This window comes from Rosa chinensis, chromosome 7 (assembly GCF_002994745.2).
Source record: "Rosa chinensis cultivar Old Blush chromosome 7, RchiOBHm-V2, whole genome shotgun sequence".
In the NCBI taxonomy this organism is placed as follows: domain Eukaryota; kingdom Viridiplantae; phylum Streptophyta; class Magnoliopsida; order Rosales; family Rosaceae; genus Rosa; species Rosa chinensis.
Genome location: NC_037094.1, coordinates 32,901,402 through 32,973,490, shown reverse-complemented (window position 1 = coordinate 32,973,490; position 72,089 = coordinate 32,901,402). Strand labels below are relative to the sequence as shown.

General features: G+C 38.2%; 4 protein-coding genes across 4 annotated transcripts; 1 reads left to right on the top strand and 3 right to left on the bottom strand.

The window, feature by feature from the left end:
• Positions 1 to 7,560: 7,560 nt before the first annotated feature.
• Positions 7,561 to 10,930, top strand: LOC112176036 (abscisic acid 8'-hydroxylase CYP707A2). Its single transcript, XM_024313850.2, has 7 exons — positions 7,561 to 8,342; positions 8,439 to 8,757; positions 8,888 to 9,277; positions 9,386 to 9,560; positions 9,719 to 9,825; positions 9,933 to 10,051; positions 10,354 to 10,930. The coding sequence occupies exons 1-7, from the start codon at positions 8,134 to 8,136 to the stop codon at positions 10,445 to 10,447; spliced, it is 1,413 nt and encodes a 470-aa protein (XP_024169618.1). The 5' UTR covers positions 7,561 to 8,133; the 3' UTR covers positions 10,448 to 10,930.
• Positions 10,931 to 32,217: 21,287 nt separating this feature from the next.
• On the bottom strand, positions 32,218 to 36,286 carry LOC112175652. The gene is made up of 8 exons (XM_024313365.2): positions 36,140 to 36,286; positions 35,944 to 36,012; positions 35,805 to 35,834; positions 35,322 to 35,354; positions 34,896 to 34,966; positions 34,326 to 34,407; positions 32,689 to 32,781; positions 32,218 to 32,550 (listed from the first exon to the last, which is right to left on the bottom strand). The coding sequence occupies exons 1-8, from the start codon at positions 36,260 to 36,262 to the stop codon at positions 32,491 to 32,493; spliced, it is 561 nt and encodes a 186-aa protein (XP_024169133.1). The 5' UTR covers positions 36,263 to 36,286; the 3' UTR covers positions 32,218 to 32,490.
• A 2,383-nt stretch (positions 36,287 to 38,669) lies between these two features.
• On the bottom strand, positions 38,670 to 40,815 carry LOC112180094 (mRNA-capping enzyme). The gene has a single exon (XM_024318606.2). The coding sequence runs from the start codon at positions 40,776 to 40,778 to the stop codon at positions 38,697 to 38,699; it is 2,082 nt and encodes a 693-aa protein (XP_024174374.1). The 5' UTR covers positions 40,779 to 40,815; the 3' UTR covers positions 38,670 to 38,696.
• Positions 40,816 to 42,296: 1,481 nt separating this feature from the next.
• On the bottom strand, positions 42,297 to 52,908 carry LOC112175898 (AP-4 complex subunit epsilon). The gene is made up of 10 exons (XM_024313637.2): positions 51,913 to 52,908; positions 51,612 to 51,827; positions 51,400 to 51,510; positions 51,124 to 51,321; positions 50,891 to 51,022; positions 49,417 to 49,473; positions 49,198 to 49,314; positions 47,711 to 47,788; positions 46,332 to 46,475; positions 42,297 to 44,034 (listed from the first exon to the last, which is right to left on the bottom strand). Exons 1-10 carry the CDS (start codon positions 52,699 to 52,701, stop codon positions 42,955 to 42,957), a joined length of 2,922 nt encoding a protein of 973 aa, XP_024169405.1. The 5' UTR covers positions 52,702 to 52,908; the 3' UTR covers positions 42,297 to 42,954.
• Positions 52,909 to 72,089: the final 19,181 nt, after the last annotated feature.

Sequence of the window (72,089 nt, the reverse complement as noted above, 5' to 3'; positions counted from 1 at the left end):
GATGGATTTCGATGAAATATTTCCAATATGCTTTTCGGATTTGAAATCTATTTCAATATTTCATTGTTGTTATATGTTGAGCTTTCCAAAAGATTTTTCCGAAAATGGGATTTTTGATGGAGTTTATGATGTTCTTATTAATCTCGCAAGTTACATTATCAAACATGATTTCTTTTACGAGTTTGTTTAATTGCATTGGGCGAGATGTTATAGATCATGATATTTTTTGTTTATTTTCCGAGTGCGGTTGGGAACCGTTCTCGTGTTTCTCTTTCTCCATTTGTGATTAATTACTCTTAATTTATGCGAGATTTTTTGGGAAGTGTTTTATAATGGTTTTCAAATTTGTATTCATTCACCATACTTGGATTGTCATATTTTACTGCTAGCTAGCTCATTGCTCCTCCTCACACTACCTGTGGGTTGCAGTCGAACCTTTAGCCTGGGAACCTCTCTTTACTGTATGGTGACTTTTTCTTCCCCATGTTTTACTTTTATGCTTAACCAGCGGGATTGATTCATTTTAAAGAAAAATTCATTTTAAACATTGCATGCATCAATCATTTTAAAGGAAAAATGTGAAAAAAATATTAAATTATTCTTTCATTTCAATTATCATAAATGATTATTTTTATCCACTCACGCTAATGTTTTTGCATACTTTAAGACCTTTAGGTTTCAAATGCCCAATTCGCAGGCTGCTTGGCACTCGGAGTCAAGGCTTAGCACCAGCATTGCTATCTTTCATCGGTAGATTACCTATTGACCTACTTGTTGTATTTTCCTTAGAAAGCTTTGATGACCATGGGATGTTGATTATTAGAAGTTCGTAAAATATGGGTTATTACCAGACTTTGGGATTTCATGGAGATCGTGTGAGTTGTTGTAGACTTGAAATGTTTGGATATGGTGATATTAATTGTTGGTTTGGATATATATGTGTTATTTTTATTGTGGAGTTAATTATTTGCGGGGATTAGCTAGGCTCTAGGAGATGAGGGTGGATGTGTATAGAAGTATATATTATGATTTTTTTTACAGGTTTGGGTTGTCCACTTTTAGGGAAAGTTTCGCTGAAATTTTCGGTAGAATTTCTCAAAAAATGAACCATGTAGGACACCTCGAATTTTAAGGTGAATTTCGGGGTGGGTCCTGTCAGGTATAAAGACTAGAGACTTCACTTTTAATCATGTCTTCAAGGAAGCTAATATAGTCGGAGACCGTTTTGCTATCTTAGGACAAAGATATTCTTGAAGTATTATTTGGTTTGAATATTTTCCTTCTACTATTCTTCTGTAGTTGTTAGTTTTTGATGCTTCGTTGTATAAGATTCTTTTTTGAAATAAGGGCGGGTGCGGCTGCCCTCAAGCCTTGATTAATGAAACAGTAGAATACATGGGGGGGGGGGGGGACATGGTGCCTATACCCCAGATTACAAAGCACATCAAGAGAACTTCCTGACATAATAACAGGAGTCTCCACTACAAACATGTATTCTAACAAGCACCAACTAGCGAAGAGTGCACGACCGGCTACTCTATTCGCTTTACAATTGTGGTGACATACCGGAAAGATAACTCTATTACGAAGAAGCATCATTACAAATAACACAGCTTTCCCACTATGTTGCCACCGAAATATAAATCCAGTGACACTAAGTTTCACCCTACCACTAGGAGGCAATGAACATTTGACCAAGCAAGGAACTCGCCGCCTACCTAGAGCAGACACGTTACTGCCACTAGACAGTAGCGACCATTTGCTTAAGCAAGGAACTCGCCACCAACCTAGAGCAGACAAGGCACACAAGGTGCATAAGCTGGCACAAAGCCCATCTTGTCCTACCAACCTATGGCAAAGACTTATTATAAACAAAACATAAACTGTAAAAAAACAACTATTTAACCCAACATATACAACAGCCCACCAGTAAGGGCCCAACACTCCAAGCCTGGTCCAACCACCAATCTTCCAAGCCAAGAACGCCAGAGCTACATATCGCTCAGTCCGCCGCCAACCCTGCCACGAACGATTCGGCGCCATCCAACCATGCCACCAACCTCCATAGAGCTCCGCCCAAATCAGTGATCGAACCCCAAAGAGCAGCAAATCCCTTTTGGAATCGCCACTGATAGGAGACTAGAGATTGCGAAAGACTTTCCATAATCATACGTATTCGCATTCGCATTCGCATTCATATAAACTCCAATCTAGCAAGTAATCTAGATACATACTTACATTAATGTTGTGGCCTTACTTTGCTTGTGAGTTGTGACGCGTGGATACGATCAGAGCCGACTTAGAGCAAGTGCAACATGGGCAACGGAACAGGGCCCCCAAATATCGAGGCACTATTTCAAGTTCTAAGTAGGTTTAACATATATAGAAAAGGGCCTCCTAAAGGCATAATTTAGTTGTAGTTCAGGTGGCACTGAACTTTTCTTTTACCTCCTCTTTAGGAGTTCGATTGCCCCTATTGCATGTCTCTTGCTTCCTTTTTTTTTTTTCCTTCTCCCCTTACCTTCCTCTACTTTCCTGGTTTTATTTTTTGGTGGATAGTGCAGGGTTCATACTGTATTTATCTTTGATCCTTCGAATTCTTTTAATTTTTTATGTTATCTGGATAGTATCTTACTTGTCTTTTTTAATAATTCAATTGTAATGTTGCTTCTTTTAATGAAATTTTTGTAACAAGTTTTAGTCTCCTCTCTCTGAATTTCTTTACAAGAAGTGAAAATAACACTAAGATAAAAGATTTTTTAATCTAAAAAATAATTTTGTATAATAGTTTCTCCATATAACAAAAATTTTCGATGGTATATTTATACACGACCGTAATAGGAGGGCCTTATGTTTAATTTCGCTACAGGGCCTTCAAAATTTTTGAGACGGCTCTAGATAGGATGACATAAATGCATGCAAATATTTTGGGTTTCTTCTTCTGTGTGGTTCATGCAGCAGCTTCGTCTTTGTGGACCTAATTCCTAAATGACGACGCTTCATCATCATCAGTCATTCATTTGGTAGCTAGCTAGCTAGCTATGGCCATTCTCCAACTTTCACCTCCATTAATGAATAAAGTTGCATCCATCAGTTTTGTCTTCTTCTTCAAATCCATGCAACTAATTCAGGAAGACTTTGGACATTGTGTCGATACGGTGGACACCTGGGTCACCCTTATCGTCTGGAATTTAAAACCTTCTGGAGTGATGGTGTCCGCCCATATATTTCAAGATGGGCAACTAACTGAGCATTTGCCATCTAGTACATCGAGAGAGGCGGCCGTCTTCGTCGTTCCTAGCTTGTTTTTCTGAAGTGAGATCAGAGAGAGAGGATCAGAGCAAAGCTGAGCTCTAACTTTGGATCAAGCTAGTATTTAAGATACCGACCCCTGGGGTTCTGGCCCCTTGTCTCTTGGGATGGCTAATGAGCAGAAATGAGGTCGGCCACTGCAATCTTCACTGCTGGTCTGGAGTTGCACGTACGATAGGCCCCTGCTGAGCCAACGCGTAGCTAACTCGCTTCACGATGAGCATGAAAAAAACACACTTGAGAGTTTATTTCAATCTTGATCGGCGAGCATTTGTTAGGATTCATTTTTTTTGTTGACTACTAGTGAGATATCATATAAGTTCAATTTCTTTGCTAGAGCAAAAATTGGCGTTAGGATGTGTTTGGTACGGAGGAAAAAGGGAGCCGATTTAATTCGAAGTAAGAAATTCATAATTTAGGGTTTTTGTCTATTTATCTTAATTTTATAGTCATTTATCTCACTTTCTCCATTAAGTTTTTTTTAATTCCCGCTTACCCATAAACACTCTATAATAAGGTATTCCCTAATACCAAATTAATTTTCTTTTTTTGGTTTATTTTTTAGACTATTTTACCCTCACCTCTTTATTACATTGAGAGAGAGAGAGAGAGAGAGAGGAAAAAAACAAAGAGAACCCTTAGGAGACTTCGATGGAGTCAGCTAACCGGCCATTGGACTCCGGTCACTGGCAGCCGGATTCTTGTCACCGGCCGCCAGATTCCGGCCAACGGTCGAGGAATTCCAGGCTCCTGTCGCTTGAATCTAGTCACCGGTCGTCGGGAATGTTTATTGCCCCTAATAAACCTCTATGACACCTAATAAATTGCCCCCCCCCCCCCCCCCCCAATAGCCCTTTGCCTTTATTGGGGGGGGGGGGGGTAGGGGTAATAAAAGTTTATGAAACCTCTCCGGAGACCCTCAAAGAGGTTGTTAGAGATCTCATATGAAGTAGGAGAGGTTTATTTTCATATTGAATACTATGCCTTTCTAAATAAGCACAAATTAAATATTTATTTCTCTGATTGGTATTTTGATTTGTCCAAAATTGAACATGATTCTGACAAGAAAATTAACGTAACAAATAAAGTCACAAAAACCTGGACTCTAGCTGATAAAAAAACTTTAGAAGCCAAGAGACCACCTATGGAAGAAATAAAAATTCCAGTAAGAAAAGAAACAATTATTGCCTCCCCATACAAAATGCAAAATGTGCTAGATAGGCAAAAAGAAGCAACAAAAGAAGATATACAAAAGCTTATGGAACAAAATAATTTTACAAATTAGTATTTAGATACTGTAGGAACCCAATTAGATCATATAGAAACCTTAGTTAGGTCTGAATCTAGACCAAACTCAAAAGAAAAAAATAAAGAAATAAATGAGCCTATACTCAAACCCTTTCAATCGGAAGAAAACTTTTCTTTAAAAAATGATAGTCAACTACTTGAAGAAATTGAACAACATTTAAAAAGATTAAACTTAAGTGAACCAACTAGTTCAAATCCTTCAAACTCTTTAAGAATCAATACCCTTTCTGACCTTAGAGAAGATTAGGATAGTGACTCTGATGTCAGTGAAATTGAAGAAAACTTTAAAGTAGAAAAACTAAAGTTTCCCCCTTCTAGAAATTATTAGCCAAGACCAACTCCAATAGATTTACAATTTGAAGAAGCAAAACTTGAGAAACATGCTGGTACTTTGTATGAGTGGAATATAGATGGCATGAGTGAATATAGAATCATACAACATATCAATGAAATGTTGATGGTTAGCAATGTTTACAAAAATACAAAAACAAATAGAGAAATCGATAATATCCTCGTAGCAGGATTTACTGGCCAATTGAAAGGTTGGTGGGATAATTATCTCACATGAGTCACATCTGGCCAACGCTATCAAATCCTAAACAGTGTGAAAACAGAACAAACAACTGGTGCAATGATTGTTGACTAGCGAAATCAGCCGGTAACAGATGTAGTGGCAACTCTTTGTTACTCCATCATGACTCACTTCATAGTGACCACAAAGCAATCAAAGATAGTATGGCTGAAACCCTTACAAATCTAAGATGTAAGAAACTCCAAGATTTTCGGTGGTACAAAAATGTTTTTCTCTCAAAAGTCATGCTTAGAACTGACTCAAATCAACCTGTATGGAAAGAAAAATTCATATCAGGATTATCAAATCTTTTTGTTGAAAAAATTAGACAAAAGTTAAAACAAATTTAAGGTAATGAAATTCCTTATGGAGACTTAACCTATGGACAGTTAATTAGTACGATTAACACCACAGGTTTAGAACTCTAAAATGATATTAGGTTAAAAGCCCAAATGAAAAAGAATTAGATACAACAAAGAAAGAACTAGGATCCTTTTGTGAACAATTTGGATACCAATCTCTTAAATCTCCTTCTAGGAAAAAACCAAAACATCATAAAAAATATCCAAAATATTATAAGAAACATAAATCAAACCCAGAGAAGAAAATCACTAATAAACCCTATACAAGCTCTAAACCTTACAAAATATGCAAAAGGAAATTTGTTAAGAAAGACTTAGGTCAAAACTCAAAACTTCCTATTTTCTACAGATGTAGCAAAGCAGGACATTACAAAAAAGATTGTCGTGTTAAACAAAAAAATTAACTCTTTAAACCTCGATGAAGAAATAAAAAATTAACTTCTCAAAATTATGCTTGATTATCTTTGAAACAAGGGGCGCTTCTGTAGGTGCTTGAAACAATTGTGTCTTCTCCATATTACTATATCTCTAGAGTCAATAATTTTATATGAGGAACTACTGAACTCAATCACTTGCTGCCGTTACTCTTCAGTTTTCTGTTAAGGTCTATCCTGTAGAGGTACTGAAATTGGATCAGTGATCGATTTTTAGGTTTCGCCGTAAACCTAATTGGTTACTTCCAATTACATAAATCAATAGTTCAAACCGCACTCAAAGGTAGGGCATTTCCCATTTTTATAGGAACTTCTGTACCAGAAATAATAGTATCTCCAATTATAGCCCTTCTGAGATGTAAAATATATCTTTTCCAGATAGTTCAGACTATGACAATTCTGATTCAGAAGAAGCCTTACAAATAGACGAAATTGACTTCTCAGAGACTTCAAGTTCTGAAGAAGAAGAAACAAAATGTAAAATCTCAAAAGAAGGTATAAAAATTTGTAATTGTAAAAACAAATTAAAAATTCAAATGATTTCCCAAAAAAAAAAAAGAGTTTTTAGAAATAGCTTCAATAGAACTTCAAGCTCAATTTCTTACTATCTTCAAAGATTTAATTAAAGAAGACATAGGAAAAGATAATTAGTCAAATGACCTTTATAACATAAAAAATATTTTTCAAAGATTCGATAAAAGACAAAAATCTGAAGTAACAATCTAAGATTTACAGCAAGAAATAAACCAAGTTAAGAAAGAGATAATTCTTTTAAAAACATAAATTACAGAACTCAAGAGTAAACCTACAAATGAGGAACCACCCAAAATAGAAGAAAAAGGAGAAAATAGTCAAAATGATCAAAATATTCAGGAAAATATGAATAATGAACTCTCTATTATAACTTTTAGTTATCTCGCTCCTAAATATAGAAAGCGAGATGAGGCTCTCTATAATTTAAAACATTCATTTTGAGTTGCTTCATATAATTTATAAATACATTTAAACTATTTAATATTCATTTAAAAAATAATATAAATTCAAAATGAGTTAAAATAGAGAGCACTGATATAAACGTATTTCTAAAGTGGCTAGCAAAAATGACTTTTTCGCTACTTTAGCTAAAATTTAACTCGAAAATGGCTAGCATTGCTAAAGATGCTCTTAATGTACTCTATTTTGAGTTAATAAAGTCTTGTTCAATAAAAAAAAGACCACATAACACATGATAACAAAGCTTTCTTATATGTGACATCATTGGAATCGGTATTAAAGAGTAATTCTTACATAGCTTTTCAAAGTTTCTCACATAGTAATTCTGACATAACTAGCTTTGCGTGCTGATAATTTTTACATAACTAGCCTTACGTGTTGGTAATTCTTACATAGCATTTTAGGTGCTAAGATCAATATTAAAGAGTAATTCTTACATAGTTAGGCTAACTAACTAACATGCTCCGGCTCATTGACTCCAGAAAATTATTTTAAACCCGATGAATTATTTTAATTTTTAAACTACATGTATTAGTGTTCAATACGGTACAATTGGGTCGCCAAAAAAGAAGGAAAAAAAAAAAAGGTTCAATTGAAAGCAATGTAGGGTAACGTGATAATGGTATCATAATTGACGGAGTACGGATAGAAGATGATTAACAAGGGACCCTTTGGTCGTGCTCCGGACTCAAACTCGAGCTGTTTAGATACGGTTTCCTACCTTTTCCCATCGGCGTTATTAAAAATGTTGCAAAACCAGCGTTGCACTCCCACTGGATTACTTCCGTGATCCTCATCACTAACCAGATAAGCCCCTCCCCTCCCCTCCTATTGTACGGTCAAATGCCGTCTATACTACAGTACACGTTCTATTAGCTCTGATTCAACACGTGCTTAGCTCTCTCTCTCTAGCTTAGCTCTCTCTCTCTAGCTGGAAGCAGCAGATTCCGTGTGCAGCTGGAATTGAAAGCTCTCCTCTCCTTCCCCTGCTCCTTTCGCAACTCATTACCTCCCCACCTGAGCCTATAAATACTCCCACTTCACTTGTTTTCTTCACCCAACTCATTCCTACTTCTTTTCCTTCACCGTTTCTGCTCTCACTCTGTCTACTCTGTTCCTTTTACAACTTCATTACCCAACAAATTAATCAGACATGGAATTACTCAGCCTCAACTCCATGTTTTGCATGTTTGCTGCTTCTGCTCTCATCTTCTTCTTCTCTCCCATCATCAAGCTCTTCCTCACTTCCGCTCGCCGCAAAATCCCACTTCCTCCTGGTTCCCTCGGTTGGCCTTATATCGGCGAGACCTTCCAGCTCTACTCTCAAAACCCAAATGTCTTCTTCGCCTCCAAAATCAAGAGGTAGCTAATTAGTTATGGGCACTTAACATCATTTCATCAAACTAGTCTTAATAAAATCGCTGGTTACTGAATTTCTTGTGTTTGTAATTGATATAGGTTCGGCTCAATCTTCAAGACCCACATCTTGGGATGTCCTTGCGTGATGATTTCGAGTCCGGCAGCTGCCAAATTCGTGCTCTTGACGAAAGCCCATCTGTTCAAGCCTACTTTTCCGGCGAGTAAAGAAAGGATGCTGGGAAAACAAGCTATATTTTTCCACCAAGGAGACTACCACGCCAAGTTGAGGAAGCTTGTTCTCCGAGCCTTCATGCCGGCAGCCCTCAAAAACAAAGTCGAAGACATTGAATCCCTCGCCAAGGACTCCCTTCAGTCCTGGGAAGGCCGGTCGATCAACACCTACCAAGAAATGAAGACGGTGAGTGCACATTAAAAACATCGAAAACAGAGCTGCTCTGAGTGCTAGTACTAAATGAAATAACAAAAAGTAAAAAACAAAAATTTAATCAAGAACTGAAAATTGAACAAATTGGGGTTCTTTCCTGCAGTTCACGTTCAATGTCGCACTGCTTTCCATCTTTGGCAAAGATGAGATTCTGTACAGAGAGGATCTCAAGAGGTGCTACTACATTCTCGAGAAGGGTTACAATTCAATGCCCATTAATATTCCTGGAACACTCTTCCACAAGTCCATGAAAGCCAGGAAGGAGCTGGCTCAGATCTTGGCCAAAATCATCTCAACCAGGAGAGAAAGCAAGCTCGAGGACCATAACGACCTTCTCGAGTCCTTCATGGGCGACAAAGAAGGCCTCACCGACGAGCAAATTGCCGACAACGTCATCGGCGTCATCTTCGCCGCCCGTGACACGACGGCGAGCGTTTTGACTTGGATTATGAAGTATCTCGGCGAAAACCAGAGTGTTCTTGAAGCTGTCACGGTAAGCATTCTTTCATTATCTATAATCCTATCCATCCATTAAATTAATGGCTGGAGTTCAATACAGGGATATATAAACAACTTCACTAACCAAAAGGCTTAATTACAGGAAGAGCAAGAAGCAATTATGAGGCTTAAAGAAGAGAGTGGCGAAGACAAGGCTCTGAATTGGGAAGATACCAAGAAGATGCCCATTACTTCGAGGGTTCTTCAGGAGACACTGCGAGTTGCTTCCATTTTATCTTTTACATTTAGGGAAGCTGTCGAAGATGTTGAGTACGAAGGTCAGTTAGTTACTTTCATTATCTCTACTTACGTCATAATTATATTCTCTTACCAAATATCCGACATATATTATGGCATCCAATGTCTAAAATAAGAGTCGGATACATAATTTTCTTTTCCACCTTTGCTGATGATTGGAATGATTAATCAATTGCAGGTTATCTGATACCAAAAGGGTGGAAAATTTTACCACTTTTCAGAAACATTCACCACAGCCCGGAGATCTTTCCGGAGCCTGAGAAGTTTGATCCCACAAGATTTGAGGTGAATATTGAAGAATCTTATATAATTCTTCCCACTCAATATTTTGGATATTTAACAAACAGAGTGGGTGTACTGATCAATCATTTGGGGTATTAACTCTTTGACAGGTAGCTCCAAAACCCAATACATACATGCCATTCGGCAGTGGGAACCACTCATGTCCTGGGAATGAATTGGCCAAGCTGGAGATTTTGGTCATTCTACACCATCTCACAACAAAGTACAGGTGTGTAGTACGAAAAATTCTTACATACAGCAGCTGTCCAATCAATACCTACTAAATTTTATATGTATTTTGAAACTGCCCTTATTTTTTAAAGTGAAATATTTAAAATATTCCCTATTAAGAACTTGATTGGGCAGCCCTACCACGTGTCCTTTACGCATGCCCTACGCAAGACTTTCTCGTGTAGTACTGCTACTCGATCTCATAATAGGATATAGATCTGCACACACAGCCCTCCACCTTCTCTGTTTTGCAGTTTCTGAAAACAGAAATGTTAATTCTGAGCTGCCATTATTTTGCAGGTGGTCTATTGTTGGTGCAGACAATGGCATACAGTATGGCCCTTTTGCTCTTCCCCAAAATGGGCTGCCCATCATATTATCTTCTAAGGAATGAGATTTCCCTATATATATATATATATATATATATATATATATATATATATATAACTCCGAATTCCACAGCCCAAAGCTTCAACTGCTTTCTATATATAGTTATTAGATAAAGAGAGAGAGATAAAGAAAAGAGGATTGGTTTCTTGCCTATTTAAGGATAGTGAAGAAATGAGAGCTCCAAGAAACAATGAGCTGAAGAAAGCTAGGGATTCATTTATCATTTCTTTTTGGCCGAACTGAGACGGCTGAAGATAGCCGGAAGCCAAATGTACATAACTGAAGAGTGTTCTTGATATCAAAACATGATATATGCAAACGGCATATCATGTTTCCTTTTTTTCTTTTTTCTTTTGAGATGATACCGAAGAGAATTGTACATACTAATTTCACAAAATTTTTATTTCCTTTATCAAATAAATGTAAAGAGCTGCAAGGCTGGAGTTATGATTCAATGGAGTAAATCGAGTTTTGTTAAATTTCTTGATACAACTATTCTAACATGCCGTATATTTCAAAGTTATTCTTCTTATCAAGTTACTTGACTTTAAGGATACATTAACAAGTTGATGTATTTATATCCTTCACAATTCTCTCAAAAACACTCGTGTGTCCCTGTACAACTACAAGCCCTATACTATGACCAATGTACGTACTCTTTTAATATCTTGATTATCATCAATTTTTATGCATGTAGTTGCAACTACATGAAGAGGCTATAAATGGCTAGAAATGAGAGATGGAGAAGAAGCCTAGGGCTCACGGCATTGTTCTAGGTCTAACAAGATCGAGTTTGACATACATGCAGCAATATAGAATGCTTTCCATTTTCCAAACACATTTGTTTGACTATCTAGTTGGGGGTGTATCGATCTCTAATTAAAATGAAGACTTGTAACAATCATCGTAATGTCTCACTAGATTTAGACAGCTGTAGTTGCGTAAGCAACAGTATTAATCAATTATAAAGGCCCCCAATCAAGAAGTTTGTTCCCCTTAGATCATTAAACCCTAAGTACATGCATGCTGCTAGTTCAATAATATCCCATATACTAGCTGCTAGCTGGGAGATGATGACACACCAGACATGTGCCATTTGAATCGGTTTTCATGTCATGACTTACAGAGTGATTCTTAATTCATCGTTGAACTTAAAGTAAATATAATTAACTGTTTGAAACGCCGCCTCCCATCTCTCACTCTAGGGTTTTTCTCGGGTTTCAGACATTTGTCACCTTATGCGACTGTGATGGCTAAAACTCAAGAGATGACTGCTAGAATTTGGCTTCAAGATTAGCATTGGTACGTTCCGCGGTGGCAGATCTTGAGATCCTAGAGGAGTATTTGATATCCTCCGGTGGCTCCTATGTGGTTCGTAAGGTTCTTGTTCGGGTAAGAGTAAGACCAAGACTTTTGTTTGTTTGTTTTTTTTTTTTTTTTGATGAGAAAAAATAATTTTATATGCAAAATTCTCTCGTACAACCTGACTCAGATCAAGACTTCTGTTTTGATGTGGAAGACCGGCAAGATTTGGGCAACAGGTGGTGTCGTGCTAATTCTAGTTTTGGTCCTATTGCTTCACATGTTAGGATTTTGAGAGGTCATCTTTGATTTTTTGACGAGGTTATAGTCGTTGTGTTATCTCTGAACTGTTTTATTGTTATTCGTTCTTAAATTGAAATATAAAGACAATTGAGCACAGTAAAATTTTTGACCTTCCTAAGAAAATTCGCTGGTCAATTATTTCAAACATCTCGTGTCCCATTCCTGTCTCACGTCGTATAATTGCATTCCAATAATCCAAGGACAACTAAGCCTCTATTGACTTTCCATCAATTCAGCTCTTAGCCAATATGTTGGCATTTAATAATACTTGCCAAGTGTCCATCACGTAAGTACCCTTTGACGTTATGGATGATGGAATTCGAAATGGAAGTAATTTTTGGGCACCAGAAGATCTTAATTCTTAGGTTTGAAAAACAAATGTTGCTCCCCAAAGAAAAAGTCATGCACGTTGGATAATGCTGCAGGTTGGAAACCTAAATGGTTTTCGAAATTTCATTTGAAATTCTTGGATGCAAATCGATGACGTGTCAAGAATATCAGTCACAAAATTGTACTTAACTTCAAATCTATATTTATGAGTCATGCAATCTAATAATTCATGACAAAAGGTTTAGTCCAAGTTTCAACGGCTAGAATTTGGACAAAAAAAAAATAATGCATTTTTCCAGTTGATTGACTGGCATTGTTTTCCGAAATTATGAATTTTGATGCAAATTAGATTTCCATGGCTTCATGGGCAAAGCAAGGCATGCAATTTCCATGACTTTTGGTTTGAGTGATGATTTTCATGCATTTTCTATGCATTATTTCTCAAGAAGCAAAGTAAGACATGCAATTTCCATGCCTTTTGGTTTGAATGATGATTTAGGACGGTCAGATCTGGACAGGATTACAGGTGTAGGGTGGGTGGTGGTGCAACAAGTTTCTTATTTTTTTATATGGTCGCAACCTCTTAGTGCCAGAATGAAACTAAGTATCATCGGATTTATTTTTTGGTGGCAACATAGTGGGAGAGCTAATCTTATTAATATATTATGACTTTAACTAAGCAGTTACTTTCTGATATGTCACCACAATTGTAAAGCGAATGGAATAGCTAGTAGAGTACTGATTTTCACTATTTAATGCACATTAGAATACATAATTCTAGTAAAGACTTCTGATATTATTTCAGGTCGTTCTCTTGATTTTTATTGTAGTTTGGAGTTTAAACACCATGTCTTCTCCTATGTATCGGCAATTTCATTAATGATTAAGATTTAAGAATAACCGTAGTGACAAAAAAAAAAGATATTTAAAGGAGGGATGGAAAATGGGCACACCTTACCTACTCTCTCTCGATCAATCATGCTCAACGCCAGCTATCGACTTGTTATATATTGTTTGGACTTTTTTCTGTTATAAGAGGTACGTGTACATGCAATGAACAGAAATCACAAACTGGTTTTCTCTGTACTTTTATAAGCTAGCTAGCAGCATGGAGAGGAATATTAATTACATCTTTTTCTGAATACATCGAAGTTGGTATTTGGAATTGGACACGTACGTATATATCTGTTAGAATCAGACGGCAATACGGCATCGTTAGGTAGATTATTCTCGGAAATTAAGCTTGGAAAGTGAATCCAAAACAATTGCAATTTGGGTTTAGGTTGCATGCACAAGGCATTGATCAAACCTAAAAACTATGGGACAAATGGCGTGTAAGTTTGAGATCCCTTTAACCTGTGCATAGGGTTTGGCCTCAAATCTGACCAACTGTCCAAGTTCTATGATATATCGCCTAAGGGTTTGTCATTAGTTTAGTATAATCAATCCCAGATGAAGATGCGATAATGAATCATAACTCTAGATGCTACTTAGCTACGTAAATGTACCTAATATTTGAAAGTTTGAAATTAATACTTGTACATAGTTAGCATTTAGCTTCTGCATTCACTGCTTGTAAGAGACTACAATGATAACAATGAGTCTCGCTCATAGGGTGGTATTTAATTGCTATTTAAGCAAGAATATTACAAGCCAAGAGCCGTCGAAACTCAGCTTCATTTTCTGAACATCGTAACAAAATTTTAGTTTAATGCAATAATCTACTAAACGCTGATCAAGATTAATTCTTGGGTTCCCTTTTATATTATCCTCAGTGCTTTTCTTATGTGCTTATTGCTGGTCCATATTGCGTTTGTTGAGATTATACATCCCACACGGGAAAAATAAAATCTTATCTATGAGTTTATAAGGGTTTGGGTCACTTCATACATTGTGAATTAGTTTTGAATGTGAACTCCAGATTACTTTATCAGCGTTTATCTACAAAACGTTGATCGAATACCAAGTGCCCAATCTGATATTGTACAAATCAACAAGCTGAAAAACTGAAATAGTTACAGCAAATGAGTTGGAATCGGTATCAGGAGGCTAACTGTAAGTCATATGGACATGGCCTATACGAGTGGGATTTCGTATAAGCGCACCTCTTGGGCAGTATGTATATTTTAGTCCGTCAAAAGATGTGTAAGTATTTGGGTCAATACCATTCAACACACACTTTCCTATTACCTCTAGGAGATCCGAGATTACAGAATAGTAGGAGAATACTTCTCCTGCAGTCTAGGTAAATCAAGGGAACAAGAAGAAGATTGCAGAATCAAACAGTGCAGCGAAAATCAAGGAAGATCGCCTCACTGATCTTGCGTTTAAGGTAGGACTCATGCATATCATTTTACATGATTTGCATATCGGATAAATGATATGATATGCTTATCTTCATTAAAGTGTTTTTATCTTGCGAGATTGGATATGCACAAAAATAAGGAAATTTATTTACTGTTCTTGAAACCTTTACGTATATATCTTATTCAGTGATGCAATAAGATTACTCTTGATTGAGGGGGAGTCTTGCTCCTCTATAAAAGGTTTTGAAACAGTTTTCTAAAGTATGTCTTTGGCCTTCAAAACAATTATTGTTTGTGTGTGTTGCTTAGTCTTCACTGAATGTTTCATGCCAAAACTCCAATTGTTATATATATAGTTTGTTTTCTCACTACATACATATCATGAGTCATATTTGAAATCAGTGAGATCAGTGAGTTCGTGATACAAGCAACTGAGGGGGAGATCTATAGTATAGAGAATACACTAAGCATTAGCTACGTGTGTAGGATAGTTTCTGCAATTGTAAACAAGTTAGCATTGTGTGCTAGTAAAGTGATTGTGATCAATATCACTACTTGTAATTGTATACTCTTTACACATAGTGGATTTACCCTTCGTGTAGGCTACGTAAACAGCCTCGCAGTGAAGTTTCCTCAGTGGAGAGGTTTACACTACGTCAGCAAAAGCTTGTGTTTGTTTTACTTGAGTTGGTTGATTATTTAGTCTTTTCATTTGTTCACATCATCGTGTTTTTGTTCCATTTGGTGTTTTCAAGATGGGTATTGGGATAACTGTTATCTGTTCGTTTTGGCATTTGTGTTTTCGGATATACATGGCCAAAGGCCAATCCGAAATAACTCAATTTCATTTCCCCCCCCCCCCCCCCCCCCCCAAGTTCGCAATGATTGCAAGTCTGTGTGCAACGACTTGAATCGATAGTTGTACCCTACATATAGACGTCCAAGAACTACTGCATATGTGCAGTTCTGTCTTTAGAGAATGCATTTGCAAGCCTCTACCAATCCCAAACAAGTCAGTGTATTCCTTTTCATTACTTTAGTTTACTTCGATAAAATGCTGTATTGATTTGTATTCATAATTTTTTTTCCCATTTTTTATCTTTGTCACTTTGTGTTCTTGTAATTGTTTATCTACAAGTTCAGTTTGATAAGTTATAAATATTTATTACAAGTTCAATATAGTAGTTGGTTCTAACAATATCCATGTGGTTGAGCAAGCAATAATCAACAACAATTTTAAACTATACGTTTCTGCTGTGGTGTTTCGTTACAACTGTTCAACTTGTAGGACACCAAGTGTTGATGCTTGAACGAAATCTTGAGCTTATATTATTCTTCTTTTTACTGACGTTTTAAGTTACCAATTAAGCGACCAAATCGTTGGATGCCCAGAAGTTCTTGAAGAATATAGAATGGGACAAGGCATACTACCTCTAGAAACAAAATTATGCACATATGTACACTCTAGGTGGAGTAGTATGGCACTAGAACAAGACATTGCTGCTCGAATGGTGAGATTCCCATACCCGGGGCACAAAGAAACAATTAATGGAAGGGATTTTTGCCGAGGGAGGCATGATTGGCAGGATTATGTGTGTGTGTGTGTGTAGAATCGCTGTAAATCTGTATGTAATTAGGACTAAAATATTATGTAATTATGGAAAGATTGTTTCCTATTAGAGTTAGATTACTCCTTTGTACTTGTATATTATCCCCCAATTGTGAGATGAATAGAATCATCGAATTAAACCTAAATTGAAGTATTCTTTTCTACTTGGTATCAGAGCAGGTTCAATCCTTTGAACTTGTGCTGCATCCTTTGAATCCTAAATCCCAAAGAACACCACAAAACGCTGAAATCAAACCATCCCTGAATTTCAAACCACCATCACCCTACCTTTTTTTCAGGAAAAAAAAAATATCTTTTTTCCAAAGAATTTAGATCCATCTTGAAACCCTAGAATATCCAATCCTGCAAAATCCCGGATTCCTCAATGACCGGACCTGTAATTGAAGGTGAACAGCCAAATCTTAAGAAGGCAATGGTGTCATCCTTACAAGTCATCCATCACCACTACACCACCCAACAAGACAACTCTACTTTCCCAACAAGTCTTGAATGAATCCAACTACACCATATGGGCTTCTCTCATGCAGATGCGCATTGGAGCACAAGGGAAGGTTGGTTATCTGACCAGAGTGAAGGCTGAACCCACCATGAATTCTGTAGAGTATGAAGTTTGGGCCACGGGAAATGAAAAGATGAAAACTTAGCTCATTGACTTCATGGAGTCCTCTCTTATGAACCGGTATGTTCGTCTTCCTACTGCAAAAGATATCTGGAAAGCTGTAGAGAAAACCTTTTGTGATGATTTTGATGAAACCTGGATCTTTGAATTGAACAAGAAGTGTTTTGAAGCAAAGCATAATGGATGGCCCATTCCTACCTACTACAATGAGTTAGTGGCGATGTTCCAAGACATTGATCAAAGGGTGGCCTCTTAGAATGATAATGTTGCAGCTGTAGTTCAAGAAACTTCAGTGATGTCCTGGATGCGCATTCACATGTTTTTGAGTGGACTTGACCCAGAGTATGATCAGGTGCGTGAAGAAATCCTAGGCAAGGAACCTAAATTTTCCTTGGAGCAGAGCTATGCTTACATTCTCAAGGTGCAATCAGAGAAACAGGCTATGAGGCATTCAGTGCCTACCGAATCTTCTGTTATGGCTGTTCAACGCAAACTGGGTCCTCCCCCAAGCTTCTCAGATCCTTCTCCACGTCGTCCTCTAGGAAAACCAAATCCATATGCAAACAGAAAGTGCATTATCTGTAGGGAATTAGGTCATACCAAAGAGCGGTGCTATATATGAAGTGATTGGTTACCCTGATTAGTGGGACTTCACCAAGAAACTGCGAAAGAATCTGGGCAAGGCTGTTGTTACTACTACAGAGGAAGAGTATCTAGACAATGCCTCCGCTACTATAGCGCAGTCAGGCATGAAGGGTAAGGTTACTTTGAATAATACATGGATAATTGATACAGGTGCACCTGATCATATGACCAATGACCCTAATCTTGTGAAAAACCTTAGACATTCCCCTCAAAATGTTGTCTCTACTGTTGATGGTACTCCAACTCCGGTCACCGGAGAAGATTCTGTTACTTTATCTGATACCTTAACCCTTGAATCTGTCTTAGTTGTTCCATCACTAGCTTATAATCTCCTGTCTGTCGATCAAATTATTTTAGCTTTTGCATGTATTGTGACCTTATATATGTCTTTCTCAGTGTTTCAAGACATTCGATTCGACAGATTCTTGGTTATGGTGTTAGAAGAGAGAATTTGTACTACCTGGATCTGACAGAGATTGGCAAGTTAATCGAATCAACAGGGTAGAGAATGCGAAGGAAGCTGTATGGTTATGGCATCACCGTTTAGGTCATCTATCTTTTAGTTATCTTAAGAAGCTTCAACCTCATTTTTTCCCGATTGTCAGTGATTTGGATTTCCATTGTGACATTTATGAATTGGACACGAGCCATCGTATTTCATATTCACCAAGTCTTAATAAAAGTCTTGTTCCTTTTACGAAAATTCACTCCGATGTCTGGGGTCCTACGAAAATTCCTTCTCTTTCTGAAGCTCAATATTATGTAATGTTTATTGATGATTGCACTCGTATGACATGGGTGTCATTACTGAAGAATAAAAGTGATGTATTTGGGATGTTTACCAAATTTCACAAAATGAAAGCAACTTAGTATCAACAATCCATCAGAGTGTTTTAGTCTGACAATGGTAGAGATTTTGTGAATGGCTCTATGATTGAGTTTTGCCGATCACATGAAATTCGTCAACAAACCTCCAATTCTTATACTCCTCAACAAAATAGTTTAGCAAAACGGAAGAACAAGAAGTTGATAGAAGTTGTTTGTGCCTTCTTATTTGGTATGAATGTACCTCGGTCCTATTGGGGAGAAGCAGTGAAATCAGCAGCATATCTCATCAACCGTACTCCTTCATGGGTAACTGAGTTTCTGAATCCTCATCAAAAGCTTCATACACCTTTGACCATCCCCTCTATGCCTAATTTGGAGTCTGAGTGTTTGGGTACACAGCTTATGTCAATATACCAATGCCACAACCGAACAAACTTGATCCCCATGCAAAGAAGTGTATTTTTGTGGGTTATGCAAAGTTTCAGAAGGGCTACAGATGTTATGACCCACTCACCAACACAGTACATATATCTCTTGATTTCTCATTCCATGAATCTGAGCCATATTACTCAGGGGAAGCTTCTCGGTCTTCCCTTCAAGGGGAGAGAGGTTGTGAAGGGAATCCTAGTTCTATTGTTGATTTTGATTTTTTGAAAACTTGGAAAATTTGGAAGAATGATTTGAAGGAAGAAATTCTAAAACAGCCAAAAACGATCGATCGTTTGAACCTGACGACCGATTGTTTTGAGAGACAGAAGCTCCCATTGGACAAAACGATTTATCGTTCCGCCCTAGCGATCGATCGCTTCCTAAGGCAGAAGCAAATGATCGATCGCTTCAACCTAGCGATCAATCGCTTTGACAGGCAGAAATTTCTAGTAGCCAAACGATTGATCGTTTCTTGAGGCGACTTTTTTGGATAGTTTGGATCAAAATCAAGACGTATTTGAAGCTCACACACAAGATATTCCCCCTTCTACATCATTGACTGAAGATCTCGCTCAGAATGATCCCCCTCATGTACCCCTAAACTTTAATGAGTGTTCTGGGTTAGAAAGTGATGAACCTATGAAATCACAAAGGGCTACAAAGGGAATTCCTAAGAAACAATATGAACCAGATATCAAAACCAAAGCTAAATACCCTATAGCTAACTTTATGTCTAACCATAGGATTTTCGGGTCATATGCACTTACTGTTGATCAATTATTTATTGTATCTATTCCTAGTAACATGCAGGATGCATTGATGGATTCAAAATGGACAAAGGTGATAAATGAAGAATTGGAAGCTCTTCAGAGGAATGCAACATGGGAGCTAGTACCTATGCCAGTTGGAAAGAAAACTATAGGATGTCATTGGGTGTTTACTGTGAAACTTAATGCCGAGGTTGGTTGCTAAGGAATATACACAACGCTATGGGATTGATTATGAGGAGACTTTTGCACCTGTGGCAAAGATCAATACTGTCTGAATTCTAATCACACTTGCAGCAAACAAAGATTGGCCCTTGGAAGAATGAGTTTCTTAATGGGAATTTGGAGGAAGATGTGTACATGGATGTGCCCCCAGGTGTTAAGAATTACCCAAGTGATGTTGGCAAGGTGTGTAAATTGAAGGATTCTTTGTATGGCCTGAGCAGTCTCCAAGAGCTTGGTTTGGAAAATTTTCAAAGTCCATGAGAGCCTTTGGATACAAATAGAGCAATTCTGACCATACCTTGTTTATCAAACGCAAGAATGGTAAGATTATAGCTCTTCTTGTGTATGTTGATGACATGATTGTTATAGGGGATGATTCAAAAGAGATGAATGAATTGCAAAAGTATCTGTCAAAGGAGTATGAAATGAACGATCTAGGACAACGGAAGTATTTTTTGGGTATTGAAGTTGCTAGGTCTAAGAAGAGGATTTTACTTTCACAAAAGAAGTATGTCCTTGATTTACTTGCTGAAAAAAGGATGCTGGACTGCAGACTAATCGAGATACCCATTGAGATGATTCACAGACCTGCTATTTATCCTAATCAAGTTCTAACTGATAAAGGAATGTATCAACGTCTTGTCGGAAGGTTGATTTATCTTTCACATACTAGACCTGATATTGCTTATGCTGTGAGTGTTGTTAACCAGTTTATGCATTGTCTCAGTGAAGAGCATATGGATGCAATCTTTCATATTTTAAAGTACTTGAAGATGGCGCTAGGTAAAGGGTTAATGTTTGAGAAAAAATGTGAATTGGAAGTTGTTGGGTACACAGATACAGATTGGGCTGGTGATAAAACTGACAGACGTTCTACATATGGGTACTTCACTTTTGTTGGAGGGAACCTTGTCACTTGGCGTAGCAAAAAGCAGAAAGTCGTTGCCAGATCAAGTGCAGAAGCTGAATTTCGAGGTATGACACATGGAGTCTGTGAAATATTGTGGATCAGTAATGTCTTGAAAGACTTGGATTGCGAAAGAATTGGGTTGCAAGCTTAAAAGGCCTATGGGTTTGCATTGTGAAAATACAGCTGCCATTGAGATTGCACATAATCCAGTTCAGTATGATAGAACAAAGCATGTGGAGGTTGACCGTCATTTTATTAAAGAAAATCTTGATCGAAAGGTTATTCACTTTCCATTTGTAAACTCAGATGAACAGTTAACTGATGTTCTTACTAAAGGAGTGTCCAGGAAGATATTCTACAACTTGGTTGACAAGTTGGGCATGATATACATCTATACACCAACTTGAGGGGGAGTGTAGAATCGTTATAAATTTGTATGTAATTCGGATTAGAATATCCTGTAATTATGAAAAGATTGTTTCCTATTAGAGTTAGACTACTCCTTTGTACTTGTATATATACCCCCATTGTGGGATGAATAGAATCATTGAATTAACCCTAAATTGAAGTATTCTTTTCTACTATATAGGTCCTAAAGGGATCGTTGAGACAAATAAAGATGAATCGAATTATCCGAAGAAACTGTAGAACAAGAAGTTTGATCATGAAGCTCAGAAGCTGTATATCAATATGAGGAATAAGGTGGTTTTGAAGCTTGAAGAGAAAGACTGACATTTGAGTGAATGTAAATATGGAAGGGAAGCCCCGAGTATAAACAACGACAAGCATGACCATCATTGTACCAATATTGTGCCAACTTAACAACTCATTAGGTGTTGGGTTTTAATTACAAAATGTCTTGGTATAATTGGGTGTGAGCCACTCACTTATAAGTTATAGTTTTATTTATCACTTTTCTAATGCGGGATCTTTCTTCTCCAACACTATGTTGTTTATAATATAAAATGGTGATTGTAGATACGGATATTTATAAGTTATATTTTTATTTGTCACTTTTCTAAAGTGAGATATTTCCTCTCCAACACTATGTTGTTTATAATATAAAATGGTGATTGTAAACACAGAAATTTATAAACAAATGAAATGTAAACATGTGTACATAATAATAATTTTATTAATATTATAAAATGTGGGTTGCAATCCTTGTAAATAAATCCTCTGATTCTAACCTCTTACCTTGGCTTGATTCAAGGGTGTTGATCACTTGATCTTGATTCGGTTGGTGTTCACGATGCTTGCCACGTGCAGTGTTGTTCCTTAGCTTTGGTGGTGAATGAATTGGCTCTTCATGTAACTTGATGATTCTTCATGGATATTAGTGACTTCTGAGTTTTTCTTTGTAATTTCTCTGATACGTTAAAAGTCCTTTTTTCTAACTTGAACTAGAGTACTTATAAGGTTGATGCACATATCCTCTTTTATAATTTCATATTTCTTAAGCCTTGATTCAGGCCTTAATTCAGCTTGATTTGATTTAGTTGGATTAATAGACGGTCTATGGAAATCAATCTTATTGATTATCAAATATAGCCAATTAATTTGATTTTATTGGCTTGATCACAATTTAACTTTTTTTTTTTTTGGATCAGGTAATTAGCTGTTAGTAACTCACACACCCATGCAGTGGTATCCCAGCGCCAGGACACCTGCACCGACATTGCGGCGTAAGCCAGGCAAAGCCAGACTAATCCACTGCACCGCAGATGCACGAACCCAAAGGGTCGCTCAAATATGTTGGCCACGGGGTGGAGTTGGGATTCGAACGCTAGACCTGGGGGTTCCAGACTAGGCCGTTCGACCAACACACCACACCACGTGGTTGATCACAATTTAACTTAAATTGCTCTAAAACAGTGTCTATAAGTGACTCGTTTAATTGGTCTAACTTAATGTTTAATTTAAATTAGAACCAACTACCGATGACAATTGATGTTTTCCTTATTAGGTTAAAGTCAAGGCTTTACATTTTTTCAACATGTATCACTTTCTTGGATCATTGTAGTTCAACAACATAGATTCCAAATGTAGTTCTTTCACTTCTTTGCAAGACTTAGGACCCGCCAATTAATCTTCGACTAGTCAAATTTTGAGGCCCGACCAACTTTAGTGATTTACTATTTTCACTAATTTTCTTGTGTCTACAAATGCCTCCACTTCGAGACATGCTACAGGTATTGGCTTATCAATTGTCAGAAGTGTGACTTGAACGCAATTTCGCTAAATAATTAAGAGTAACGCAAAGACGCGGGGCTCGGGCGTGGCCCAAATAAAAATGGTGGCTGACATCAGCCCACTCTCCTAAATATTGGGACATGATGGAGTGCGTAAGGGGACTTCTCTTGTTGTCTAGCACAGAGTGCAATGTCCAGACGCCCGTACATGCATTGTTTCTTGTCGTGATGTCTCTTTGTACATCCTAGTTAATTGCATGTGATGACAAAGCTTTCTCACACTTAATCGTCTCCATTGATTGTGGTAACAATTAAAACAAGGGCTCTTGACCAAATGGCCAAATTCAGTCTAACAAGAGCCCACTTATGCCACTAAAAGATTTGTGTGCCAACTTACTCATTAAAAGGTGAACCAACAATTCTAGGCTCAGAAGAATTAAAGAAATTACAACGTGCCACTCACTCTATCTCCCTTACCTCATTCTCAGGTTTCTTTCATCTCTCTCACAGCAACCAGCGCGACTTTACCTCGAAGCGACGACAACGACTACAACGCCTGAAGTGGAGAGAGCGAGCCCCGAATCCTAACGTTGACGACCTTCGGGTGACAAAAACATCATCCATCACCAAAGCCTCCTCCCTAGACACCACTTTCACTGGCATCCTATAAATCATCGAATGCCATGACACCTCGCCCCCACCATCAGATTCTCTACTGGCGAGAGCAACGCCAACGAGGCTTGAACGTCTGTCCGACCCACTTTGTTTACATATCTTAAGGAAGTAGATGTATTCCTTGATCATATTCATACGCACATTTAAGTTTCAATTCATGAATAATTTTTTACTTGGCTTCTTGTGTTTCTATTTTGGCTCAAACCCTGCAGCAGAAAACTAGAAAGGAAAAATTAGAGTTTCCGGTGAATTTTACCTGAATCGAGTATTGCAAGTCTGGGTTTTCCACTTTTCTTCTCTTTTGCTCTTAATCGATGATCATCTGTTCAAATTCATGCAAATTTTGAGTATTTTGAATCTGCTCCAGCCCCCTTTGTTTTTGTTGTGACTCCAACAGGTTCCCCATATCTTGATTTTTCTCCATTTTAGGGAAAAATTTATCTGTTTTGCTCCAACATATTCTCTATAATTATCCCTAAAATAGAGATAGTGATAAGAGAGAAAATAAAATTCCCTATATTTACAGCAATCTGTAAAATTTTAGAGAAGGATTTAGAGAAGAATTATGGAATCTGTAAAATAGAGAATATATTGGAGTTTGAGCATAATTTTTTTTGGAGATTTTAATTTTTGCTTCCCTATAATAGAGAAATTATAGAGAAGTTGTTGGAGATGCTCTAATCATTTAATTGTTTGTTTTGCTCAATTGTGTTCAAAAGGGTGATTGGGTACTGGGTTGTGTTTACTTTTCTAATATGATTTTTGTTGGAATCTTAACTTCAAGTCGGTCTTGTATATTGGTTTGAGGAACCTGATCAATTTGTGGGTTTTGTGGTGTGAAATAAGATCTTGGAGGCTCTGGCATGTTTCACTGTGAGGTTGTTCCAGAAGTTTTTTTTTGGGTTGTCAATAGCTATAGATATTTCACTTCTTCATCATGTGTATAGTTCCTATAATCTAGCTAGCTATGCGTAAAGCTTTCAATAATCCACTCCATTGAAACTACTTCAATTATATAGAAATTGATTAGTTTTTGGGAAAATCCTCATTTACCCAATTTTAGCTTAAAATTTGCCCACTTGCTCCACTAACTGTTTTTTAACCCCGTTTACCCAAAACACTCTAAGGGATTATTTCCCTTTTACCCAATTAATTCTTTTTTTCTTCTTTTTATTTATTTTTGAGACTTTTTTGCCCTCTCCCCCCACCGATTTCTCTCTCCTCGCCCCTCACCGTTCTCTCTCTCTCTCTCTCTCTCTCTCTCTCTCTCTCTCTCTCTCTCTCTCTCTCTCTCTCTCTCTCTCTCTCTCTCTCTCTCTCTCTCTCTCTCTCTCTCTCTCTCTCTCTCTCTCTCCCTCCCTCCATCCCTCCAGCAGGTCGCCCACGACGCCTGCTCTCGCCATCGCGGCGCCGAAACTCATCGTCGTGCTCTCCGCGGCCAGGCTCGACGCCAAGCCAACGGTCCTCGTCGCTTAGAAGCTCGGCGAGGCCGGGGTTGACCTTCTGAAGTAATCGACGACGGACTGAAAACTGCTATCTGTTATTGTGCAGTCATAACCATAAAAGTTGTTACATTAGTGCCCCCAGTAGACTTTGTATTGGGGGCCAATGATGACTGCTTTATTTATTGACGGACTGAAAATTGCTATTCCAAAGTAAATGTAGTGTTAAATTGCAGTAGTCGATAAATGAAAAAAATTGTGTGGTTTGTATCAGTCTAGTGGGGGCAGTAGACAGAATATTGACCCTCAAAATGTGGGTTTTTAGACATTATCTGTTGTTTTGAGTGTGAATAACTTCTATAATCTGTAAAACATAGGAAGCGGTGTAATGTTTGATGGTCTATTGGGGGGCAGTAGACACATTAGTGCCACCCAATAATGTCTTACTTAGGAGATAGTAATCATCTCTTGTTGATTTGTTTGTGATAAAGTGCAATACACTGTGAATCCTTGAAACTGGTGCAAGTTTTAATGGTTTAGTGGGGCAGTAGACATATTACTGCCCCCAAATAATGTCTTCATACGAATTCAGAACCCTTCACTTAACTGGTGCAAGTTTTAATGGTTTAGTGGGGGGCAGTAGACACATTACTACCCCCAAATAATGTCTTCGTTTTAAGTCAGAACCCTTCACTTAACTATCATTGACAGATTATTGTACTTTAATAAACTCAAAACAACATAAGACTTATTAAAACTCTAATTTAAGTGATTAATTAACCACAGTTAAGAAATTAGTGGGGGGCAATAATCTGTCTATTACCCCCCAATAGACCACAGTTTTGACGTCGTCCGAGACCTGCAAGGGAAGCCCAGACCCGATTCCGGCGTGGAGCTTCGGAGCTTCCCGGACATCTGACGAACAAAACCGGCGAAGCCCAGAGGGGTTGGGATCGTGGAGTTAGATGGCGTCATCCTCTGGTGGTCCAACGGTGGGACGGAGCGGCGACGGTGGAGGCCGACATCGACGGTGGAGTGGTGGGCGTGGTGGCTCAGAGAGAGAGAGAGAAAGAGAGCCTAAGACGAGGTTAGAGAAAGAGAGAGAAAGAGAGAGAGAAATCGATGAGGGGGAGGAGAGAGAGATATGAGTTTAATTTGTTAATTAAAATGAGGGCAATACTGTCAAACACTGTTAGATTGGGTAAATGGGATTAAAAAACTTTTGGTGGAGTAAGTGGGCAATTTTTAGCCAAAAATTGGGTAAGTGGTCACAGCCCCTTAGTTTTTCTATTATACGGTATTGTTCTCTATGTCGGAATTTTAGTTAATATTTCAAAATACACAACTATATGGTGGAAGGTGTTTGCCTTATTTTCTAAATGCGTCAATTTAAATTTTAGAGTTGTGAATTTCCGTTTTGTTTTTAGATCATTTATTGGGGATTATAAATTAAGAATTGACTCATATTAATATATACTTATCATGATCATAACCTATTTGATAATTGTTTCATACATGGGGGTTATATTGTTTACCAATTTTGTAACCCCTTAATTATCATTCCATCTCTTTATGATTTGTATAATTATACTAGATAGCAACTCCTTTATACATCAAAACACCACTTGCTCCACAGCGACATATATTTTTATCTTTCATCATCTCTTTCAAAATAGTCTCTCTCTCTCTCTCTACTGAATTATTTTTTGTTGCAAAGTTTTGAGAGTTTTACTATTTTACGTTTTGCCAAAGGAAATAATCAAGCAGTTCTAGGATCCAAGTTTGTGAGTGTACGCTTACAAGGATTAACGGTTGTTGTACCTTGGAGGGTAAGGCGCCACAAACTTGCTACACTGAGACATTGTCTCCGAGGGGCGAAATCTACTCTTAAGGGCAGTGATAACACACCTCAACCTTAAACTCTTTTCGAGTAATGTATCCTTCGGAAGCCTATAAATCCAAAAGATAAGTTCTATAATCCTTGTTATTTAATTTATTATGACAATAATATTATGATTATTATTTGTTATTAATATATTGTATTTTTGAGATCTTGTAGGAGGTGAAATCTGGTGACGGAAGTAGCATCCATCGATCAAATTTTCCAACACTCTATTCATGCTGATATACCAACAGGGCTTGCGAGTACTTTTTGAAGTTCGGGATGATTGAGGAAGGAATAAACCTTTATACCAAAATGATAGTTGTGGTTTCTGCCCTCAATAAGTTTTTATTGTCCCCAATAAAATCTTTATTGCCTCCAAACAAAATCTTTATTGACGACCAATAAAGTCTAGCGACCGATGACTGGAGTCCGGCGACATGTGGTTGGTGGCTGGATTCATGCGGCAGGTGACAGGAGTCCCGCGATCGGTGAACCGATCTAGGAAAAGTCTCTGATGACTTTTCTCTCTGTCTCTAAGGGAGAGAGGGCAAAATTGTCCCAAACATAAACAAAAAACAACAAACAAAACTTAATTGGGTATTAGGGGAAAAAATATGTAATTTGTTGGGTAAGTTGCCAATTTTATAAGATGTTAGAGTAAGTGGGATTAAAGTAACTCAAATTTGAGTAAATGAACATTTTCCCTCAAAATGACGTTTTATTTAGGCCGTTAATGAGTTAAATATAATGTGTAGTACGAGGACTAGTATAATGGCCAAATTTATAATTCCTTATGCATGCATGAGTCATTACACGTTGTAGTACAAATATATGACTTTGTATTATGTCTTAAATTATTTCTGATTGAAAAGTTTTTTGGTTAATTATTCTTGATTGAGAAGATTTCAAGTCAATTATCTAAATAAATTGTCAGTAGTCATGTGAACAATAAAAGTGTCGGTGACTCAAAATTTAAAAAAAAAAAAATCGGTGCATTTTTTCCTTCACCTAAAATATTTAATTATTTAATTAGTAGGTTTTGTAAGATGTTCATTATTATTATTATTATTTTTTTTTTTTTTTTTTTTTAAAAAAAAAAAACCCCACCCCATTCTCACCCTTGATGGGGCTTGAATTCTTGACCTCTTAAGATGTTCATTATTATTATTATTTATTAGCATCATATATTTCTCATTTACAATAAACAAACTAATAGAATATTAAATATAAAATAATAAATATACAATATTTTAGAGAGAGCGGCGGCGACTGCCCTGTCCTTTTCGTCGGCTCTACATCCCATCGTTGGAAGCAAATCAAGGCAGTGTTCTTTGGACTTGCAGCGGATGTGGTCTTTGTGTGAAACAGGGGTGTGAACTGGTTCGGGCTCATCATTTGGGTTGAAGAGAAGACTTCAGGGACGGTGCGTCTCTGGGTGTCTTCCTGGGTCATAGAGAGAGACTGAGGTAGGTCAAGCTCCGATTTCGTGTTGACAACGGTGGTTTGATCAAAGTTCAGTAGTGGTGGGTTCGGATTTCTGGTTCTCGACTACAAGAGTTTTACCCCTGGGTGCTTGTATTAGCGGGTCGGGCTAGTCTCGGGCTGCAGCGTTGATGACAGAAAGGTTAATGTTTGTTCGGAGGGGCCCGCTGCTGGAGACTATGACAACTGTGGTTGCAGGTTGGCAACAGGGATGAACAAGTGCACTTGCCAGCCATTTTGCCTGGGTTTGGGCCTTTGAGTCTGGGCCTAGGGCTTATGGGCTCAATCTTCGATGGGCCCATTGAGTAGGTCTAGTTCCTTTCTAGATTAGGCTAGGGTGGAGGGTGCCTTGACGCCTTCATCTATTACTTAGTGCTTGACGCTATCCTGGCCCGAGGTTTTGATCTCCTTGGGGCGATGTTGGGCCTTATGGTCTTTAAAGTGCTAGTCGTAACTCAGATGATGGTTCTAAGAAATTGGTAATTATTTCGAGTTGGACTGGAGAAAGCAGCTTATAGATGAAGAATTGGCTCCTATTTGTTTACTGGGAAGTAGCTTTCTTTTCGTACCACAATTGTCTGTTTGGCGGGTGGAAGGCTAGAAGATTTTTTCCTCAGAAGACACGGAGGTGTTCTTTGTTTATGTGTTCGCTTTAAAAGCATATTCAAATTGACTTGTAATGAGTTTGCAGTTCTTAGATAGGAGCTTGGTTGTTACCTTGAAATTTTTTTTTGTCTTTAAGTGTATGTAGAATATGATTTTTTGACTGGTTATCTGATGCAATGAACCTTTATTTCAAATAATAATAATAATAGAATATTGAATAAACATTTCAAACAGGTGAAAACAAACATAAAAAAGCTACAAACAATGTTGTAACCTAGTGATACTGACTCAGTGATCTAACGAGTCGAACTTACTTTTAGATGTGTCACAGCTCCCTATTCCATCTCTCCTACTAGGGTTGAGGTGTTTCCAGTGGTGGAGCCAATGAATGACGAGTGGGGGCCACTGCCCCCAGTAAAATCATGAATTTTGTTAACTGAGGTTCTTTTTGCCCCTATAGCAGTAGATTAACTTAGCTTCTTTTGGCCCCCATAGCTATAGATTAGGCATATATTAATAGTATGGGCAAGCTAGACTTGCTCTGTGTGAGTCAAACTCCTCCAACTGGGCCTCTTTTCCTAACATTAAATTAAATAAGACTAAATGTACTTTTTTTTTTTCAATACATTTTCTTTCTATAACTACTTCTTCAAAAATAGTTGTGTTACTGAATAATAATCACTATCTGGTAAATAAAAAACCCTATGCGGCTCTGGCCGCCCTCTCTTTCCCCCTCCCCCTACTGGTGTTTCCCACCAATCTACCGTGGACATCCTCTACGATTTATTCGACACTTGATGGCAATTAGGAAGCTCGCTCTCTTGATACTTCTAATCTCCTTTTCTTTGGGGTTCGATGTGTGGAAGGCATGGCTTCACAATCAGGATTGGCTGACCTTCGATGACGGCTTTGTTTCTATGATCGATGGTGATGGCGAGGTTTGGCGGCAGATCGGTTGGCCATCTCCTATAGGTGAAGGCGTTGTGCCCTGGCAGGTTCCGGTCTTGATGTTTACCGTGGTCGAGGCTGCAGCGGACGTCGGTGATGGTAGTGGCCAAGTGCTAAGGTCAAATCTAAGCCCAATTGATGGGGTTGAAGTGGTGCAATCCCAAGACCTATGGAAGATCTGGGTTTGGGACCCAGGTATTAGTGATCTGCATCTCTGCTATGCCAGATTTTGGTGGTATCTCCATCACCGGGAGAGTAGTCTCCGACCATATTCAAGGACGAGGAGGAGAAGTTGGGGCTTGGGTCGTAGGGCCTTAGTTCAAATGTGGTGGGCTATTCAATTGCTGGTTCAAGGCAGTGGACTGGTGGCTTGGGATTGTTTTTTGCCTACTGCATTTCGTGACCCTTTGGATCTTACATTCGTGGGAGGCTCTATGCAATTTACTAGTATTTTTGTATACCAATTGAGGTCTCTAGGCGAACCTACTAGTCTAGTTGTTTCGAGTCATGTAATATTCACTAGGTTACGAGCTGCTCCTGCTAGTTGCTTGTTTAAAATAAGTGAGCTCCTGCTAGTTGCTTGTTTAGAATAAGTGAGCTCATTTTATTTGCAATGAGGGTTACTTGTCATTTGTTAGGAAGCTTGTGCCATCTAGAACTTTTGGCATGAGACTACTTATGATGGATGTGCCTTCTAGCCATGGATAAGTAATGAAGTTATCTATTTCTAAAAAGAAAAATACATTTTTTTTGAAAAGATACATTTTCTTTCTATTTTTGCCTCATATGATCATTTCAGTTCCATAACTTTTCCATACTTCGTCAGAGGTTACTTTCTCATAATCTTTCTTCCTTCTCATCTAGAGTATACTCTTAATCTTACATTCTTTTCTAAAGAAAATATATAGGAAGAGAAACAGAGTGCAGAGGATGGACGAAGACTCCGTTGTTGATATCGGCTGTGAGAGGTGATGTTGTCCGATCTGCTTATCTTTAGTGAGATCAAGATATTGTCAGCTGGATGTGAATAAGGACCAAAAAAATTTGAGATTTAATTTATGAAATTGGTTTTGGAGTGGTGTAATGGAGATTCTGATGATAACACACTTTTTTTTTTCCGGAGATTTTATTCTTTTGGTAAGATTAAGTTTACAAATTGAAGATATAGATGGATTTTATCCAAATCAGAGCTTGAAGAGACTAAGAATTAGATGTTTGGGAAAGAAAGATTGATGTGGATTCTAAATTGAAGAAGAATGGATAGAATGGAATAAAGACCATGAGAGAGAGATCTCTCTGAGTTCATGGGTAGAGGAGAGGCAAAAACGGAAAGATAATTTTTTGCCCCCGTTTATATATATTCCTGCCTCCGCCACTGGGTGTTTCGTCTTCCTCTAGTGGTGGTCATGGAGAAGCCCCCTGATGGTGGGGTCAACGATTGGTGCAGTTATTCAACTGGATAAGGCCAGCATTTGGTGGGGTGCGCAGGTGAGGGTTCGCTTGAGTCATAAAATCACAATGCTTTGAATTTGAGTTCTCGCTGTGTGTTTCCACCCTTCTCTTCTTGTAAGTATGGGAAGTTCTGAAGGTTTTTGTACAGTGTGTGGTCTCCTTGAGCATCCAAAATTGGGTTGTTTGAGTCCTCCATGCCCGAAGGAGACTGATGGCACCACTACTGAAGCACCAATCTCATTTACAAACCCTATAACCCCAATACTAGAGTTTCAAGTTCAAATCTGCAAGTGTCGAGTGCATCGGTTGGAGGTTCCAACTTTAGTGACATCAAAGCGAAAGTCGTCCAGCTCTAATCATTGAAGCAAAACTCGCAATTTTCTCATCACGTTACTTTATAAATAACCTGGCAATCAAAACTTGCAGTGCATCAATCTTCAACCAGTTACCCTCCCAAAATCTCACATTCTCCTAAATGCCCACCACAACCTTGATGCAAAAAGGAAGAAAAACCTTGAGAAACATCTTTACGATATGATTCCCTCTAACAAATCTTCACGATGACCCCCTTAACAAATCTTCACTTCAATACTTACATATGCCCCAAAAAATGCTCTTCCAAGATATATCTCCACAATCAGTTCCCAAGCAAAGACACTAGACCATCACATCCCAACTAATCAAGTGATCTTTCTTCCCATCCTCTCTTCCTTCCCATAGAAAACTTCTCTTCATACTTCTAGTCTCTATATTGAAAGACTGGTTCATCAATCAGTGGAAACCTTTTACTCAACAATCATAACAGAAGAACAATAAGACATACTTAGTAACACATCTTACACAAAGAATACAAAAACCCTACAGATGTTAACCAAAATAAAAAAAGAAACAAAAACCTTAAAGATAAGATCCTAGATCTGCATTTTAGACCTATATTACAACCCTATATTACAATTAGAACTTGAGCATTCTGATTATATGGAAGTACATGCCAAACAAACATCTAATGTTTGAAATCAAAAGCACATAGGCTTATCCACAAGAGCAGTTTCCTCAACATGCTGACTGCAGTCATGAATCATGGACCCCATTGCTGTTATACATTCCATAACTTGAAATCCCACTTCTCAACTGCAAAATATTTTCATAGTTGAAACAGCTCTAAGATGTTGCGAAAATATCTTCCAAGAATGTTATCGGGAGAATGAGAATTCACAATGACAAAAAAAAAAGAAAAAAGAAGACAAGATAGAGAAACAAAAGGTGCACCTTCTCAACAGCATTTGCCATGTCCGACATATCTGGTCTTCCTTTCTTTAACAGTTCAATACGATCCCGCTTAAGGTGATTCTGTGCCTCCGCCTGAATAAAAAAAAATAAAAAATAAAGAAAGGAAGAAAAGTAGTTCCTGAAAACTTTGATACTATGTAGTCATTCCTTCGTATAAATTGAAAGAAGAAACTTTTTAAGATGACTGACATCAACACAGAAATTGTGCGAGAGAGAGAGTTTTGACATGCAGAGTTCCCACTTTACCTGGTGACAGCTACTATGTTATACAGATGTTACAAGCCATTGATCATACAATAAGTGTCACACCTAACTATAAGAAGTCAAGAGGATATATAATCACAAGTATCAACATGACAGTGTTTAACCTAATTGGCCAATAGAAAAAATTATCTGAGCATATGTATGGCCTCACGCAAACAATCTAGCCTCTACACTAAAAAGTCACATAACTATTGAAACCTCAAGAACAGATGCAACATGTGCAGACCAATACAACAAACCAAGACCTTATAACTTATTATCCCTCATAAATAAATGACAATAACCATCACCTGACAGCAGTCTTCCAATCTAAAATAGTAGAATACGAAAGATCCTTTAAATCCCCAGCAAGGATTTAATTCTTCCAATCAAGAAGTTGTACATTCCCCCCCCCCCCCTCCCCTCTCCTCTTCCTCCACCATCCCCACCCCCCCCCACTCACTTTTCCATGGTGCACACAAATACTGCCCAGCATTAATTATTTTCAATATCCTCACATCCTATTGCATATAGTTTCATCGACTAGTGAAGGGGTGAAAGCCCTGAAGGAGTCGTACACGTTTACCAGCTAGCTTGGTAAAGTTCGTGTTCTCATCCCAAGAAATAGGATTTAATCCCCAATATTGAACAATGGGGGAGAGCTCCTTTCCTGTGCAACAATGGACCTCCATTTGACCACAAGAAAGAGTTAGAACCTAGGAAGCTTGAATACTATATCACAATTTTAAACATCGACAAACACATCCTGATATGAAGAAATTGATGATGAAATGCTAAAAGCCATGGTCAACGAAGTGCCTCTTTTTTGTAATCAAAGAAGTGCTTGAAATACATATACCACAAAATGACCACAAGAAGCCCAATGGGTCTCAAATCCAATAGACCAAAGAAAAAAAAAAAAACTTAGACCCTAGGATCCTTGAACCTTCAACACGATAACACAATTACAAACATCTACATAACTTTGTAGGGAGAAATTGATGATGAATTGCTTAAACATGGTTGAAGATATGCCTCCTTTTAGCAATCAAAAAATAATTACATATATCACCTCCAACCAAAAACTGACCCATTCAATGGATGAAAAAGATAAGAACTTAGTACCTAGAAACCTTGACTACTGAACACATTTTTTAAATTTCTACCTAACCATCCTGTAAGGAGAAATTGATGATGAAATGCTTAAAACATGGTCGACCAAGTGCATCTTTTTAATAATCAAATATTAAATACATATACTATATCATGTCAGTAAATGTTGGAAAATACCCGGAGAAGTAGACAATGCTGTCTCCGCTCTCTCTTAAAGAGTTTAAAATGAAGTTTAATTTTGTATATGTGTAGTTGTGTACCTTTTCAAGCATCTCTGTCAAGTACTGGATCTCCTTCTTTGTTGTTCTTGACAGATCGTGGGCAACATCCATTACATTAGTCCTGCATATGAGTCGCTACATGTTTAAACAATGAAGTATTGGGGGGAGAGAGAGAGAGAGATGTAAAGAACCTATATGGCTTCAAACATGAAAGAGTAAACACAGAGGGCTTAATCATAAAACTTCAGCAATTACCAAACAAAATGTCCACTAGGCATTGAAACCAAACATTTTAAAAGATTTAATATACCAATTTGTTGAGTAGATTGGTCTCTTCCCTTTTTGTTCATCTGTTTGCATCAGCTTGTGTATTTTTTACTAAGATCCCTTCTATTGAACATGATGTCATACATTATATACAGGACTTATCAATAGAAAGAAAATTAATGTAAACACTGGGCATACACAACTTTTGGAAATTTTGTCCGGCAACCCACACTTATTTACTTTCCTTCTATATATATATATATATATATATATTATTCATGGAAAAGAAGATATTCGGTAAGCATCCGTGTACATATAGTTCAAGATATAAGAGATACCTACTTATTTGAAAACAAAGGATCCAGACTTTGTTCTTCCACCAGTTGCTCTACAGTATCCATTGCAGTTCCAACCTGCAAGCAGAAAGAGGCTTGATATCACAGGATGCAAATATAACTTTTAGAACTCTGTTATGTACATTGCTAAACTAGAACGAAGATGAACTTGACTAATAGTTAAGTTAAAAAGAAAGATCACTGCATCAGTAACTTTTGTAGTAGTTCAATTGGTACCATATACAAATCATCCTCTGGATCTTATTTCAACTAGAATACAAACATTTTGAAACTATTATTTTTCAGATGTTCCAAAAAACACAGGAAAACCTACATAAGTTAGTTTCTATTTATTTATTTATTTTATTCAAACATAAGTAGTGCAATGATATAAATTAGCATTATTATCACCAAGGAATAACCATGTGCATACCTGTGTTTCGAGACATATATGCTGAAACTCGTCCTGTAAAATTACAAAGACAAATTGTTCAGAAATTCAGGTTATAGTGTTATAGAAAGTGCGTCATAGTTTAAAAGTTACATTGGAAAGTATCATCTGTCATTAACAGTGTGATTGAGATTGCAACCCACGAAAGAAATCAAATCTCCAGACAGTAAGATCCATGAAGTAGAATAATGGTACAATAAGACCGAGAATAAAAGGTGTGTTTCAGAAAGGTCAATGGTCTCAAATTTTCCATTCTGTTAACAGTTCTCAACAAAGCAAAACCATTTGCTAGAAATGTAACAATTAGTAAGGAAATCATCCAACTATGCTATCTAACAAATAAAAGTGGTCTTGATAAACCCCCACCCCCCAAAATGCATTTCCCTGCTACCACATCATTAGCTGTTCTAATAAAACATTCTAAGAAATCAAAAGAAAAACGGTAATTGGATCGAAAAGTAGTACCTCTACATTCTCATGCAAAGAACTCATGACCTGAAAATAAGCATACGACACAATCCACTTGCAGCATTAGTTCAAGTTTCCCTTGTTAAAAATATAAACGAAAATGCCTAGGTTGGTAGTTGAACAACATCAAGTGTACCTGAGTAAAGAGCCTGTGAAGACGTTCATGCTCAGCAGCTGTGAAACTCGGCAGCGCTTCACAGAATTCCTTTCGTTTTCAAAAAAAAAAAAAAAAAAAAAATCAAAGTTAGTTCATGGAATCAATCTATAGGAAATTAGCGAATAAAAGTGAAAAATCTAGAAAAGAATGAAATGGGTGTGTTTCAGAAGGGGACCTGAAAAGAGCAAGGAGCGAGGAGAGAACGTATGGCGAGGTTGAAGGACTTGTTCAAGTCCCTTTGCCTCGTCCCCATCGCGCCGATTCTTCTGATTTTGAATCCACAATAACAGAGACTCATCGGTCGGGGTTTTAAATTGTTCGGTGAACTTTTTTATAATGCCCAAAATGCCCTTATTCAGAGTTTCAATTTACATCATGTCATGGCCCCCCACTTTTTTTTTTTTTTTTTTTTTTTTTTTTTTGAGAATACCCCACTATATAGGTTAGAACTCTTGTTTGCTCTGATCGATCATTCATGAATTTTATGCCTCTTTACTTTTGTGTATTTGAACTGTGTACTCTCTTCTAAGTTGTGCCTAGTGCATGTATATGAGATGGAAAGAGACAACCGTTAGTTGAAAAAATATAGTCCAACTACATTTCCAAGAAACCCTGGGGTTGGCCAAGTCTTTGCTTTCATTAGGCTTAGTGATGGAGTTAGCCATGTTCTATATATGGGTCTCAATTTAAATCAAGAAAAGTGGGAGACTTCCTTGATTGTTGAAGTGATTTTAAGTTTCATGAAATTTTACTTATCAGATGAACTTAACCCCCATTGTTGTTGTAGTTTTCTGTTTTGAATTCTGTAGCTCTAAAGGAAGTGTTTACTAATGAAGATAGGAATCTCTATATAACAAGCTAGCACTTCATGTGGTAGAATGAATTCAGATATTGTAGTTAGATGGGATCGATTACACACATTTAACGGATTCTAACTAGCACAAACCCTAAATCTCATGTCAAATTTAAGGCAGTCCAGCTATGCTTTTTTGCTTTTTCTCAAATCCAATGGCCTTTGGATTTGTCTGTCAACTGTGAGCTCCATAGAAGCTCCTAATTATGATCATCAGAAGTTCAGAACTAAGCCTTTGACAAGTCAGGTTGAATTTTCGTTTCTTCTTTTGAGCAACTGACATCAAACATTTTTACTTAGAGTTACTTTTTATATTGATGTGTAAAATTCGCTTCCTATTTATACACAATTTAAATTGGAACTTTAGGTTTGATTCTAAACTGCTGCATATGCACTTTGTGAGGGGTTCTTTGTTGGTTAAAAAAATCTGTCTTTTTGTATTGTAAAACAACTGGTTAAAATGGGAACTTATACTTCTTCCAAAGCTAGTTATTAATGTTGTATGACCATAGATACAAGTTGTATCTATATATGGTTTGGACAATATGTCTTGCTACCCAAACTTTGGTACCTTAAATCTTATGTATGGTGGTTGAACTCTGACTGGTATAGTTTGTTGGCTGAAGAGAATTTTTGCAGGTGATTGTTTCATTATACTGGCATTAATCATGTTTCTGAAGATATCATGCACTTTCTTTGTTTTTTTTGTTCTGGCTTTGATTTTGTGGTGGTTGTGCTAGTGTGGTCCATTGTGATGTGGCTTTTCTGTTTTGATCTGATATATTATGTTCTTACAGTTAGGAACTGTTAATTCAGGTTTGTTACAAGAAGTCAATGACTTTCTACTTGTGAACCAGTTGATTTTAGCTCCAATCAAAATGGAGGAAACCTTCGTGCTGATTGAGGATTTGAGAATTGCTATTGGAATGGAACTGCTGCTGGGAGAAACAAAAATAGATTTGGTGACAATACTGATGCCACAATATATGGTGTTGAAGAAAGTAGACATACTGGATTGAGGACTTCGTATGTGTTGAGGCCAATGGGCTATGAGTCACAGCCTCTATAACTCTGAGAATCCAGTAAAAGAAACGATGTAGACCTACTATGAAAAGGCTTTCTCCTGGGTTTAATTCTATTCCCACTGACTTTGGGGAATTTATACCCTAATTGAGAAAGGAGATGGAGATAAAAGAGTTTTTTGAGCTTTTGTTTGGTATGCTGGAATACTATTGATTGAGCATATATACAAATTCATTATTTATTTTGTTTTACTAAATGGTATTGTTTATATTATTTCCTTTTACAGCCCTTAAGATCCAGGTAAGAGAAGAGTTTCAAACCTTTATTCCTGTGTACAAGTGCTGCGTACACGTTCTGGCGGAAAGCATGCGCAGTACATCAACAAATACCTACTTGCATACATGTGTTGCAAAGCTTAATATCAGTAGTGCAAAGTGAGGATATCCTTGCATGTAATGATTGTTTCGTGTTTTTAGTACAATTTCTGAATTTGAAACTACAGGGACCTGACTTTGGATGTATGTTTTAGGTTTCAGTTATTATCTGCAGCTTATTCATGTCTACTAAACAAATTCCAGGAATTAGCATATTAGTTGCAACTTAAAGGCTCACCGACTCCAGATCAGCTGAAGATGCGGGTATTACCTTCTTACTTTAACAGCCATTAGTCTATTATTTTACAACAACAAGAAAAAAAAAAGAAAAAAAAAAGGAAATGTATACGAGAAGAGTAGTCTTAAGATCATACGACAAGCCTCAATAATTATTATCATAATATACAATGAAATAAGTTTGACAACAATATAAGGAATTGTAGCTTTTGCTTGTCTTCACTGTCACCTGTCACCTGTCACCTCTACCTTGCTGAACTTGCATGTTTCTCTGTTGCTTTGCTATCTTTCTGTATTCTATGAACATATATAGGCAGACGAATGGTCTTGTATATCTCATTTAGCAAGACGTCCTCTGTGATATTGTCCTTTATGCTTTGCATTATCTTGTCGTGGGTATTGATGTCATTTGGAGCCGATTTATCAGTCCTAGTCCGCATATAGACCCATTCTTTTGTCTCAGAATCCCAAGAACACTCTATTATTTTTCCGGAATAAAAAGATTCCACACTACCCCTAAACGTAATCCTATATCCTTCCATTAGTTTCTTCTTTCCTCGTTCATACAGAAAAAGCTGTTGCCGGCCATCACCACTTACCTCAAATAGAAAATCCATAGAGTTCATAGCAGGATATTTCCACTTTAGAAGGCCTTCATCTGCTCCCTGAACGTATGGATCATCCCAACCCTGAAAGATAACACCATCTGCATCATGTGAAAGCTTTGGAATGAAGTCCTTCAGAAGCTTTTCAACCGTAGAGAGCAACCAAAAGCCCTTCCTCCTCACCGTGAATGGTTCCAAGTCATATCTGTAGTTGGGATTATTCCTACTTTGGTAAACTCGACGCTGCTCATTCCGAGGCTGAATTACTTCTTCCTCAATCATCTTCCACCGCTCATGAAAAGGCAATTTTACCACAGGACGGTTGTTGATTGCCATCATGTCATAAATTAGGTATCTTCTCTTCTTCTTCTGTGAACCTGGCTCAGTATCAATCACCATCTCCCCGTCTAGTAACGTATAGTGGTGAGTACTAGTACCATTCTCAGCTAAACCATTTGTGTGTTTGCAAGGAAACCTCATTTGAACTCTCCTAAAATTGAATTTTCTATCAATCAAGTAACACCCGTCCTTAGTAATTAACATCATGTATCGTGTTCCATCAGCTTTCCATGTAGCATAATAATACCTCTGCTTCAACAGCTGTAGCTTTTCTCTGCTAAGAGAAACTGGGTGTGACCCTGGGAATGCCGAGGTTATATTCTTACAACGCGTATTAAGACTTTGGCAGCAGAACAGCCGCATCTCCTCTTGCTGCTCAGGAGGTATCTCATCACCCAAGATATCATCATTTGTCATTATATCTGTATCCATATCCTCATGCAAAGGACCTGCTAAACCTTGATGATCGTCGTCGTCGTCTGGAACAAATTCTGAAGACCTCTTCCAATCTGGAGTTGGCGGGCAAACAATTTCTGCAGGCTTCCCTTCATGGTAGAATGAGTATAGAGCATCAATGTAGTCCGGTTTATATATTCCCGGAGGGCGCGCTTTAGCAAATGTTTGTATTGCTTCAGTGACTGTATGCATCGGTAGCATGCGCATTAAGTAATGTATGATCATATACCCTGTTCGATTGTGTCCATGTGTACAATGCACAAGGATATACTTCCTAGGGTACATCTGTTTGAATCGTATGACTTCGTATACAAACCTATTCACGGAAAGGTTGTCGGGTACAGAATCTCGCCCCTTGCATGGAATTTTGACATGCCTAATACCCTCCTTCTCCAAATCAGAGGTTGGATAGTAACGAGATTTGAATGTGTTGGTCAAATCGATCACCAAACCGAGTTTTCTTTTCAGGTGTCTCTGTTTCTGAATGACTTGCTTGAGTGAGTATCTTTTACCAGGAGGAACATAATGATTGTAGGACTCACCTAGTGGCACTTTAGAAGGTATCATGCAATATAAGTCTTGACCAGACGATGGGCAATCCAACCACCCAGAGGGGAGCTTAGATGTGTCATAAGAGCTGACAAAATGTTTTGGTTGAACTCGAGACGAATCATATGAAGGAGGCGGTTGAGATATCGATGTTTGCATCTGCATTAGTACTGATCTGTGATCATCTGAGCATTGTTCTAGTCTCATTCGCTTATGTCTCTCTTGGTTGTCGCTGTGTGCTATATCTACACCGAATAGCATTTGTTCAAGGTTTGGTGCCGCCGTGGAAAATTGTTCTGCAGGACCTTGCAAAGTCTTCTCATCTTCTTCTTCAGGTAATGGTAACAAATTCAAGTCGAAGTCCGTAGCAACCATCATCTTGCAATACTAGACAATTGATGTGAATCGATCTCTATATCTGTTGTCTGGAATGGATTTGCAAGAATGCGGCATCTCTATTTATAGTCATACAATTGCGTACAACAAACAAAGTCAATACACAATTAGGACAAACGTTTACTAGTCTTATTTAGGCCGGCGTTGACAAACTCAATTCCTCTTTCTCCTAGGATTCACTTTACAACTAATGGGGTGTATTCGATTAGGAGACTATAAGATTGTTTTATATATTCAAAGTCTATGGGTAATCAACTACGATTTTTAAGACTCTTTTAAAAATCTTGTTGCATTATGACTTGAAATGTACTCCCATCTTCAATAATGTGGTTGGGCGGTCAATACCGGTTTGGGGTTGTACATCAACAACAATACCACAGCAGCCATTGCCGATTTCTTCAAATTATTAGTCTCTCTCTCGATATAATTAGGGTTTGCTAGCTGCTGATACCGACCATTTATCTTTGTTAAGTAGTGGCACTGGTTCTGGTTCTGGTTCTTGGTTCTTGGACAAGAAGCAATGGAGTTTACCGTCCTTGAATTTAGAAGCGAGGATCAGCACAAAGCGTACTTGCGCTGCTGAATGTAATCGGTTTGGCGGGAAGAGGTGGATGCAAGTGATTTCCCCATACTCGGCTTAAGAGATGGATGGCAGAACTGCATCCATGTTCAGCAAAAGTTTTTATTGCTCGAATGACTCTAGGCATTGGTAATGTGTGCATCAAGTAACGTATCTTGAGATTGTGTCAAGAGTACAGTGGACAAGGATTGAATTGTCTGACCTTTTATACAAACCGATTCACGCAAGGGTTGTCGATAGAGAACACCGCCCCTTGCACGCATTCTTAATATGCAAACTCCTCCTCCAAATCAGATGTTAGATAGTAATAGATGAGATGTGTCCGCGATGTCTTTTTTCCGGAGTCCCTAAGTTTTCTTCCCAAGAGTTTTTTATTTATTTATTTATTTTTTTTTTTAAGAGGTTTGGAAGCTAGGAGGCTCATCATCCCCACGCCTAACTTATTATATTAAAATTAGAATTGTGCAAAGATGAGGACATAACACCTTAACCTCTGGCACTAGTACATAAATCCTCGTAGTATATTAAAATTAGATTGTGCAAAGATGAGGACATAACACCTTAACTTCTGGCACTAGTACATAAATCATCGTAGAGTACATCCTGAATAATCACAGGAGACTCCTCTAACCAAATATCATCTAAATAATTAAGACTAACAAGATGAGCCATTCTATGGGCTACACAATTTGCTTCACGGAGAATATGTCTAATCTGAATAGAGTGAAAGGATGTCAGATATGACTTACAATCATCGATAATACGTCCTATGTCAGATTGATCTTCCACATTCTTCCCAAGAGTCTAAGGTGAGAAAATTTAGACCGGGATCCAAAGTGAAAACAGTCTGGTCGAAACATAACGAAAAGTATAAGAGTTCCAATACATGAAATTGTGAGTCTCAAGCACTGTTGACCAGATCACCAAAGCTCATTATTATTGTCACATCAATGATTGGCTAAACATACATATATGGAATATGTATTAACACCCAAAAGATTAAAAAATAATAATTAAAAAAATAAAAAATAAAAAAAGAGCTGCACAGTCGAAATGACAACTACAAAACTTACGGTGTGAATAGAGGAACCGAAAAGTAATAAGAAAGAGGCACTAGTCTCCCCAAAGAACTGGAAATCTTGTAGTACAGCATTTTTATAACAAGACAACGCGGTGCATAGTAGTGTAAATGGAGTCCAATATGACCATCTTTTTAGAGTGCTCCAAAACCTCCGTATCGCCGCAAAGAAAAAGCTCTGGATTCACTTATAACCCTCGCCGCAAACAAAAAGCTCTGGATTTCACTTATAACCCAAAACAACTTCCAAATGCATCACCAACTTGCAACATATTCCAATAAAAGCCATATGGTTCAACAAATACAAGCCTGTACTGATTTTTACCACCACTGAGGGAGTTCAATCACTCCATATGGGTGTCTCTACAACTGCGTGTGGCTCTGAAACTCATGAAAATGAGTTGCTTTTCATATCATATAACCAGCCACTCCGAAAGACCATGCATGACAAACTGAATAATCTCAAACATTTTGATTTTATATCTGCCAAACAAACAGTTCTAGCCAAGCAAATCTCTAAACAAGTTGGGGTTCTGACTTGTGGGGGTAACGCCCATCTGCCTTACAAGTGCATCCTTTTCCAATGAATCTTTAGGGTTAGGACCCCTATTCGATTGGGATACCCCAACTTGAGAAGTCCTTGTAGCATTTGATAACTCAGATGCAAGATTAAAGTCATCCCTATTGGTCAACACAGGGTTGCCAACACTGCTACTGAGCCCACTGACAGGAGTATCAGCATATAATCCCATAATTTCAGGTGTTTTTGAAGCACCTGCTGGACCATTATTCACAGTTGATGTAGCTTCGGTTTGATCAAGAAGCCCTTCCAACTGCTGGAAAGGATCTATAGACGGAGCAGTACCAGTAACAGTTGAATCACTGAAGTCAAGCAAGTCTGGAGTAGGTTCATGATTTGTTTTCTCCACTGCAGCGTCAGTGTGTGCACCTGCTGCCTTCGATACCTGCGACTTCTCGGTGGCCTTGGACACTTTATGGTTGCCCGAAGATGGCCTCTTCTCGGTTCTTGATGGACCGCCAAAAAGTGAACTGGCCAACTTCTGCTTTTCTGGAGAAATTTCAACTGATGGCTTCCTCAAGTCATAAGTATCACGTGCTTTTGAATTTGAAGTACTCACACCATCTACCTGCGTGATCCCGTTTGTCGTTTTGTGGGAACTAGAAGTTGAGGTCGAAGATGCAGAAGATGAGTATGTAGGCCTACCCCATTTCTTTTGAACACCGTCAAGTCGTAATTTAAGTTCTGACGATCCTGCATCTGACACAGATGGCAATGATGCAGACTGGTGTGTCTCCCTAGCATAAGATGGTTCAGGCACTGGAACAAGTTCAGTTGAGGATGCAACTGCAGCTGGAGGAACTCTTGATGGCACCAGTGGCTTTGGAAGCTCATAGGCCTCAAACCGAAGACTGTGACTTAAAGCTTCATGCTGATCTTGGCTTCTGAAATTGTTAATACTTGACACTCCAGAGCGCTCATTCTCAGAAATATATGGCTGAGCACCTTTTTCTATTGCCTGTTGGACATAACCATTGAGGAATGAAAGGTTTTTATCGATCTGCAAAAGAAAAAAGATCAGTATTCCATCATGAGCTGATCTGAAGGCTGTAAAAAATAGAATTGCATATGTTTTTTTTTTTTTTTTTTCTTATGAGAAGCAAACTCGCTTGTAAAAATCAGGGCAGGCAATCAGTCCCCAAGTCAGAATTTGAAAAACAAATGACAAGGTATCACCTGGACTGCTAAAGAAACTGATCTACAACTAAGGCAATAACAATCAACAGTAAAACAGATAAACCAAAAACTAAGTCGCAGGTTCCTTGTCATAAAGAATGTTGAAACGAGCAAACTCTAAACTCTGAAGAAATTGACGCCAAAGAGATGCCCAAAATTGAACCCTATTCCTGGAAGACACTTCCTGACAAGTCACACCTAGCTTTCTCAAATATCCGTTTATTCCATTCCACCCACACCACCCACAAACTGCTAATATAGCACATTTCGCTAAGATCATGCTCCTCTTCGTCAATTCAATTTTATTTTTTTATATCCATCACACAATAGGGCATTACATGAACCCGAAAGTCGGGTCAAATTTGTCTCTCTAAACAATTTATGCCACAAGAACAAAGCAAAGGGACCTGAAACAGCACAGGACTTAAAATTTTAGCTGTTAACAAATCACACACCAGTGTGGACCATATCCTCTGAACCATGTCACTGTTGGGCTAATAGCCTTCTGAATTGCAAAATGACCAGGACCAGAAATAGAAGAATCAATCCAGTTACAGCTTTGAATAGGTTTTACAGGAAAAAAGAACCCCGGGGTCCATACCCTCTATGCGGCCTTTATTGAACCAGACTAAAGCTTTTTAAAAATGCCAATAAGTCAGTCCCCAACACTTCATGGTCATTTAAAGTTCTCCGAAAACCAAAATCCCAAGACAAAGGATAAGAAGGATTATTAAGATGCATATGGACATTATGACAAAGGATAAGAAGGGTTATAAAGATGCATATGGGCAATACAAAAAGCGGTTTTCTCTACCCAACACTTTTCCGATGACTTATAAGCACTTTAAATATTGAAAATAATGTCAGTATTCATCTTTGCTAAGAAATCTGCAGTGAACCTGTACCATGAGATTTACTAACAAGTAGATGAATAATACACCTCAGCAATATTCGCTCCTGTAGAATATAATGATTAACTAAGCTACTAAAACGGAGACCAGTGAATTGTAATCTTCATAGCCGGCTATGTCCTAAGTTCCTAACCCAAGTTGAAAACAGGATCTCTTTTGTTCTTCCTTGTTCTTTTCACAATGAGCTGTTCACAAGGGACCATATATCTAACCCTTTTTACAACTTGCTTTAGATCGTATACTGCCTATCTATCTTCCCTTGGTGGATTAGCTTCAACAGCACATACATCGTGTCAGGCAAAGCGTGAAAAGAGACCCTTTATAAAGATATATAGGCTCAAACTTGACAGTAGCGAAATGTAAAATACTATATTAAAACAAGGGTAAAATACGGGTAAGCAATCATTTACTGATTCTGTAAAAAGCTGTTATCTCCATAGCATGCATCCATAATTTTTCACCCTACTATTTTTAAGAAATGGTCAGTTTCTCTCCAGCAAAGTAGTCTTTTGTTTTGATGCATTGGAGGGGATCAAAAACCCTGACATATCCTAACTCTAACCCATATCCCAACCTTCCTACACCATTTGGGATGACCCCATGATATTCACAAAAAAGCAGTTGCAGAATATTTTCAACATAAAAACTTCTAAAACTAAAATATCATGAAAGCTCAATGACGTGATTAACCAAACAATACATGATTGCTAAGCCTAAAGTCTCTGTCAAGCCTTTTTCGAGTCAAAACTACAAGCATTTCCCCTTCGGATTGCATTGGTCATATAATGATTTGCCTAGCTATTATTATAGTCATGCTGAAAGGATTGCTAGATAATAGTATGGCTAATGACCCTTGTGCCCTTGTAATTGTCGAAGTATTAATTTCTTCTAATAACTACATTTGTCAAACTTTAAAATACAATGACTTTATTGTACGTCTCTTATTAGTAGTTTGTATTTTTTTTAAAAAAAATTATTATTGACGACATCAAATGAGGTGGGTGAATATAAAATCATATGACAAAATAAAATTATGTCTCTTGAAGCGGAACACAATTGATTATGTTGTTGTGATAATGTCTCTGTTTTATTAATATGCGAAATAATGAGTAATGCTGCATTCAACATATCGGATCTATGAGACACATGCATGTCATGATGGCATCAGAAAGAAATAAAAGAATAGTACAAGTAGATTGTGTAATATTACCTCAATGTCTTCACAACTTGCATCTGATGGCATAATACTCTCAATGGCATGAGCATCTATGCCAATGACAGCTTGCAATTCATATGCACGCTGCTGGAGATCTGTTGAGTGAGAAGCTGATAATTCCTCCACCAAAGATTGACACTACAAAGAAACAAGGGTCTAGTTAATCACATATTTCTATGAGTCAAAACAAAATAAGAACAAAATTCTAGTTAAAATACATGTGCAATCATTTTATAACATATGAATATGATCCCATGCAGAAAAAAAAAAAAAAAAAAGGCCTTTTTTAGAGAGTAAAAGAATGACAAAGTCAACACCAGATTATATAAATGTTGCAAACGGATTACTGAAAACAAACCATTCAAAATTGCAAAAAATAAAAATAAAAAAATTATATATATATGTGTGTGTGTGTGTGTGTGTGTGTGTGTATATGAGTTAGATACCTAAATGAAGGTAGCCCTCACACCTTAGGAGATCTTAATAAAACGTCAAAATTTAATAGGATATTATCAGCATACAAACAGTCATCTTACACATGACCGTTTTACAGCAATCCAACAAACTATCATGCAGGAATAGTTACCAATATCTTTTATAGCATATTTAGACCATCTAACATTGGACATTTATAAGCACTAGCCCCCCAACTAAGAAAATATAGTACGAATCGTACATCTAGTTTCTAGAGCGGAAGCACTTATCCTTTCCCTTAATTCTGTTAAATATTAAAATGATCCTATGTATGCCACACCAATTGTCAAGGGTATAATCATCCCTTCAATAATCTTAAAACAATAAAAGCAATTGACAATGAAAATTATAATGAAAAAGAATAAAATAAAAGGTTTACCCACTTCACCCCCCTTCCTTGCACCTTCTCTCTCCTCTTACACACTTACCTCATCAAGACCCCATGGCAGATCTACCCTCACCCACTTCCATGGTGGTTAATCACAATAACTAACACCATATCTATACTATTATTAAGAGAAGAGGCTTTGTTAGCCAAAATCAAAATTTTTGATAGAAATGACCCTAAAACATTAAAATACTTTGAGAATTAATTAAATCACAAGGGCCATTATGACAATTGCAAATTATATTTTTATTAACAAAAATAAACAAAATAAATCTCCCAAATTCCACTTTACTCTCCCACTAGCCTCTCTCTGCAATAACTGTTTTCATCCATTATCTTTTTTTTCTTTTTTTCTGAAAAGAAAAATACTTACACGTGTAGAGAAATGCTAGTTAGTAAGGAATCTAAAGTCAAAATTATCGTTCTTTACATATACTCGGAGAGGGTATGTACTGGAGTTATAACAATATTAATCTAAAAGTGAACTTATGCGAATGTTTATAAAATTCACCTCAGGTAGCATATCCACTTTTCTTCCAGATGATATTTCAAATGCATATATTTTCATGATTGCTGTAACAGCATAAGCCTGTAAAACAAACACTCGTAGGAATTAGGGTTAAGTATAAATATATATATATATAGACAAAAATACAGAAGGTATCTTTTTTACTAGATAATCAGATATTAATACACATAAAATTTGAATAATGTTCAGACACTTAATTTGAGAAAAAGAATGCAAAGGTACTCGCAATTCAATTCTATCGACTCAGAGACTACATACAGCAGTGCCCCTATCTAGTAAAAATCTCAAATAACACCGTTGTAGGCTCTAGCTAGGACAAACATGACCAATAAACTCCTCCTTAGCAACATACTTAGCCCAATTGTTCAAAGTGAAAAGAACAAAATGTGAAAAAAAAAAAGAATATGAAGAAAAACGGCACAAAGACCCACATGAATATGAAGTCTATCAGGAACGTCCAAAGGTATGAAAGGGGGCAACTTCTGAGTGGGTTTTGAGGTGGCATTTAGTGAATCCATATCCAAATGCTCGTCAGATGCAACTGACAGTCCACTTGGGAGTTGTCTGTGCATCATGGAGATGAATTGTAATTGCAAATGTCAAGAATGGTGCCCTTTTTGTCAGAAAACTACTGTCATTGACAACAAGGAGAACAGAAGAGGCAATAGAGCCCATGAAGCTCTGATGCTATTATGAGAGAACCAAAATGCCTACCACACTGATAGTATAGAGGCCCTTCATGAACATGCTAGAGAATCAAAATGCCTACCACATTGAGCGTATAGTTGCAATTCATGGACACGCTACTCTTAGATTAAAATAAATTAGGTTGAGAATTGAACTTATGAGCTTTGATATGGTCATGTGGGGACCCACATCCCTATATGGCACATTTAAACGTCCAACAGTATACCTGAGATCCATATTTTGCTACCAGGATCAAACAACACAACACAACACAACTGTTTTCCAGTTACCAACTTGGAAACAAAAGCTCGAAAAAACAGGAAACAGCAACGAAACCAACGAATATAAATTTTTTTGTCATTGAACTATTAGGATTTAGCAACTATTACCAGAAGGTAGGAGAATAAAAAAATCTAATACCCCCAAAAACAACACAAAGGGTAGACAGACCTGATATGAAAAACTACTGAGAAATGTTCACAAATGAATCATATATATGGAGAGAATAGACAAAACTAAAATCCAATCGAATCAAATCTGTAAATGTTAATAGCTTCCACCATGTATAACTATTCTGTTTCAATTATATACGGTGATGAAATGGAAACGGAACACAGGCATTACCATAAGTATTAAAAAAAGATCGTGTATTTCTCTATATACATTTACAGACTGACCACCTAATCCTGAAGCATGGCGATCCCATTAGCTCAATCTCTTAAAAATTACAAATAAAAAATGATAGAAACTCTAGCTACAAAAATACTTGGTTTGAGTGATACCTTGACAGTTTCATCATTTGAATATGCCTCTGCCACATCACATAACTTCCCAGTGATATACGAAGCAGAATACTTTCCATCAGCAGTTCCATATTCCCCCAAAACCCAACAAATGACCTGTAATCACAACTAAACATTAAGACATCAACAGGAATATTCTTTTAAGAACTTCTACATAAAAGCATAAATAGGATGAAGAGAATTGAGAGGGCACTGTACCTGAAGAAATACAGACGGAAGCTTTGGCTCTCCAATGATGCGCAAATATGACTCCACCTGCACAAAAAAATCTTTATTGCAATACCCAAAAAAAAAAAAAGGGAAGAAGACAGGGAAAAAGAAACTAATGCATCAATTTTATAAATATTCCAATCTTCGAGTTATATAGTAGCATCCAAGAGAGAGTGAAGTAATTACAGAATTAACTCTTCTAAGCAAAATTTACAGGGACTTCAAATGGAATTCAGATATATGAAATTCCCAACCCATTTTCATCATAATCAGTGAACATGGCCACAGTAGATAATGATTATATACCAAAGAAGGATGTAGACTAAATTTTAAGGCAGATATACCCCAGAGTTCTCACACAATATGGTCATTTAACAATCTATTTGCATAAACTAAGGGGAAGAGGCTTTCTCTCGGCAACCCAGCTCACTTCACCAAAATCCAAAGAAAAAAGATGGAGCAAAAATATAAGAAGCTCTGCGTCATGACAAATAGAGAAAAGGCTGATATGCGTCGTCAAAGACAAATCAGATTTTCCACGGTTGGTTTCTTAAAATTATATTATGCTATTCTGAATTAAGCAGCATCATCAGTCAATCAATAACAAGTACAATGGATACGATTCACATGAGCTGGTACACTCCACATCAGGATCAAACAAGCTAAGATACTTCTACTTGTACCCAGAAGAACTTAATGTCTACATTATACTAATTGAGAACAATAGTCTTTATCATGTATAAAACAGCTACAGACTTTCTGGAAAAGAAAAACCAGAAACTCCTTTCTATAAAGAGCAGTGCTCTTTACTAAAAATGTATCAAAGAAACAGCTTAAGCAACTTCATGAAGGAAATAGAAAATGACTACATATTGGATAATCTCCTCCATACTCTAGTAATTGCATTAAATGTATATCAACTTGCGCATAACACAATGAACATATCTTTGTTAAGACCAAGGTTCGATTAGCTTGAACAGTGTGAAGGCGAGATGGCAGACAAGGAAATGATCATGCAATTCGCAAAGGCATTAGAAGGAGGTGGGAGTGTAGGATAAATGGGAAAGATGAAGAGAAGACAGGAAAGCTTGATAGTAATTTCATAAATATTGTCACACGTGGCACGTGTTAGTTAGTGTCAACTTTTTTTCATGTTACCTCATCCTGACATGACATGACATGACATGACATGACATGTTTGGTCATCCTTAAAAGTGTCGGAGTTTCTTTTTTAAGAGAGTTGGTGATCAAAGTTAATGGATGGAACTACAAATCTAAATCTAAAGGACATATTGATTGATTTTAAAGTTGGATTGAAACCTAAGAAATCACACCAATGCTTAGGTGGGATTCTGATATATAACAGAAACATTCTTCATGCACACAATAAGTCAAATAGCATTGTGTCAATGATACTGAGTAAAGCAGTGTCAAGATATGCTGAAAAGTGAAAATCACATACCGCAGATGATCTCAACTGACTATCTGCAGTATCATCATCCTCTCCAAATCCCTCGGCGATCAATTTCATCAAGTTATGTGCCACCTTAACATTCACCAAATCTCCCGCATGTTCGAAGACTTTATTCATGGTCTGAAGACAAAATATCAGAGGTGAAAGACATTAGCAGTTCATTAAGCAATAACAAAATTCTTCCAGAATAGAAGTGAAATTCAAAAGGCAGCATGTGTTACCTGGATAAACCATTGATTGCTCGGAGCAAATTGCTCAGCAAGCTCCACACATCGAGATGCTATATATGTTTTGTAATGGTTATCATTAAGGCTTATCATGTAATCAATCATACGGTCAACAATCACCTCCACATTGGAGGACTTTGTCATCTTGTATAACAGTTCAAATGTTTTTCGCTTCAAAGTATCATCCGGGTCCTGCACCAAGAACAAACTTCATTTACATTAAACGATACAAGCTTGGTTAGAAAACATAACCAGACGGAAATGTCTCACCTCTAAGCAATCAATGACAGCCAACTGGTGTTGCTCAGCTATCTCCGGACTGATCTTTATCAGTCGACCAAGAGCATCAATGCCCATATATTTCAAATTATGACTGTCACTCTGTCCACCATATACATAAAAAGGAATAATTGGTTTTTGAACCTCTGACAGCCTAAACTCTAATATATTGCACAAATCACTGAAAATTTGAAAATCCAAACCTTCAAAAATCTTGAGATGACTTGAGCAGCCTGTTCTAACAACTTCGGATTAGGATGTATTGCAGAAACGCAACAAATACACTCATAAAGAACTGCATTTCCTATATTACTCGTGGAATCGCACTTCTTAAATATGTCGCCAACTACCATATACATCTTCTCACTCGATTGCTTATCCCCGCTCCCCAACAATGCCAAAATCTTCAACAACCTAATCTGCATTCTCAAATTCAATAACCACATCACAACAAAGCTCCTTATTTCACTACATTCAAACAGTAAGCTCGGCTCGAAAGTAAACCTGAATAAAGGGCGCTGGAAGCTGATGGTAGTCATAGGTCTTGGGCAACCTACGTTCTGCAACTTGCTTCAGAATGCTCACAAAGCTAACCACCAAATCCTTATACGTATTCACATCGATGGTAATGAGATCGAACAACGGGCACAGCGTGGCTCCCATGACTCCAGGATCGTTATCACAGAGCCGCTTCCGGAAATTGGACACCAGATGCGAAACCGACGACGGCGACTTCTGATAAAACCGATGAAGAGCCATGATCGCCTTCTTCCTCACCGCCTCCTTCTGGTGCCCTAGGAGCTCCACGACCTGGGGCAAAACGGCGGGCACGGTCTCGTCGTTGATGAGCTTGCAGACGGCATTGAGGGCGGTGCAAACGACGAGGTAATTGTCAGACTTCAGGTCCTTCTGGATGGTGTTGACGATGAGAATGATGAGGTCGTGATCGTCGTTGAGGAAGAGCGAGACGGCGAGGTAGCCGGTGCGCTTGAGGACGAGATTGTCGTCGTGCGTCATCTTCACGGCGTGGATGTAAGCGAACGACGCGTCGTGGCCGAGCATTTCAACGTAGACGAGGCGGATGATGTACTCCTTCATCTTGCGCTTGGGGATGTCAGGCTCGGAGAGGCGTCGTTTTAGGGTTTCGATCTCGTGGAGGACGATGCGCTCCTCTTCGGCCTTGGATCGAGCTTCGCCGATGGACTTGACGAGGTCGAGGAACTCCTTGGATTGGCCGAAGCCGCCTTGGGAGCCCATGGCGAGCTCCCGGCCGATGGTCTTGAGCTGCTCCATTAGGGAAGTTGGGGCATCAAGGAGTGTGGATTGTGAAGAGAGAAGAGGGAAGAAGGGGGTTTGGGGTCTCCCTGAGGGCAGATCTGATATATGAGAGAGAGAGAGAGAGAGAGAGAGAGAGTGGCGTGAATAAGTGATAAGAGGGGAGGACACAGTGGGCGTGGCTATAGAGCTTCCGGGTGTCGGAGAAGCAGAGAGACGGCTTCACCACGGCTTCACCGTTTATTGATTTTTACTATACAACAGCGCGCTGTCAATTTTTCCTTTTCTATTTGCCATGATCAAAATTCTTTTCACTCTACCTTTCCAAAATGGTTAAATTAATTATTAAAAATTGACTTTTGATCGAGCAAGAAAGTTAAAAAGAGAAACATATTGCGCAACCTACACCGAGTAAAATCAAAATTGAAAGCATTAAGGGCATCAAGAAGGAGATGTCGAGTCCACGTCTGATTTCATCCACCGAATGTCTCATTTTATCTAAGAAAATCCGCTATAAAGTTAGCATTTCGGAAGATATGCTTGAAAGTAACAACTTCAAAGCTTTAAGCAAGCCATTTGATGTCACTCACAATCTTCTTGATTCTCAAATTATTTAAAAAGTTTTTAAGGGCTAACATATTTGTCAAGCAACCAGAATAGTGTTTGGTAAAATTTAAAAAGCGGATTTGAGGGTTTGCTCCATACCCAAATAGGAGAAAAGAGTTTGTTGCGCTACTTGCATCCATGTTCCATCCGGTGGCGCGTCCTCGAGACATCGTTGATAAAGTAATTTAGGGTTCACATCTAAAATCAATTGGCAATAGATGGAGTGGCCCAAACCCTTATAAACCCATAGGAAATGTCTCATTTTTCCCATGTGGGATGTATATATTCTGAACAGTTATGCTCAGACGAGTAGGTCTGGTTTGTTGATTCACGAGTGATGGTCCAAGGTAGAGTACAGGCTGGGACGAGGAGAAGTGATGGTGCAGTTATGAAAGTCTGCAACCGCCGAGGACGTGAAGAAGTCTGCAACTGTCTACTAGAGCCAACAAAGCTTGGATCCACCATTGGTCAAGGTCGTGGAAGCCTAGTGGAAGGGGGAGATACTCAATCAAGGATGCATTTTAGTTCCAGATGGAATCCAGGAGCAATGGTGATCCGCCCATTATTGCTAGCCGTGCTTTGATGGATCTGGTTCGACGTCTGTGTGGTTCGATGGTAGCGAGGATCAACGGTGGAGTGGTTCGGCCACTTGTGTCGGCCATGGTTTGACGACATGGTGGTTCAAAGGTTGCGGTGCCACAATTCCGATAGGGAGAGATTGAGGGTAATGGGAAACATGGGTCATGGGCCTGTTTTGTGTTGTTGGGCATTTGATGGTATTGGGGTAGAAATTGAGGACTCAAAGGCTTGTCATTGTTGGGCTTGCTAATCCTAAGATATACCTTGCTGTGATGGCAAGGCTCCAAGCATGCAGTATCGAAAAAGAAAAAAAGGCTTAATAATATGCTTGGTGTGGGAGCTAGAATTCTGCAAGTGTAACAAGATGCATGCTCTTTATAAAAGGGTTTAATGTGGATAAACGGTTGTTAATTAGTAGCATAAGATGAGTGTTTGGGGGGAAATGAGTAAAGTGCGGTAAGCTTAGAACTGGTTGTGCATGAAGGGAGTGGTAATGGTTTGCATGTAGGTGTTGTGCTTCATGTCCCTTCTCGCCCAATGTAGCCTTCTTCATATGGGGCCCTAATTTAGCAAAGGCAAAACTTTTCCTTCTCACTGCTATCTCTTAAGCCTTAGGTCGAAAGGGTGTAAAGAATAGGCAATGATCCATGATTTCCTTTACCCTTTGTCATGACTCTCTTGGGACTCATAATCTCATTTTCTTATCAAGTTATTCATGATTAAGGGTTTAGAACAAATCTTGGTCTTAGGTTCATCTTAAGCTTATAAGGTGAGGAAAACTATGGAAGCATAGGTTTTGGCTTGAGGTGGATTGTGATGCAAGATGCTCTCTAAGCTAATAGGGTGATGAGATGAGGTATCCGTTACTAGCATGTGCGTGGGAAACCAAAATTCTAGTTTGGTCATCAGCTCCCAAGACGCCTTAAAAATTTAACATTTGGCCTTCATAGGTTTGCAAAATTCTATATCCTTCCACACCACAACCCACTAATAAGTCTTATTTTGGCCTAGTGGCTTGGGTCCACGATGCTACTCGGTCGCATGATATGTTGTAATAGGTGAGTCGAGGCATATGTCATCGAGAATTCGCGCGTGCAACTTTGCTTGTCATGTGTTAGCATGTGCTTGGCCATAGTGAGTATGTGGTTACCGAGGGACGTTCATGAGAGATAGTGTGCCCATGACAGAAAGTGTGTTTGACCTGACTCTCAAATAGACTTTGTGTGACTTCATTCTAGAGAGAGGCTTAGCCTTTGTGATGTCTCTTGCTTATTATTACGCACGACATGTCATGGGTTTTCTCCTTTATGTTCTAAATACAAACTTTGCGACAAGTCTAGTTGCTAGGCATGAACAAGATGGCATAATAGATTTATAATTATGCTTATTACTCTAGGCTTCAATTCACTCATTTACCCAACGTTGATGAAATAGGTCCTAGGTCGAGTCTAGGCCCAATCTTCGACCTTAGTCTCTACAAAAAATAGGTTTATATTTTCGGGTATCAACATTAGCCCTCTTGATTATGTAGGTCACATGCAGTGAGCGACATAATTAACAAAAAATTCGAATAATCTTCAACCATATGGGACAAATTGTATTTCCTTCATACTACTAAGAATTTCCTCTCTTGCAGTACTTGGTCGCATGTCACTGATTAATTTGGAGAGAGTTCATCAAAGAACTATTGTTATAAGCTCTTATATAACTTCCAACAAAAGAATTCGGCATGCTTGCTTGTAACTTGGCTTGTTGAGACTGTGGCTTGAGCGTATGTCATTTATGACTTTCATAATAAGGGTGCATCATATAATTTTCTATAAACGTGGCATGCTTGCTAGAGTTATGGCTTAGTGTTCATGCCTTGACTTGTTAAACTGCGGCTTGTCTTTATAAAAGTACGTACTGACATGCTAAAAGTAACACACAATTTAATCTTGTAAAATATAGTTGTCAGTATAGAATAGTATGGATCTTTCAAGCCAGGAATTGAGGGTATATATGTAATTGTAAAAACAAATAAAGAATTAATATTAGTTTAAAGTATTATTTACAAAAATAAAACAAAGAATAAAAGAATATAAACAAAATCGTAGATACGAGGGGTTTTAAGTTTTGTAAAATTAAAAATTAAAAGAAACAAAAATAAAAACGTAAAATACATATACAAGTGGAGATGAAACGCAAGGAAAAAAGAATAAAACCACAATCATATGATCGAAAACAAATTGCAATTCCTATAGTTGATTTTCCATGAGAAAGAAGTTGACCATGTGAAACGTTAATAAGCAAACGATTTCTCATATTTTACTTTCCTTGAATATTTAATCTAAGTGAAAACACCTAAATTAAACATATTAAACATGCAATCATAGTCTAGAAAGCTAACTACTCAAGAACACATTCAATGCATAAAGAACAAAGAAATGATGTCAATCAAATTGCACAACCTAGTATAAAAAAGCTTATCTATTTGCAGTTCTCCTTAATTGTTTTTGACCTTTGTCCAAAGCCTTTATTACTTATGAAATAGGTTCGCAAAACTATTAGGTGAATTGTTTACCTAAATCTAGTACCAATTACATAACATATATCGTAAGTTGGCCACCAAAAAACACATACATATAAAAGTTTTCTATAAAGCTAAATCAATTCAGCACTTGTATAAGCAAAATAGAAATCAACACATAGAAATCACAATTTTATTATCAAAACATAGAGACGGGCTTTAAACTTTGCCCTTAACGTTATGTTAACTAGAATTCATAACTTACGAAATCAAACGAAGGAAAACTAAAAAGTTTACAAAGAAAAAGATGGAATTCACCGTGAAAGATGAATGATAAAACCTTGAGATGTTGAACTTGAAGATCCTTGAAAGCAGAAAATCTTCTAGGGACGGCTCAAGGAATGGTGGTGGCTAGAAACTTGATGTATTGCATGGCTTCTTCTCTTTCTTGGTTGAAAACTCGAAACTGGAGACTAGAGAATGAAATTTGATTTTTGAGAGTGAAAAGAACGAAAGAATGATGCTCTAGAAGTTGAGAATGGGATGTATATATAGGGGACGTCTATGCTTGAGTTCCAAGTCTTCTGGATTCTTCTAATAATTCAAGGAATTATCTAGTTGGTTCACTCAACTTAAACCAATCAAATAAATCCACATCAGTATTCCTGCGTCATCCAACTAATGAGAAGCCTATAAAAGTAAGTAGATTTGCACTATGAATCTTCAAGGGAAATATTTTTGCTGTAACTATATTTCCTAATAATCTTCAAATTTCGGCAAACAAGGAGTGTGTTCAACAAGGAATGTATCTGGACTTAATTTCATCTTTTCTTGTTGCAAACAAGTTGTGAACTCCTTAAAACTCTCAAAGATATCTTCAAAAAGGTCACTTTCTGGAACCCTTTTTGTATTTCACGGCCAACACTCATAAATCAATTAGATTCCTTTTGCATCTAAGAAATCTTAGTATACCTAGGTCTCTTTATTTGCCGCAATATCCCAAGTTTTCTAGAACATATATTCTTGAGTTTTCTTGAAGCTACTTGGTCTTCTAGTGCTCTCAGGTATCCTAGCCTCATCAAGACTCCTTGTCCAACAAGGACTATTCACACGAAATGTTCTTGAACCTTCCGGAACATTCTTTTGCTATCCTAGTTCAACTGGGACTTCTTATGTCATTACGATCCTTTTCCAGGCAGGAGTAGGTTTCCTAGTCAAACTAGGACTCTACATTTTTTGCCATTTTTCTTCATTTCTCCGAACTTGTTTCCTAGTTGACTCAGGATTTCTACTTTGATTGGGATTCCTTTGTGAAGACCCAAAATTTCAGTTAAATATTTTGGATTCAATATTTGTTCAGTTATATGAATTGTGGGCATGATTCGTATGTCGTTGTGTGAGGAATTTGGTTTCAAATGATTTTATTTTCGAAACGAACGTTATTTAGGGGGGGTCACTAAAATCGACTTTTTATACGTAAGGAATTTGAGGAAACTTCCTTCACGAAAGTTGTAGATCTCATTGATACGAGTGCGTGCTTATGCGAAACGCAAGAATCAGAGTTTGTATGAAGAAGTTATCGCGTTTGGAAATGTTTCCATTTTGGGTATATATATAAATGGAAAGTTTCCAAATTTAGGGTTTCCATTTCTGTCAGCCATTTTCTTCCTCTTCTCCTTCGTTCTCTCTCTCTCTCTCTCTCTCTCTCTCTCTCTCTCTCTCTCTCTCTCTCTCTCTCTCTCTCTCTCTCGGTCGAAACGAGCAAATCTTCACCAACCGATCTCTTCCTCCTCAGTCCATCTAAAGACGTTGGACCACATCCATTAGCTTCGACTCGACCTTGCACAGCTGCCAGTGGAAGCCTTACGCCGCAACACGGCCGGAAGCGGCGGCGGTGGACTCGGCTCCGTTTTGAGCCGATTTCGAGTCGATCTCGATATCTCGAGCTGCAGGCCACCAATTCTCTTGATTTTTATCTCATTGGACTCGCCTCAACATCCTGAACAAGCACCCAGAAGGACCGGACCTGGGTAGATCTATTTCACGTTCGTTGGAGCTCAACCCTTCTAGATCGAAAAATAATCTTTCGATCCGGATATCTCGAGTTACAGACCACTATTCCTTGTGATTCTTGGCCTAGTGAACTCGCCTTGAGTTTCTGAACAAGTATCCAGAAGGGATCGAGGCGAGTGGTGGAACTTTTTTACGTCGAACTGGAGCTCGCCGGTTTCTGGAAAATTTCCGGCCAAACTAGACTGTTCTAGGTAATTTTCAACCACTTCCTTTTGTTTTCAGACTTCATGCTAGTTAGGAAAGTTGTTCAAATCGATGAAACAAGGAGGAGCAGCCTGGCCTCGACGCGTTCGCGGTGGTCGACGGCGGCTCTGCCTCTAACTCCGGCGACAATTTCTGGCCACTTCCGGTCACCCCAAGGGCAGTATCTGCCCATTTTTATGTTCTACATGTCGATACGAGCATTTTGTTATATAGCATGTAAATTTTGGAGATCGTATGATTAAGTTATGAATTTTATAATTTCGATCGTTTGATGTGTGATCTGTGAAGATCGGATCGTCCAATCGACTTGTAGTTTTGATATAATGATCGTACGACTGTCCCAATAACTTTGTGTGGTCACGGGTGAAGATCCGACCGTTGGATCTTCAGATAAGTGCGTTTTTGAACTGTACGCTAAGTTAATTATCGTAATTGGTTAGGTGATTGACGGTTTGAGTTGGCAGACGATTATGAACCGTATTTTAAGCTGTTGAGAAGACGTAGCGGGATTGGAGGTGAGTAAATCTCACATGGTTCATTTTCATTTACGAACCGAATTTCCTTATTGCACAATTAATTGTTATGTGTGAGAAAATGGTTTTAAGAAAATGAGATTTAAAGTATATAAGAAAATGAATTTCTTGGTTTTACTATGTGTGAACTATAGTTGGTATTAGTGGTCATTCCTGAGTGGATATATATACGTGTTTTTATACGGAATGGTGTGACATTGAAATATGTGGTTTTTTGATGATTTCATTTTTATACTTGAATGAAAGATTTGTTTGCCATGATTATTATGATAATTGGTATTGTTGTGAGCATGATTTAGGTGGAGACATGATATTGTGAATCGGGTGGGATTCTGTTTATATTTTGTTATGCGGACTGAAATGTCCAAAGTTCGACGATTATCATTATGATAAACGAAGTATTTTTGTTCTGCGGGCAGAAATGCCCAAAGTTTGACAGTTATAGTATTAACCAAAGTATATCGGATGCTTGCACCTGAGCCAAGGTGACAAGTAAAGATTCAGATAGAGCTCTAGTCTGTTGTGGGAGTACGGTCATGGTGGTAACTAGGTTATTGCATTGTGAGTACTTTGTGCCACGTGAGTTGGGTTGGTGATTAAATTGTTGGGGTTGTTGTGTGTGTTCGGATTGTTGGATTGATTTACTTGAATTAAAAGAATGTGATTTAATAAATCAACCGTTCATTTCTTATTTACTCACGAGCTTTGCAAAAAGCTTACTGGGTTTTGTGTTTGCAATCCTGGTACACTATTCAAACAGTTTAGCGGATAACCTTGCAGGTCAGGAGTATCAGGGTGGAGATCGAGCGGAGTAGCACATTGGTGTTAAGTGATGCACTTAACCTATTTTGGTGTGTTGTAGACTCTTTCGGACTTAACATTTTATCTATGTTGGTATTGTAATAATTGGCTCGAGTGATAGTTTGCTACGAGGTTTGTATTATGGTTTGTGCGACGTTGGTTAAAAAAAAAAAATCAGGACGTTATTTGTATTGGTTATTATTCATGTTTCGGATTTGAATTTGTTATTCAAAATTCGGGGCGTGACATCCTTTTCCTAACTGGATCATGAATACTTCATTTCATGAACTCATTTATGCGTCCCTTGTGCCTTGCCTTTGTCATTTCCAACGTCTCGCATGCTTCTCATGTGCCTTTAAACTCATTTCCTTGTCATGTACTCCAATGTACCTAGAAAATAGAAATTAAGTTTTAAAAAAATGATTAAGTAAAGGAAATAACTAAGCAAAATATGAGGAATTAACTATTAAAAAGTCGCATGGAAATGCTGCTATCACTTAACATGAAATTTCTTTGCGATTAAGACGTGAATGATAATAGTGTATCATGCAATTTGGTATAATTGTGCGATGCTTGGTTCCTATATTTTTTGTAGAATCTCTTATGACTCTTCTTGTATTACATATGTGTGCTTGCAAGTAGAGGTGGCAAACGGGCCGGCCCGACCCATTTTAAGCGGGTCTAGTCGTGATTCGTGCTGTGCTCTGGCCGGCCTATTTACTTAAACACTAAGCTCGGCCCGACCCATGACCTGAGCTCAAATTGTGCCGAGCTGTGCTAGTGCCGGGTCAATAAATGAGCTGTGCTCGTGCCTACCTATTATACGGCACAATTTTAAAATTTTAATTTTAGTAAATAAAAATTAATTTTATTTAACTATTTAGAAAATTAAAATAAATAAAGTTCTACAATCTTTTTCTTAATCTTAACTTTTTAAGATCAGTTTTCTAATAATTTTTTATATTCTTTTTTTTTTTTTTTTGAAAGGGGTTTGGAACCCAGCCTAACTGGGAGGCTCAGCCCCACGCCCGGTGTCATTTATTGAATTTTTTATATTCTATTATAAGAAAGAAAGAAAAAAATAACTCAAAAATATATTGTTAAGTATATTATTGTGAGATTATTCTTTATTAATAAAATGGAGATTTAGTATCATATAATTTTTTTTCATTCTATAGCTATATTATTGTGAGATTAGTATTTATTAATAAATATATATTTAATATTTAGAAAAAATGCTTATGTTTTTTTTTTTTTTTTTTGAATCAAGGCAACATGCCACTATATTAATCACAAGTAAGAATGATCATTACATACCTTCCTGCTACCAATTAGGGGTAGGTAAGAAGTTGTGCTAGTACCCACAGTGGTATGTAGAAACTAGGGCACTCATTTGACATTAAATATATACGAAATAGCATGAATCTTCCTTCGGTACTACTCCAGATGATCCGTTAGCAGGAAAAAAAGTGCATTGGTCCCTAAAACACTTAGGGAATTATTGGAAGTAAGCAAAGCTACTGACATAATGCCAGCCTAAAACAACAAGGCCCGATTTACTCAGGTCCAAAGGAAACAACCCAAGGATAGCGTTGCCCCAGCCATAGCAAACCGGCTCAACTCGGCCCACGCCGTCATCTTCTGCACGTGCCACCGCCCATCACCATCTCATCCGCCGCTGCCGTCGCCACTGCCTCTCGAAGCCCTTCACAACAATTCCGACCACCATGAACCTCAAAAGCATGAAAACCAAATCAAAAGCCACACTCTGAGTTTACCCAGAAACCGGACTGATGCAGTCCACCTAAAGCCACCATTGCCCTCACCGACCCCAGATTCACAGTAGCCAACCACGCAAAACAAAGATGCCCCGGCGCACTGCCACTAGCACAGAGATGCCGCACCTAGACCACCGCCGAGGCCTTTGCCAAAACTACGAGCACGCCATTCAAAAAACCGCCACCCTCGACTCAGAAAAAATGCTTATGTTGAAATAAGGATATAATGTTTTATTTCACTATTTGACAACATTAATGAAACAGAATTGGTGAAATTGTCATGTGATTTTTTTTAAAAAAAAATCTAATATTTAAATCTCATCATTATAAGTTTTTAATATTTTTACAAAATGAAATTTTGTGTTTGTAATAGGCTTGCCCACAATACTTCGTGCTCGAGCTGTGCCAGTCCCATAACAGGTTTGGGGCGGGTCAGGCTAATTAGCCAATATTCCTAGGCCCCCGACCCATTATTCTAACGTGCTCGGGTCGTTCTGGGCCACTAACGGGCTTGGGCTGTGCCCGACATCTTTTAAACGTATCAGCCCCATGCCGTGCTCGTGCTAAATAGCCCGTTTGCCACCTCTACTTGTAAGGCATAGAAAGAATCGTTAGGTGTACATAGGTTGGTGTGCAAATTATAGAAATATAGGAAGTGTATGTAGGGGCATGATGTGCAATTTAGAAAAATAGATAAAGTGAGATGGGAAGAGGATTGTAGGGGGTAGACGTGCAATTTATAGAAATATAGAAAATGGATATAAGGGCACGTGTAATTTAGAAAAATAGATCAAGTGAGATAGAAAGATGAATGTAGGGGTAAACGTGCAATTTATGAATATATAGGAAGTGGATATAAGGAAGTGAAATGGAAAATGATTGTAGGGGGTAGACGTGTCATTTATTAAAATATAGAAATTGGATATAAGGGCATGATATGCAATTTAGAAAAATAGAAGTGAGATGATCGGTTGTAAAGACTAGAGGTGCTATATAGAAAAATAGTAGTCATGAAGATGAGGTAAGGGCTTAAGGTACAAGGGTTTGAGATGCAATTTAGAAAAATAGCAGGTATAGAAATAGTTGGTTGTAAGGGCTTGAGGTACAACAATCTTCATCACTTGAGGTGCAATTTAGGAAAATATAAGTCATGGGAAGATGGTTCTAAGGACATGAGATGCAATTTGAAAAATAAATAAACCTTCAATATTGAGGGATGTGCTTAATAAAATTTTCTATTTCCTTCTTCTTCTTCTTCTTTTTTGATGATCCCCCACAATTAATGCATTGCGTGTGAATTTGGTGTAAGCCTTGTTGGAATTTGTTTCACAATTCCACTGGTCGTAGATCACACACACACACACAAGAGTGCACATATAATATAATATATAATTATAGAGAAGCGTGCTAGATTAAAGTACCGAATTTGGTAGACATTATTAAATACAGAAAAATTTAGCTAGTAATTGGTCTCTCAATTTTGATACCGAAAGGTTTGGTTTTAAAGTTGGTAATGCCTAAGTTTACTTGGTTAAAAGGATTGGAAATAAACAACCTGTAAGAGGTATGAATGGACTTGGGGGCTTAAATGGACCTAGTATGTGGCTTAAAGTAGTATTTACGCATGAACTAGACTTCTCAAACAATTGCAAGTTAAGGAAAGAATGAGTATTTCCATTGATGCCTTAAATATCTCTATAGATAAGTATGCAGAGTATGAATAAAGGCACTGTTAACGTTTGGATCCGTTGGGGACCTAATTAACGTAAAGAAAGAGATAGAGAGAGAGAGGTTGACACAAGATGTATAGTGGTTCGTTTCCCGCCTTAGCGGGAAACTACGTCCACTTGAATGTGTACTAGTGTGTCGAGCCTTGCGGCCTAAGGGGATTACCAAAGATGTAATGGGATCGTTTGAGTTGTGGGAGGAGGCATTCCTTTTATAGGTGAAGGAAGCCATCTCCTTTACATGGTTTTCGATGTGGGACAAGCAACCACCATTTCAAGTCTAGAAAGCCTATTTGTGAGGGCATGTTGGCAAGGCTGGAAAGGTGGCTTCCCGACGACGGATTTGTGACTTCCGGATACCGTAGCGTAGCTTGAACATAATGCTACAAGATGCAAGTAGCAGTTGGATCTCATGAGGGTGTTGTTTATGCTTGGTGAGGTAGCAAACTAGCCTTGCTAGTAGAGGTATCTACAAGTCCCCGAAGTCCCCGATTAAGAGAAGCTTCTTGGTTGGGGAGTTATAATCATGAAGTCATCAAGCATAAACAATATCCAAGAGGCGCCTAGCCCCTACAAGTCCCCGAGCTCCGTAAGCAAGAAGGGACTCTTTTAACCTACACAATGAGACAAAAACGCGCATATGTAGAATGCTTGTTGTATTGGTTACCGCTTGTATTAATGGAATTGATGCGCTTAAAGCAAGCGCATAATTTAACCCTGAAAATATCGTTAGTAGTATAAGCAAATAGGGATCGTTCTATTCCGGGGATTGAGGGTACACCTGTAATTGTGTAACAAATAAAGAAAAGTATTATTTACAGAAATAAAATAAAGAATAAATATATACAAGTGAACAAAAATAAGGGGGGGGTTTTTAAGAATTAAAGAATTGAAAATTAAAATAAAGAAAATATAAAAACACATGTACAAGAATGAAACATAAGAAACAAAGATTAAACCCAAGTTTATCATTGAATTCGAATTAACCCTACATTATTCTTCCAAGTCATGTGAAAAGAGTTGATCATGTGAAACATTCGAAAGCAAACGATTTCCCATATTTTACTTTTCAATGCTAATTAATCTAAGTGAAAGCACATAGACTAATCCTATCAAACATGTAATCAAGCCCTAGAAAGCTAGTCAATCATGACATGTTCAACGCATGAAACACATAGAAAGGCTATCAACTCAAGTGTACAACTTAGTATGAATAAGTTCACCTAATTGCAATCCTCTTCAATTGAATTCGATTTTTGTCCAAAACCTTTACTACTTTTGATTTAAGTTCATAACACAAAAAGTTGAATCATGTTCTTAAATCTAGCACCATTCATATCAAAACCCTAAGTGTTTCGAACCACATAAGATAAAAATACAAAAGATATCTATAAAGCAAATTCAATCGAACAATCACACATAAGCAACTTTGGAATCACAACATAAGAATCAAAATTCTTTATTCAATCATAAAATTTCAGAATATAAACCTTGTTCAAACATAAATGTCAACTAAAAACAATTCTCATGAAACTAAGCAAGATTACAAAGAAAGAGGTTGAATTACACCGTGAGATGGAGATGGGGATGAAGGATGAAACGTTATGGATTCTTGAATCTCGAAAGCAAGCTTCAAGGTGGAGGATGGATGATGATGCTCACGGCTCCTTCTTCTTCTTCTTTTCCCTTGCTTGAAACGTTGAATGCACTAGAGGATGGAGAGAAAATGGAAAGGAAATGGAGAGACAAAGAAGATGGAATGGATGAAGGAATTGGTGACTAAGGAAAATGGAGAGGAAATGGTGAGACAAGGAGATGAAATGGATGAAGGAATGTGTATAGGAAAATGGAAAGGAAATGGAGAGACAAAGAAGATGGAATGGATGAAGGAATGTGTATAGGAAAATGGAAAGGAAATGGAGAGAATGTGTTTAGGAAAATGGAAAGGAAATGGAGAGACAAAGAAGATGGAATGGATGAAGGAATGTGTTTTAGAATGAGAGGAGAAGGTGTTTATATAGGGAAGAAAAAGAAGAGTGAAATGATGAGTGGAAGAAAAATAATGAAAGTGGAGTATGAAAGTGATTTGTAGAATATGGAAAAGAAAGAGAAATGATGAAATGAAAGCAAAGCATGAAGGTGCAGCAACATGGAAGTGATGATGATCTATTAAAGAGATTGTAGAAAAAATATATCCAAGGAAAAAGAGAAAAGCATCTAGCTTTCTTCATGTGGGTGGGAAACATGAATATGTGGTGTTGAGCTGTTTTCAGGTCAGTTTCTGCCCCTTTATTCCTTCAATTATTTCTCCATCAAAACTTCATATTGGGCCTCCGATTTCTTCATATAAAATGTTCCTCTATGAGTGTAGATCATCCTGACAAATTTTCAGAGCTTCAATACATGTGGTTGGGCCGGAAATGCTGCTGGACCTCTTACAGGTCCGGTTTTCCGGTTTTGCTTCTGTAGAAAATTGGGCTGATTGTTTGAAGGCCTTCCACTCATATTTTGCTCTGGAACTCTTCATAAGAAATGATCCTTTGGGTGTCTAGAATGTATCTGGAAGGTTTCAGCTCATTTGAAGTTCATTTGGTCAGGCGGCCGCTCCTTCTTCTTTGCTTGGCTTGGTTTCTCCTAGCCGGAGTAGGAATATGTGTAAAATTGATCTTTGAGTACATTTCCATTTTTCTCCATCATTTCCAGGTAATTATGGACCTAACGCTCATTTCACCTTCATCTACTCCAATGTACCTAAAAATAGAAATTGAATTAAAAATCGATTCAGTTAAGGAATTAACTAAGCAAAATGTGAGGAATTAACTATTAAAATATCACATTAAAATGCTCCTATCAGGAATGTTAAAAGAATTCGTTTTGTTGTGAATAACAAATGGTAGAAGAACTCAATATTCCATTAATGTGTATGAACATGTAAAATATTGGTAGTTGTATATGTGGATCTTATAGCCATATAACACGCACAATAGATAGTGGCAAGTGTAATGGGTGTCCAAAGTAATTTTGTGGGAGTAGTCCCGGTGACATAGAATGAAGCGTTTGTGAACTTGGGGCTTAAGTAAAACATGTTGGACATGATCGACCAAGTTGGGTTGTTCGAGCAAGTTGGGTGTAGTTGAGTGTGTAGGCGCTGTGCGAGCATGCGAGGCGTGGCCCAAGCGCAAGTCGTGGCCATACTTGATACCCAAGAGAGTCATAACCTGAGCAAGTCGTTTATCCGAGCATGTTTAATTAAGTCGTAAGTGTCACAAGTTTCTAGATGCATGTCACATGAAAGTGCATTTAAGCATGTATGTGTGTAGCATGTACTTGTAGTAAAGTTGCTAATAATATGTTGTAGGCATGCTTAAGGGTCATGGAGACATGTATAGTCATGGCAAAGGCTCTAATTGCAAGAGCGTAAAAGGTAAGATATAGTGACTTATCTTGTGCCGATTTGGAGCGAGTTGGGGTTGGAATTAATATAAGTACCCAAATCATGTTGGAGTTGTCCAAGCATGACGCTCCATTGCTTCGGCGAAGTTCCTTAGTAGAAGGCTAATGATCTCGTTGACCGAAAAGGTGCTTGTGCCTCGTCAACATAAGATAAGGTAAATGATTAGCACTTTTGTTCATATGATGAACCGATCAAGGAATAAAATTTGATCAAATATGTGCAATTAAGAGTTAGCGTATACATATTTGAGAATGTCATGGTGGGGATCATAATGATACCATTGTTTCACATATATGCATGGCATTAAGAAGTGGGGCTGCCATATATACATGTTTGAGAAGTGATACTATTGTTTCACATATATACATATTTGAGAAGTGGGGCTGCCATCAATATCAATAAACATGCTAACAGACAAATGTGATTTGGGTTTAGTATGGCGTTGTGTGTGTGTATATATATATATATATATATATATATATATATATAAGACGGTGATGGGCTTGAATTGGTGATAAGCATAAGACACATGTAAGTTAAACTAGCATAGTAATTGAAGCGTTAACTATGTCAATGCCGCCTGAGCAAGCACCACATGGTGGTAGACACTCTAATTCAAAATGGTGTATTGCATATGTGAGTACTGAGCTAGTCTTTGGCATACTCAATTTAAATTTGTACTGACATGAGAAAGACATAAGGACATGGCTACATGACGTGCATGTGCGACCAAACATATGATTACCAACTGTCAAGCATATGTACAGATTCACAGCAAGGTCATGTCAATATGCGGTGCATTGTAAGTGGCGGTGAGTCCTAGCGACAACACTAGACCATATAAATATATAAAGCATGTATATTCTTGTGCTGTGTCAGATGCTATTAAGCGTGTCATGCGTTTGATATAGGTGCGTGGCTTTCACATGTTCACGTAATACGCATGTGATTTTATCTCAATAATTGATTAGGATATGCAGAGAGAAAGCTTAACTTCGTTTGAGGCCTTGACCGCCAAACAGAGTCGAAGTTTGAAGCCATGATTGGAGGCTGGTGTTCGGTGGTTATAACCCAGCATTATCAGCGATGTCCCTGTGGCTGCGCGGTCTGGAAGTGACCGGTGATGTGGGCTGAAGATGGGAGATGATGTTGGACGTCCTAAGATCAGCGGTACTTGGCCAGCGGAGATGGATCAGCGGCGATCCGGCCAGCAGTGTAGCTAGATCAATGGTGCTTGTTCAGCGTAGCTGCCACCTGGCGGTAGGGCTTAGCAGTGATAGCTCAGAGGTGCTTCCTAGCGGTGGCCAACTAGCGGAGAAGCCCAGTGGAGAAGTTCGGCGGAGCGGAGCTTTTGCTTCGCCGTTGCGCTTGGCGGAGACGCGCTGATGGACGGTCAGCGGTTCTTTGGCCAGCGGCGAAGCTCGGCTGTGACTTGGCCATCTGTGGCGGGTAGCGGAGGTGCCAGGTGAAGAAGTTGACTGTGGTGCAACGTTGACCTTGAGTTCCGCGTTGACCAGGTGAACGCTGACCCAAAGAAGAAGCAGGAAGCACACCGAAGAAGCGGCGGTGCCCAGCGGCGTTTCCCAGCGGAGGATCGGAGCTGCTGAATGCAGGAGAGCTACAGCTTGGGTCGCCGGGTCAGAGATGGTGCCAGCAGGGGATGTGGCCGGCGGGGGGAGAGTTGTCCAAGTGCGTTGCAGTCGCTTGCTGTGGTCCGGCGGAGCGGTGCCTCGAGCGCAACAATCTCAGCGGAGCGGAGCGGTGCTGGCAGTCTGCGTGGGTGGCAATGCAGCGGTGCAGCAAATTGTGGCGGAGGCGTTGAGTCCGGAGCGCTGGGCGGAGCGGTTGGGGCGCCGGGCGGCGCAGCACTGGGGGGAGGGATGTGCAGCGGAGGCTGGAGAAAACGCAGCGAAGAAGAAGAAGAAGGGTGTCCAGAAAAGATGTCTGGGTGCCCAGGCTTTTTTTTTTTTTTTTTTTTTTTTGTTGTGATGGCCAGCGGTGACTTTTTCATTTCCAGCGTTGACCAAGTGTGATCAACATTTTGCCGGCATTGACCAACCATCTCCGACGTTGACCAACCTTGACCAGCCCATGCGTTGGTGTTTTGATCAGTTTCAGCCAGTTTTGACCATCCCCTGGGCGTTGACCACTGTTGACTAGCCTTATAAATGCAAATTTCTGGTTTTACCGCTGAGGTATTGTTGATCATGCTTTGGCAAAAGTTGCCGCCAAGAAGCACAAATTCAAACATGAACTCTCTGGGAACCAATGAAGACTCAAGAATGACTAAAGAGAAACGGGTGACCAATGAATTTGAAATGGCTCAAAGAAGGAGGGAAGAATTTCTTTGAGTTCCGCTAAGCAGACTTAGCTCATGGTAGGCGACGAAGCCTTTATGTGTCAGCTTCCCACAGACGGCGCCAATGTTAACGTTTGGATCCGTTGGGGACCTAATTAACGTAAAGAAAGAGATAGAGAGAGAGAGGTTGACACAAGATGTATAGTGGTTCGTTTCCCGCCTTAGCAGGAAACTACATCCACTTGAATGTGTACTAGTGTGTCGAGCCTTGCGGCCCAAGGGGATTACCAAAGATGTAATGGGATCGTTTGAGTTGTGAGAGGAGGCATTCCTTTTATAGGTGAAGGAAGCCATCTCCTTTACATGATTTTCGATGTGGGACAAGCAACCACCATTTCAAGTCTAGAAAGCCTATTTGTGAGGGCATGTTGGCAAGGCCGGAAAGGTGGCTTCCCGGCGACGTATTTGTGACTTTCGGATACCGTAGCGTAGCTTGAACATAGGGCTACAAGATGCAAGTAGCGGTTGGATCCCATGAGGGTGTTGTTTATGCTTGGTAGCAAACTAGCCTTGCTAGTAGAGGTATCTACAAGCACTTATTCACCATCCACTGTAACCAATTTCTCCAATTCCTCTACAATAATTTATTTTTCTTAATTTCTTTGGGCTCTTTGTACTAATTGAACCACTATAACCAATTTCTCCAATTCTTCTACAGTAATTAGTTTTTTTTTTCTTAATTTCTCTGGGCTCTTTGTACTAATTGAAGAACCAGCATTCATGATTCATCGACTGTTTATTGTGTCCAGTATTTTTTATTTTTTATTTTGCTATTGTTTACTGCTATGCCGCAAAGGTTAAATAAAATCTAAATTAACATATGGTCTAATGATAATTATGTCTGTTCACATTCACTTTTAATCTAAAGTGAGTTCCCTAATAACATATATATATATATATATATATATATATATATATGATAGATATTAAACTATTTTTGCACATGCATAGTATACATAATCTCTAATTATTCTAGTCAAGCGCTGTATACGCACCACTAGACCAAACCGTGACGAGATTGCTCTCGTCCGGTGGTGCTCTGGCACAGGTACGGTCGTTGTCTTGCCGACATTTGTGATGTTTCCGGATAAGTAATGTTGACCTATGCTCTTTTGGTTTCTGGGTTGCTTTGCTCAAGTTTGAAAGTGGTCGGTGTTGATCTGGTTTTTTGGCGCATCTCTTTGACTTGGGCAGTAGGTGGTTGTCGACACCATTTTTCAAAAAGTGTTAGGTTACGGCAGCATGGGAGTCATCTATAAAAGATAGTTGGTGTACTAGGGTGTAGAAGATCTTAGTCTAGTTTTTGATTTAGATTTGGCAACTTCAAGTTTCATCATTGGTTTCTTTATGTGGTGGTCACACAATGGTCGTGGTATCCTTGGAAGCGGGGTTGCGGTGGCACAGTCGTAGCAAGCGGTGGTGGTGGATTGCCTACGTGTGTATGGGGAGTGTTTGCAAATAGATGTGAGGACTGGATTTGGGCCAGGATGCTGTTTGGGCCTAAGGCTGCTCTCATTTAGGCCTTGTGGGCTGTTATGGTTTTAGATAATTATAGATTGTTTATTTCTAACAATGGCTATATTTGTTTAGGGGGGCTATGCACTTTGTTTTTATGCACCCTAATTGTCTTGTCTAGGTGTCCTAGCGAATCTTATGGAGTAGTACTAAAGGAGAATTAAGCTATTTGTGATCATGGTGCAATAGATGGCAAATAAGTAGACATATTTCTATGTACTGATTACACGCATTTCTATGCGCGTAATTGCATTCTAAATACTAGAATTAAGCTAATATTCAAGTCAATTAATATGTAATTAATTTATTTTTATTTATTTTTTAGAAATAAGCGGAGCGGTTGAAACAAGAGAAAATTGTGTGAAATTAGAGCAAATTGGAGTTTATGACAAAATGACAAAATTGTCAATGCGGGTCAACCGTGGTCAACACCATCAAGGAAGTGGAATCCAATGATCTCCGGTAGTATTTGCGGAAGTGCATTGAGAAGAGAGAAGAAGAGGAGGAAGAATTGGAGAAGCAAAAGAAAAGAGAAGAAAAGAAAAGGAAAAAAAAATATTTTAAATATAATTTAATAGGAAGCAGCTTAATTAAACCTTAGTTAAGCTTGGATATCACTCTCTCTCTCTTAGACCAGCCCATGTGCTCTTCTTAAATTTTATTTTTCTTTTATTTGTTTTCTCCTCTCTCTGACCAATAATGGGCTGCCACCTCACCCATCACATTATCTCATTCTCTATCACGCCGGCCATACACTAACTTAAACTCAATCATACACTCTCACCCATATATATATGCAGCCACGACCCCATTCCTTTCTTGGGGGGGGGGGGGATATCAACCTAGAACAGCGCTGCACTTCCCAGTTTTCCATAGGGGGAGGGTTGCTGCCCTCTCCTTTCCACCTTTCCATTTCTCTTATTTTCTTTACTTTTCTTGTGGGTATTTGGAGGATTTCTCACTCAAGCTTCAAGGAATCATCATCGAGAGCACTACACTTCTATTTTGGGTAGTTGGGTGAAGAAATTACTTGGTTCATACTAGCTCATAGCTAGAAGTGAGCAAGCTAACTCTCCACTCTCTTCCTTATTATCTATTTCATAATTTTATTTGCTATTGATGATGTATTTTGTAAAACTAGATTACAAACAAGCTCACACAATTACATGTTCTTCATTAACCTTAGAAGATCAAGTACATACCATTGGTGTCCAAAGTAGAAGCCATTGCTGCAGCTGCAAAAACTAGAATGAAGGCGAGGTTGAAGT

Bases quoted from the DNA above. Each gene is read 5' to 3' on its own strand.
- LOC112175652 (XM_024313365.2), bottom strand. From the start codon at position 36,262: ATGAGTCTCTGTTATTGTGGATTCAAAATCAGAAGAATCGGCGCGATG. The intron at 34,408-34,895 runs GTAGGTATCTCT...ACTCATATGCAG, and splicing joins GATCCTTTGTTTTCAAATAA to GACTAATGTAATGGATGTTG. The intron at 32,782-34,325 runs GTACACAACTAC...TTTTTTATTCAG, and splicing joins TGACAGAGATGCTTGAAAAG to GCGGAGGCACAGAATCACCT.
- LOC112180094 (XM_024318606.2), bottom strand. From the start codon at position 40,778: ATGATGGTTGCTACGGACTTCGACTTGAATTTGTTACCATTACCTGAA.
- LOC112176036 (XM_024313850.2), top strand. From the start codon at position 8,134: ATGGAATTACTCAGCCTCAACTCCATGTTTTGCATGTTTGCTGCTTCT. The intron at 9,278-9,385 runs GTAAGCATTCTT...GCTTAATTACAG, and splicing joins GTGTTCTTGAAGCTGTCACG to GAAGAGCAAGAAGCAATTAT. The intron at 10,052-10,353 runs GTGTGTAGTACG...ATTATTTTGCAG, and splicing joins CATCTCACAACAAAGTACAG to GTGGTCTATTGTTGGTGCAG.
- LOC112175898 (XM_024313637.2), bottom strand. From the start codon at position 52,701: ATGGAGCAGCTCAAGACCATCGGCCGGGAGCTCGCCATGGGCTCCCAA. The intron at 49,315-49,416 runs GTACAGTGCCCT...TTGTGATTACAG, and splicing joins TTCCGTCTGTATTTCTTCAG to GTCATTTGTTGGGTTTTGGG. The intron at 46,476-47,710 runs GTGAATTTTATA...GTTTCTTTGTAG, and splicing joins AAGTGGATATGCTACCTGAG to TGTCAATCTTTGGTGGAGGA.